General features: G+C 38.9%; 2 non-coding genes across 2 annotated transcripts; one reads left to right on the forward strand and one right to left on the reverse strand.

The window, feature by feature from the left end:
• Nucleotides 1–20,702: 20,702 nt before the first annotated feature.
• Nucleotides 20,703–20,806, forward strand: LOC112799042 (small nucleolar RNA R71). The gene has a single exon (XR_003200630.1). It is a non-coding gene; the product is annotated as a small nucleolar RNA R71 (small nucleolar RNA).
• A 21,531-nt stretch (nt 20,807–42,337) lies between these two features.
• On the reverse strand, nt 42,338–42,441 carry LOC112799414 (small nucleolar RNA R71). The gene has a single exon (XR_003200996.1). It is a non-coding gene; the product is annotated as a small nucleolar RNA R71 (small nucleolar RNA).
• Between the last annotated feature and the right edge of the window lie 29,648 nt (nt 42,442–72,089).

The raw sequence follows: 72,089 nt of genomic DNA on the forward strand, positions 1-72,089 counted from the left end.
GATAATGAATCCATTTATGATGCCTGGGAGAGATACAGTGAGATGCTAAGAAAATGCCCCTCTGAAATATTTTCAGAGTGGGTGCAATTAGACATCTTCTACTATGGGCTTACAGAAAAAGCTCAGATTTCTCTAGACCACTCAGCTAGTGGATCTATTCATATGAGAAAAACAATTGAAGAAGCTCAAGAGCTTATTGATACAGTTGCCAGAAATCAGCATCTGTACCTAAGCAGTGAATCTTCCATGAAAGAAGAAGCTAAAACAGTAACTGCTGAACTCAGTCCTGTAGATCAGGCTAATGAATTCAATCAGCAATTAGACTTTCTAACCCAGCAGCTAGCCGAATTCAAAGAAATACTACAGGAAACAAGAATGGCTAACAGGAATATGGAAGTACAGTTAAAGCAAACAAAAAAGCAACTGTCAAAATAAATAGTAGAAGAATGCCAAGCAGTTCAATTAAGAAGTGGGAAAACATTAAATACCTCACTTCAAAGTAGCAGGAAGCTAAGAAATGAACAACTGGCCAATCAAAATCCCTCTGAGGACAATCAGAGCCCAGAGAGGAACAATACTGGCGCTGAATGCCCAGACCATGCTCATTCCTGGCGTTCAACGCCAGAAACAAGCATGAATCCGGCGTTAAACGCCCAAAGGGAGTATAGTTCTGGCGTTCAGACGCCAGTGACAAATAAGGAGTTGGCGTTTAACGCCACTCCAGCTTCCACCCCTGGCATTCAAACTCCAGTGGGAAATCAGTCACATACAAGTGCTGATAACAACCCTTCTAAAAAGGCTTCCCAACCTACTTCTACAGGCAATAAACCTGCAGCAACTAAGGTTGAGGAATACAAAGCCAAAATGCCTTATCCTCAAAAACTCTGCCAAGCGGAACAGGATAAGCAATTTGCCCGCTTTGCAGACTATCTCAGGACTCTTGAAATAAAGATTCCGTTTGCAGAAGCACTTGAGCAAATACCCTCTTATGCTAAGTTCATGAAAGAGATCTTAAGTCATAAGAAGGATTGGAGGGAGACTGAAAAAGTTTACCTCACTGAAGAATGCAGTGCAGTCATTCTGAAAAGCTTACCTGAGAAGCTTAAAGATCCCGGGAGCTTTATGATACCATGCACGTTAGAGGGTACTTGTACCAAGCAAGCTTTATGTGATCTTGGGGCAAGTATCAACCTAATACCTGCATCTACTATCAGAAAGCTTGGTTTGACTGAAGAAATCAAACCAACCAGGATATGTCTTCAACTTGCTGATGGCTCCATTAAATACCCATCAGGCGTGATTGAAGACATGATTGTCAAGGTTGGGCCATTTGCCTTTCCTACTGACTTTGTGGTGCTGGAAATAGAGGAGCACAAGAGTGCAACTCTCATTCTAGGAAGACCTTTCCTAGCAACTGGCCGAACCCTCATTGATGTCCAAAAAGGAGAAGTAACCTTGAGAGTCAATGAGGAGGAGTTTAAGTTGAATGTTGTCAAAGCCATGCAACATCCAGACACCCCAAATGACTGCATGAGTGTTGATATTATTGACTCTCTGGTAAGAGAGGTCAATATGGCTGAGAGTCTCGAATCAGAGCTAGAGGACATCTTTAAAGATGTTCAGCCTGATTTGGAGGAATTAGAGAAAATAATAGAACCTTTGAAAATCCCTCAAGAAGAGGAGAAACCTCCAAAACCCGAACTCAAACCATTACCACCATCCCTGAAATATGCATTTTTGGGAGAAGGTGATACCTTCCCTGTAATCATAAGCTCTACCTTAGAGCCACAGGAAGAGGAAGCACTAATTCAAGTGCTAAGGACACACAAGACAACTCTTGGGTGGTCCATTAGTGATCTCAAGGGCATTAGCCCAGCCAGATGCATGCACAAGATCTTACTGGAGGATGACGCCAAGCCAGTGGTTCAACCACAAAGGCGGCTGAATCCAGCCATGAAAGAAGTGGTGCAGAAAGAGGTCACTAAATTACTAGAGGCTGGGATTATTTATCCTATTTCTGACAGCCCCTGGGTAAGCCCTGTCCAAGTTTTCCCTAAGAAAGGTGGCATGATAGTGGTTCATAATGAAAAAAATGAACTGGTTCCTACAAGAACAGTTACAGGGTGGCGTATGTGTATTGATTATAGAAGGCTCAATACAGCCACCAGAAATGATCATTTTCCTTTACCATTCATAGACCAGATGCTAGAAAGACTAGCAGGTCATGAATAATACTGCTTCCTGGATGGATATTCAGGTTATAATCAAATTGTAGTAGATCTAAAAGATCAAGAGAAAACGGCATTCACATGTCCATCTGGAGTATTTGCATACAGAAGGATGCCATTTGGTTTGTGCAATGCACCTGTAACCTTTCAGAGGTGCATGCTCTCAATTTTCTCTGATATGGTGGAAAAATTTCTGGAAGTCTTCATGGATGACTTTTCAGTATTTGGAGACTCATTCAGCTCCTGTCTTGACCATCTAGCACTTGTTCTAAAGAGATGCCAAGATACTAACCTGGTTTTAAACTGGGAAAAATGTCACTTTATAGTGACTGAAGGAATTGTCCTTGGGCACAAAATCTCGAACAAGGGGATAGAGGTGGATCAAGCTAAGGTAGAGGTAATTGAAAAATTACCACCACCTGCCAATGTTAAGGCAATCAGAAGCTTTCTGGGGCATGCAGGATTCTATAGGAGGTTTATAAAGGATTTTTCAAAAATCGCCAAACCTCTGAGCAACCTGCTAGCTGCTGACACGCCATTTATCTTTGATAAAGAGTGTCTGTAGGCATTTGAGACTCTGAAAGCTAAATTGGTTACAGCACCAATCATCTCTGCACCAGACTGGACATTACCATTTGAATTGATGTGTGATGCCAGTGACCATGCCATTGGTGCAGTGTTGGGACAAAGGCATGACAAGCTTCTGCACGTCATTTACTATGCCAGCCGTGTTCTAAATGACGCACAGAAGAATTACACAACCACAGAAAAAGAGCTACTTGCAGTGGTTTACGCCATTGACAAATTCAGATCCTATTTAGTAGGATCAAAAGTGATTGTGTACACTAATCATGCTGCTCTTAAATATCTACTCACAAAGCAGGATTCAAAACCCAGACTCATCAGATGGGTGTTGCTTCTGCAAGAGTTTGATATAGAAATAAGAGACAGAAAAGGGACAGAGAATCAAGTAGCAGATCACCTGTCCCGAATAGAACCAGTAGAAGGGGCGTCCCTCCCTCTCACTGAAATCTCTGAAACTTTTCCGGATGAGCAACTCTTTGCCATCTAGGAAGTGCCATGGTTTGCAGACATTGCAAACTACAAGGCAGTGAGATTCATACCCATAGAGTACAGTAGGCTGCAATCAAAGAAATTAATCACAGATGCAAAGTATTATCTTTGGGATGAACCATATCTCTTCAAGAGATGTGCAGACGGAGTAATCCGTAGATGTGTGCCTAAGGAAGAAGCGCAGAAAATTCTATGGCACTGCCATGGATCACAGTATGGAGGACATTTTGGAAGTGAGTGAACAACCACAAGAGTCCTCCAATGTGGCTTCTACTAGCCTACTCTCTATAAAGATTCCTGAGCGTTTGTACTTAATTGTGACAGTTGTCAAAGATCTGGCAATCTGCCTCACAGTTATGCCATGCCTCAACAAGGGATCTTGGAGATTGAGTTGTTTGATGTATGGGGTATTGACTTCATGGGACCTTTCCCACCATCATACTCAAACACTTATATTATGGTGGCAGTGGATTATGTATCCAAATGGGTGGAGGCTATTGCAACACCCACTAATGACACTAAAACAGTGTTAAAATTCCTCCAGAAACACATCTTCAGCAGATTTGGTACCCCTAGAGTATTAATCAGTGATGGGGGCAGTCATTTCTGCAATAAACAGCTTTACTCTGCTTTGGTTCGTTATGGAGTTAGCCACAGGGTAGCCACTCCATACCATCCACAGACTAATGGGCAAGCTGAAGTCTCAAATAGAGAACTCAAAAGAATCCTAGAACGGACTATAATTAACCGTAGAAGGGATTGGGCAAGGAGCTTGGATGATGCTCTGTGGGCATACAGAACAGCATTCAAGACCCCTATAGGGACCTCTCCATACCAGCTTGTGTATGGAAAGGCATGTCACTTGCCAGTGGAACTGGAACACAAGGCCTACTGGGCAACCAGATTCTTGAACCTTGATGCCAAGTTAGCTGGAGAAAAATGTTTACTCCAGCTAAATGAGCTAGAGGAATTTAGACTCAATGCTTTCGAGAATGCAAAAATATACAAAGAGAAAGCGAAAAGATGGCATGATAAGAAATTGTCATCCAGAGTCTTTGAGCCAGTGCAGAAAGTTCTGCTATTTAATTCTAGGCTCAAATTATTCCATGGGAAATTAAAATCCCAGTGGAGAGGTCCATATGTAATTACAAGTGTATCACCATATGGATACGTAGAGCTTCAGGATAATGAATCTAACAAAAAGTTCATTGTTAATGGACAGAGAGTTAAACATTATCTTGAAGGCAATTTTGAGCAAGAATGCTCAAAATTGAGACTTGATTAAAAGCTCAGTAATAGTCCAGCTAATGACATTAAAGAAGCGCTTGCTGGGACGCAACCCAGCCATTCACAAATTTTTATTTTATTTGTTTTTTCTAATTGATTAAGTTTTACAGGTATATGCCAGAGTATCTTCAAAAGGTGAAATAGCAATTGATTGAATTCACAGAGTTACAGAGAAATTTGGAAAGCTTACTGGCATCAAAAAGACAGTAAGAAACGTTTTGGGCGTTGAACGCCCAAAAGAAGCACCCACTGGGCGTTCAACGCTAGCAAGGGTAGCCATCTGGGCGTTAAACGCCAGAAAGGAGCATCTTCTGGGCATTGAACGCCAGAAAGAAGCACCTTCTGGGCGTTTAACGCCAGAACCACAGCATCCTGGGCATTTAGAAAAACGCCCAGTGACAAAGGACTTCCTGGCATTCAACGCCAGAAAGAAGCAGCAGCTGGGCGTTGAACGCCCAGGAGAAGCATCAATTGGGCGTTAAACGCCTAAAACATGCAGCATTTTGGCGTTTAACGCCAGGATGGTGGGGAGGAGGTAAAATTCGATTTTCTTCAAAAATTTTCTAATTTTTATGTTTTAGTTTATGATTTCTTGCATAAACATGTTTCCAAATATCATCCCTCAATTTCAAAAATTTTAATCCTAATTTCTAAAATCTCTAATTTCTGAAATCTCTACTTCAAAGATTTTACATGCATCTTAAATCCATAAAGATAATTGATTTTCAATCCAATCCAACTCTTTTTCCAAGCTCTTTCCCAACTTAATTATCTTTTAAAATCTTTTTCACATTATATATTTCAATTTTTTTTAAAATCATTCATATCTTTTTTAAATTATATCCTTTTCTTATCATGTTTATCTTTTATAAATCATATCTTTTATCTTATATCTTTTTCTTATTTTCGAATACCCACCCTCTCCCTTTATATCCACTTTCGGCGCCCCTCTCCTCATCCACCATTCCACACTTGCTCTCCTCCTATTCCTCTTCTCTCATTTCTTTTGCTTGAGTACAAGCAAATCTCTAAGTTTGGTGTGCTTATCTGTGATCACAAAAATATTCTCACTTTGATCATGGCCCCTAAAGGAAAACAACCCAACCCAAGAGGCAAGAAAGAGAATATTCCAAAACCACTTTGGAATCAAGGGAAGTTCTTAACTAAAGAACATTCAGATCACTACTACAAAATAATGAGTCACAGATCAGTGATCCCGGAAGTCAAATTTGACCTGAAGGAAGATGAATATCCGGAGATCCAAGAGCAAATTTGAAACAGGAACTGGGAAATCCTAGCCAATCCTGAAACGAAAGTGGGAAGGAACATGGTTCACGAGTTCTATGCTAATCTATGGCAGACAGACAAGCAAAGAATAATTGGAGCTACTCTCTATGACCATCGGACCTTAGTCAGAGGAAAGATTGTTCATACCCATCCTGACAAAATCAGGGAGATCTTTAAGCTCCCTCAACTGAAAGATGACCCAGACTACTTTAATAGGAGAATGATGAGGGTAAATAAAGGTCTGGATAAGATTCTAGAGGATATATGCATCCCCGAAGCCAGGTGGACCACCAGTACGACTGGCATCCCAAATCAACTCAAAAGAGAAGATCTCAAACTAGTAGCCAGAGGCTGGCTGGATTTCATTGGGCGTTCCATATTGCCCACCAGCAACCGTTCTGAAGTTACCATTAAAAGAGCAGTGATGATTCACTGCATCATGTTGGGAAAAGAAGTAGAAGTCCATCAACTGATCTCGTGTGAACTATACAAAATAGCAAACAGGAATTCCAAGGATGCCAGATTAGCCTATCCAAGCTTAATTTCTATGCTCTGCAGAGATGCTGGAGTGAAGATGGGAATAACAGAGTATATCTCAGTTGAAAGGCCAATCACTAGAATATCAATGGACAGACAACAACTGCAGGATGATCCAATCAAGAGTAGAGCACAGGAAGTCCTCCCAGAACTTCCTCAATTTGAATATTGGGAACATATTGAAGCATCTATTTCCAAACTACAAGAAGCTATGAACCAAATAAAGGAAGAACAGAACAATCAAAGCAGCATGCTTTGCAAACTGCTTAAGGAACAAGAAGAGCAAGGGCGTGATTTAAGGGAGCTGAAGCGCCAGAAATTAATCCTTGAAGGACCAAGATCCCACAGATCGGAGGAACATCTACTTCCCAAAACACAGGTTGTTGAGTTCTTATGTTAGCTTTAACTCTGTGATAGTGTTATTATAGAAATTTACCTTAGGAGATATATATAATAGTAGTAGTAGTAATTAGTATTTCTATTCTGATTTTATTTCCAATTAAGTTATAATTTATTTTTCTCATCATCATCAGGCATGAATAAAATAGTAGATAATTAGAATAAAGAAGTAATTTATTTTTTGAGTTCTTAATAATAAAAAAATTTATAATTAACTATTTGTGGTGGCAACACTTTTTGTTCTCTGAATGAATGCTTCAACAGTGCATAATTTTTATCCTGAATTTTATGAATATTGGCTCCTGAAAGAATGAGGAACACGAAAAATATTATTGATGATCTGAAAAATCATGAAATTGATTCTTGAAGCAAGAAAAAGCAGTGAAAAAAAAATTACAAGAAATCATTGGATCAAGAAAAGGGAATAAAAGCCAACAGCCCTTAAAACCAAAAGGCAAGGGTGAAAAGGATCCAAGGTTTTGAACATCAGTGGATAGGAGGGCCCAAGGAAGTAATTCCAGGCCTAAGCGGCTAAATCAAGCTGTCCCTAACCATGTGCTTGTGGCATGCAGGTCCAAGTGAAAAGCTTGAGACTGAGTGGTTAAAGTCGTGATCCAAAAGCAAAAAGAGTGTGCTTAAGAGCTCTGGACACCTCTAACTGGGGACTTTAGCAAAGCTGAGTCACGCTCTGAAAAGGTTCACCCAGTCATGTGTCTGTGGCATTTATGTATCCGGTGGTAATACTGGAAAACAAAGTGCTTAGGGCCACGGCCAAGACTCATAAAGTAACTGTGTTCAAGAATCAACATACTACACTAGGAGAATCAATAACATTATCTAAATTCTGAGTTCCTATGGATGCCAATCATTCTGAATTTCAAAGGATAAAGGGAGATGCCAAAACTGTTCAGAAACAAAAAGCTACTAGCCCCGCTCATCTAAATTAGAATCTGAGCTTCACTTAAAACTCGGAGATTTTATTACTCCTTAAATCCTTTTTATCCTATTTTATTCATCTAGTTGCTTGGGGACAAGCAACAGTTTAAGTTTGGTGTTGTGATGAGCGGATATTTTATACGCTTTTTGGGGGTAATTTCATGTAGATTTTAGTATGTTTTAATTAGTTTTTAGTAGAATATTATTAGTTTTTAGGAAAAAATCATATTTCTGGACTTTACTATGAGTTTGTGTGTTTTTCTGTGATTTCAGGTATTTTCTGACTGAAATTGATGGAGTTGAGCAAAAATCTGAGTTAGGCTGAAAAAGGACTGCTGATGTTGTTGGATCCTGACCTCCCTGCACTCGGAATGGATTTTTTGGAGCTACAGGAGTCCAATTGGTGCGCTCTCAACGGCGTTGGAAAGTAGACATCCAGGGCTTTCCAGCAATATATAATAGTTCATACTTTGCACGAAGATAGATGACGTAACTTGGCGTTGAACGCCAAGTACATGCTGCTGTCTGGAGTTAAACGCCAGAAAAACGTCATGATCCGGAGTTGAACGCCCAAAACACGTTATAACTTGGAGTTCAACTCCAAGAAAGGCCTCAACTCGTGGATAGCTTTAGTCTCAGCCCCAGCACACACCAAGTGGGCCCCAGGAGTGAATTTCTGCACCAATTATCTTAGTTTACTCATATTCTGTAAACCTAGGTTACTAGTTTACTATTTAAACAACTTTTAGAGATTTATCTTGTATCCCATGATATTTTCAGATCTGAATTACATACTTTTTGACGGAATGAGTCTCTAAACTCCATTGTTGGGGGTGAGGAGCTCTGCAGCGTCTCGATGAATTAATGCAATTGTTTCTATTTCACTCAAACGTGTGTGTTCCTATCTAAGATGTTCATTCGCGCTTAATTGTGAAGGAGGTGATGAGCCGTGACACTCATCACCTTCCTCAACTCATGAACGTGTGCCTGACAAACACCTCCGTTCTACATCAGACTGAATGAGCGTCTCTTAGATTTCTTAATCAGAATCTTCGTAGAATAAGCTAGAATTGATGGCGGCCACTCTTGAGGATCCGAAAAGTCTAAACCTTGTCTGTGATATCCCAAGTAGGATCCAAGGACTGAATGGCTGTGACGAGCTTCAAACTCGCGACTACTGGGCGTGATGACAAACGCAAAAGGATCAATGGATCCTATTCCAACATGATCGAGAACCGACAGCTGATTAGCCGTGCTGTGACAGAGCATCTGGAACGTTCTCACTGAGAGGATGGGAAGTAGCCACTGACAATGGTGACACCCTACATACAGCTTGCCGTAGTCGGGCTTTACAAACAATTGAGTTGAATATTACATTGCGGAAATTCAGAGGACAAAGCATCTCCAAAACCCCAACATATTCCCCATTACTGCAAAACAAGTAACGATTTTATCCTCTTTTATTTTTTTTTATCTAATAACTCCCATTGATAATTTTGATTGACATCCTGACTAAGAATAATAAAATAAACATAGCTTGCTTCAAACCAATAATCTCCGTGGGATCGACCCTTACTCACGTAAGGTATTACTTGGACAACCCAGTGCACTTGCTGGATAGTTGTGCGGATTGCAAAAAGTGTGATTGCAATTTCGTGCACTAAGTTTTTGGCGCCGTTGCCGGGGATTATTCGAGTTTGAACAACTAAAGGTTTATTTTATTTCTTAGATTAGGAATAATTTATTTTTTTTGTTATAGAGTCATTAAATCCTGATAGGATAGTTTCTTTTCAAAAATATTATTTTTCTTAATCAATTGCTAATTTTCGTGAGTTTAGTGTCTTGTTCTAAGTTTGGTGTTAATTGCATATTTTATATTTTTCTTTAAATTTTCGAACTTGTGTTCTTTGTTCTTCATTGATCTTCAAGTTGTTCTTGTTTATTTTTCTTGTTTGATCTTGAGTTTTTCTTGTTTTGTGTCTTTTCTTGTTTTTCTTGTGCTTTTTCAAAACATTAACTTTCAAAAATTATACTTTTATCCATAAATATAATACATCTTTAAAATCAACACTGAAGTTACTGCCCAATTGGCTGGAGCATTAGTAGTTGTTCTTCATAATTGGGTATTTTCTTTAAAATCTTTTTCAAAAATAATTTTTCTTGATTGAATCTTGTGCCAAACTCTAAGTTTGGTGTTTTCTTGTTAAGTTTTCTTAAATTTTTCGAAAATTTGTCTTGGTTTTCTAAAAATTTTAAGTTTGGTGTTCTTTCTTTTGTTTTTGGTGTTTTTGTGAATTTTCAAGGTGTTCTTGAGTCTTTCTTTCGTTTTAATCTTAAAATTTTTAAGTTTGGTGTTCCTTGGTGTTTTTCCTCCAAAAATTTTCGAAAATAAGGAGCATTGGATCTAAAAATTTTAAGTCTTGTGTCTTTTGTGTGTTTTTCTCTTTCATCATAAAATTCAAAATTCAAAAATATATCTTTCTTAACTAATTTTAAACTACTTTTTTTCGAAATTTTTATATAAAAATTCAGATTTCAATTTCAAAATATTTTCAATTTCTTTTGTTTATTTCGTTTTTATTTTATTTTATAAAATAAATTTTTATAAAATAAATTTTTATAAAATAAATAATATCAACATACATATCATCTCCTTTATTCCATCATGGAATTAAGTGGGAATGAACAGTCCAGGAGGACTCTGGGGTCATATGCTAACCCCACTACTGCTTCATATGGGAGTAGTATCTGTATACCCTCCATTGGAGGTAGTAGCTTTGAGTTGAACCCTCAGCTCATTATCATGGTGCAGTAAAACTGCCAGTATTCTGGTCTTCCACATGAAGAACCTACAGAGTTTCTGGCACAATTTTTACAAATTGCTGACACAGTATATGATAAGGAAGTAGATCAGGATGTCTACAGATTATTACTGTTTCCATTTGCTGTAAAAGATCAAGCTAAGAGGTGGTTAAATAACCAGCCTAAGAACAGCATAAAAACATGGAAACAGCTGTCAGAAAAATTCCTGAATCACTATTTCCCTCCAAAACGGATGACACAGCTAAGGCTAAGCATCCAAGGCTTCAAACAAGGAGATAATGAATCCATTTATGATGCCTGGGAGAGATACAGTGAGATGCTAAGAAAATGCCCCTCTGAAATGTTTTCAGAATGGGTGCAATTAGACATCTTCTACTATGGGCTTACAGAAAAAGCTCAGATTTCTCTAGACCACTCAGTTGGTGGATCTATTCATATGAGAAAAACAATTGAAGAAGCTCAAGAGCTTATTGATACAGTTGCCAGAAATCAGCATCTGTACCTAAGCAGTGAATCTTCCATGAAAGAAGAAGCTAAAACAGTAACTGCTGAACTCAGTCCTGTAGATCAGGCTAATGAATTCAATCAGCAATTAGACTTTCTAACCCAGCAGCTAGCCGAATTCAAAGAAATACTACAGGAAACAAGAATGGCTAACAGGAATATGGAAGTACAGTTAAAGCAAACAGAAAAGCAACTGTCAAAACAAATAGCAGAAGAATGCCAAGCAGTTCAATTAAGAAGTGGGAAAACATTAAATACCTCACTTCAAAGCAGCAGGAAGCTAAGAAATGAACAAATGGCCAATCAAAATCCCTCTGAGGACAATCAGAGCCCAGAGAGGAACAATACTGGCGCTGAACGCCCAGACCATGCTCATTCCTGGCGTTCAACGCCAAAAACAAGCATGAATCCGGCGTTAAATGCCCAAAGGGAGCATAGTTCTGGCGTTCAGACGCCAGTGACAAATAAGGAGTTGGCGTTTAATGCCACTCCAGCTTCCACTCCTGGCATTCAAACTCCAGTGGGAAATCAGTCACATACAAGTGCTGATAACAACCCTTCTAAAAAGGCTTCCCAACCTACTTCTACAGGCAATAAACCTGCAGCAACTAAGGTTGAGGAATACAAAGCCAAAATGCCTTATCCTCAAAAACTCTGCCAAGCGGAACAGGATAAGCAATTTGCCCGCTTTGCAGACTATCTCAGGACTCTTGAAATAAAGATTCCGTTTGCAGAAGCACTTGAGCAAATACCCTCTTATGCTAAGTTCATGAAAGAGATCTTAAGTCATAAGAAGGATTGGAGGGAGACTGAAAAAGTTTACCTCACTGAAGAATGCAGTGCAGTCATTCTGAAAAGCTTACCTGAGAAGCTTAAAGATCCTGGGAGCTTTATGATACCATGCACGTTAGAGGGTACTTGTACCAAGCAAGCTTTATGTGATCTTGGGGCAAGTATCAACCTAATACCTGCATCTACTATCAGAAAGCTTGGTTTGACTGAAGAAATCAAACCAACCAGGATATGTCTTCAACTTGCTGATGGCTCCATTAAATACCCATCAGGCGTGATTGAAGACATGATTGTCAAGGTTGGGCCATTTGCCTTTCCTACTGACTTTGTGGTGCTGGAAATGGAGGAGCACAAGAGTGAAACTCTCATTCTAGGAAGACCTTTCCTAGCAACTGGCCGAACCCTCATTGATGTCCAAAAAGGGGAAGTAACCTTGAGAGTCAATGAGGAGGAGTTTAAGTTGAATGTTGTCAAAGCCATGCAACATCCAGACACCCTAAATGACTGCATGAGTGTTGATATTATTGACTCTCTGGTAAGAGAGGTCAATATGGCTGAGAGTCTCGAATCAGAGCTAGAGGACATCTTTAAAGATGTTCAGCCTGATTTGGAGGAATCAGAGATAATAATAGAACCTCTGAAAATCCCTCAAGAAGAGGAGAAACCTCCAAAACCCGAACTCAAACCATTACCACCATCCCTGAAATATGCATTTTTGGGAGAAGGTGATACCTTCCCTATAATCATAAGCTCTACCTTAGAGCCACAGGAAGAGGAAGCACTAATTCAAGTGCTAAGGACACACAAGACAACTCTTGGGTGGTCCATCAGTGATCTCAAGGGCATTAGCCCAGCTAGATGCATGCACAAGATCTTACTGGAGGATGACGCCAAGCCAGTGGTTCAACCACAAAGGCGGCTGAATCCAGCCATGAAAGAAGTGGTGCAGAAAGAGGTCACTAAATTACTAGAGGCTGGGATTATTTATCCTATTTCTGACAGCCCTTGGGTGAGCCCTGTCCAAGTTGTCCCTAAGAAAGGTGGCATGACAGTGGTTCATAATGAAAAAAATGAACTGGTTCCTACAAGAACAGTTACAGGGTGGCATATGTGTATTGATTATAGAAGGCTTAATACAGCCACCAGAAATGATCATTTTCCTTTACCATTCATAGACCAGATGCTAGAAAGACTAGCAGGTCATGAATACTACTGCTTCCTGGATGGATATTCAAGTTATAATCAAATTGCAGTAGATCTAAAAGATCAAGAGAAAACGACATTCACATGTCCATCTGGAGTATTTGCATACAGAAGGATGCCATTTGGTCTGTGCAATGCACCTGTAACCTTTCAGAGGTGCATGCTCTCAATTTTCTCTGATATGGTGGAAAAATTTCTGGAAGTCTTCATGGATGACTTTTCAGTATTTGGAGACTCATTCAGCTCCTGTCTTGACCATCTAGCACTTGTTCTAAAGAGATGCCAAGAGACTAACCTGGTTTTAAACTGGAAAAAATGTCACTTTATGGTGACTGAAGGAATTGTCCTTGGGCACAAAATCTCGAACAAGGGGATAGAGGTGGATCAAGCTAAGGTAGAGGTAATTAAAAAATTACCACCACCTGCCAATGTTAAGGCAATCAGAAGCTTTCTGGGGCATGCAGGATTCTATAGGAGGTTTATAAAGGATTTTTCAAAAATCGCCAAACCTCTGAGCAACCTGCTAGCTGCTGACACGCCATTTATCTTTGATAAAGAGTGTCTGCAGGCATTTGAGACTCTGAAAGCTAAATTGGTTACAGCACCAATCATCTCTGCACCAGACTGGACATTACCATTTGAATTGATGTGTGATGCCAGTGACCATGCCATTGGTGCAGTGTTGGGACAAAGGCATGACAAGCTTCTGCACGTCATTTACTATGCCAGCCGTGTTCTAAATGATGCACAGAAGAATTAGACAACCACAGAAAAAGAGCTACTTGCAGTGGTTTACGCCATTGACAAATTCAGATCCTATTTAGTAGGATCAAAAGTGATTGTGTACACTGATCATGCTGCTCTTAAATATCTACTCACAAAGCAGGATTCAAAACCCAGACTCATTAGATGGGTGTTGCTTCTGCAAGAGTTTGATATAGAAATAAGAGACAGAAAAGGGACAGAGAATCAAGTAGCAGATCACCTGTCCCGAATAGAACCAGTAGAAGGGGCGTCCCTCCCTCTCACTGAAATCTTTGAAACTTTTCTGGATGAGCAACTCTTTGCCATCTAGGAAGTGCCATGGTTTGCAGACATTGCAAACTACAAGGCAGTGAGATTCATACCCAAAGAGTACAGTAGGCTGCAATCAAAGAAATTAATCACAGATGCAAAGTACTATCTTTGGGATGAACCATATCTCTTCAAGAGATGTGCAGATGGAGTAATCCGTAGATGTGTACCTAAGGAAGAAGCGCAGAAAATTCTATGGCACTGCCATGGATCACAGTATGGAGGACATTTTGGAAGTGAGCAAACAACCACAAGAGTCCTCCAATGTGGCTTCTACTGGCCTACTCTCTATAAAGATTCCTGAGCGTTTGTACTTAATTGTGACAGTTGTCAAAGATCTGGCAATCTGCCTCACAGTTATGCCATGCCTCAACAAGGGATCTTGGAGATTGAGTTGTTTGATGTATGGGGTATTGACTTCATGGGACCTTTCCCACCATCATACTCAAACACTTATATTATGGTGGCAGTGGATTATGTATCCAAATGGGTGGAGGCTATTGCAACACCCACTAATGACACTAAAACAGTGTTAAAATTCCTCCAGAAACACATCTTCAGCAGATTTGGTACCCCTAGAGTATTAATCAGTGATGGGGGTAGTCATTTCTGTAATAAACAGCTTTACTCTGCTTTGGTTCGTTATGGAGTTAGCCACAGGGTAGCCACTCCATACTATCCACAGACTAATGGGCAAGCTGAAGTCTCAAATAGAGAACTCAAAAGAATCCTAGAATGGACTGTAATTAACCGTAGAAGGGATTGGGCAAGGAGCTTGGATGATGCTCTGTGGGCATATAGAACAGCATTCAAGACCCCTATAGGGACCTCTCCATACTAGCTTGTGTATGGAAAGGCATGTCACTTGCCAGTGGAACTGGAACACAAGGCCTACTGGGCAATCAGATTCTTGAACCTTGATGCCAAGTTAGCTGGAGAAAAATGTTTACTCCAGCTAAATGAGCTAGAGAAATTTAGACTCAATGCTTTCGAGAATACAAAAATATACAAAGAGAAAGCGAAAAGATGGCATGATAAGAAATTGTCATCCAGAGTCTTTGAGCCAGGGCAGAAAGTTCTGCTATTTAATTCTAGGCTCAAATTATTCCCTGGGAAATTAAAATCCCGGTGGAGAGGTCCATATGTAATTACAAGTGTATCACCATATGGATACGTAGAGCTTCAGGATAATGAATCTAACAAAAAGTTCATTGTTAATGGACAGAGAGTTAAACATTATCTTGAAGGCAATTTTGAGCAAGAATGCTCAAAACTGAGACTTGATTAAAAGCTCAGTAATAGTCCAGCTAATGATATTAAAGAAGCGCTTGCTGGGAGGCAACCCAGCCATTCACAAATTTTTATTTTATTTGTTTTTTCTAATTGATTAAGTTTTACAGGTATATGCTAGAGTATCTTCAAAAGGTGAAATAGCAATTGATTGAATTCACAGAGTTACAGAGAAATTTGGAAAGCTTACTGGCATCAAAAAGCCAGTAAGAAACGTTTTGGGCGTTGAACGCCCAAAAGAAGCACCCACTGGGCGTTCAACGCCAGTAAGGGTAGCCATCTGGGCGTTAAATGCCAGAAAGGAGCATCTTCTGGGCATTAAACGCCAGAAAGAAGCACCTTCTGGGCGTTTAACGCCAGAACCACAGCATCCTGGGCGTTTAGAGAAATGCCCAGTGACAAAGCACTTCCTGGCGTTCAACGCCAGAAAGAAGCAGCAGCTGGGCGTTGAACGCCCAGGAGAAGCATCAATTGGGCGTTAAACGCCCAAAACATGCAGCGTTTGGGCGTTTAACGCCAGGATGGTGGGGAGGAGGTAAAATTCGATTTTCTTCAAAAATTTTCTAATTTTTATGTTTTAGTTTATGATTTCTTGCATAAACATGTTTCCAAATATCATCCCTCAATTTCAAAAATTTTAATACTAATTTCTAAAATCTCTAATTTCTGAAATCTCTACTTCAAAGATTTTACATGCATCTTAAATCCATAAAGATAATTGATTTTCAATCCAATCCAACTCTTTTTCCAAGCTCTTTCCCAACTTAATTATCTTTTAAAATCTTTTTCACATTATATATTTCAATTTTTTTTTAAAAATCATTCATATATTTTTTAAATTATATCCTTTTCTTATCATGTTTATCTTTTATAAATCATATCTTTTATCTTATATCTTTTTCTTATTTTCGAATACCCACCCTCTCCCTTTATATCCACTTTCGGCGCCCCTCTCCTCATCCACCATTCCACACTTGCTCTCCTCCTATTCCTCTTCTCTCCTTTCGTTTGCTTGAGGACAAGCAAATCTCTAAGTTTGGTGTGCTTATCTGTGATCACAAAAATATTCTCACTTTGATCATGGCCCCTAAAGGAAAACAACCCAACCCAAGAGGCAAGAAAGAGAATATTCCAAAACCACTTTGGAATCAAGGGAAGTTCTTAACTAAAGAACATTCAGATCACTACTACAAAATAATGAGTCACAGATCAGTGATCCCGGAAGTCAAATTTGACCTGAAGGAAGATAAATATCCGGAGATCCAAGAGCAAATTCGAAACAGGAACTGGGAAATCCTAGCCAATCCTGAAACGAAAGTGGGAAGGAACATGGTTCAGGAGTTCTATGCTAATCTATGGCAGACAGAAAAGCAAAGAATAATTGGAGCTACTCTCTATGACCATCGGACCTTAGTCAGAGGAAAGATTGTTCATACCCATCCTGACAAAATCAGGGAGATCTTTAAGCTCCCTCAACTGAAAGATGACCCAGACTCCTTTAATAGGAGAATGATGAGGGTAAATAAAGGTCTGGATAAGATTCTAGAGGATATATGCATCCCCGAAGCCAGGTGGACCACCAGCACGACTGGCATCCCAAATCAACTCAAAAGAGAAGATCTCAAACCAATAGCCAGAGGTTGGCTGGATTTCATTGGGCATTCCATATTGCCCACCAGCAACCGTTCTGAAGTTACCATTAAAAGAGCAGTGATGATTCACTGCATCATGTTGGGAAAGAAGTAGAAGTCCATCAACTGATCTCGTGTGAACTATACAAAATAGCAAACAGGAATTCCAAGGATGTCAGATTAGCCTATCCAAGCATAATTTCTATGCTCTGCAGAGATGCTGGAGTGAAGATGGGAATAACAGAGTATATCTTAGTTGAAAGGCCAATCACTAGAATATAAATGGACAGACAACAGCTGCAGGATGATCCAATCAAGAGGAGAGCACAGGAAGTCCTCCCAGAGCTTCCTCAATTCGAATATTGGGAACATATTGAAGCATCTATTTCCAAACTACAAGAAGCTATGAACCAAATAAAGGAAGAACAGAACAATCAAAGCAGCATGCTTTGCAAACTGCTTAAGGAACAAGAAGAGCAAGGGCGTGATTTAAGGGAGCTGAAGCGCCAGAAATTAATCCTTGAAGGACCAAGATCCCACAGATCGGAGGAACATCTACTTCCCAAAACACAGGTTGTTGAGTTCTTATGTTAGCTTTAACTCTGTGATAGTGTTATTATAGAAATTTACCTTAGGAGATATATATAATAGTAGTAGTAGTAATTAGTATATCTATTCTGATTTTATTTCCAATTAAGTTATAATTTATTTTTCTCATCATCATCAGGCATGAATAAAATAGTAGATAATTAGAATAAAGAAGTAATTTATTTTTTGAGTTCTTAATAATAAAAAAATTTATAATTAACTATTTGTGGTGGCAACACTTTTTGTTCTCTGAATGAATGCTTCAACAGTGCATAATTTTTATCCTGAATTTTATGAATATTGGCTCCTAAAAGAATGAGGAACACGAAAAATATTATTGATGATCTGAAAAACCATGAAATTGATTCTTGAAGCAAGAAAAAGCAGTGAAAAAAAATTACAAGAAATCATTGGATCAAGAAAAGGGAATAAAAGCCAACAGCCCTTAAAACCAAAAGGCAAGGGTGAAAAGGATCCAAGGCTTTGAGCATCAGTGGATAGGAGAGCCCAAGGAAGTAATTCCAGGCCTAAGCGGCTAAATCAAGCTGTCCCTAACCATGTGCTTGTGGCATGCAGGTCCAAGTGAAAAGTTTGAGACTAAGTGGTTAATGTCGTGATCCAAAAGCAAAAAGAGTGTGCTTAAGAGCTCTGGACACCTCTAACTGGGGACTTCAGCAAAGCTGAGTCACAATCTGAAAAGGTTCACCCAGTCATGTGTTTGTGGCATTTATGTATCCGGTGGTAATACTGGAAAACAAAGTGCTTAGGGCCACGACCAAGACTCATAAAGTAACTGTGTTCAAGAATCAACATACTACACTAGGAGAATCAATAATATTATCTGAATTCTGAGTTTTTATGGATGCCAATCATTCTGAATTTCAAAGGATAAAGGGAGATGCCAAAACTGTTCAGAAACAAAAAGCTACTAGCCCCGCTCATCTAAATTAGAATCTGAGCTTCACTTAAAACTCGGAGATTTTATTACTCCTTAAATCCTTTTTATCCTATTTTATTCATCTAGTTTCTTGGGGACAAGCAACAGTTTAAGTTTGGTGTTGTGATATTTTATACGCTTTTTGGGGGTAATTTCATGTAGATTTTAGTATGTTTTAATTAGTTTTTAGTAGAATATTATTAGTTTTTAGGAAAAAATTATATTTCTGGACTTTACTATGATTTTGTGTGTTTTTCTGTGATTTCAGGTATTTTCTGACTGAAATTGATGGAGTTGAGCAAAAATCTGAGTTAGGCTGAAAAAGGACTACTGATGTTGTTGGATCCTGACCTCCCTGCACTCGGAATGGATTTTGGAGCTACAGGAGTCCAATTGGCGCGCTCTCAACGGCGTTGGAAAGTAGACATCCAGGGCTTTCTAGCAATATATAATAGTCCATACTTTGCGCGAAGATAGACGACGTAGCTTGGCGTTGAACGCCAAGTACATGCTGCTGTCTGGAGTTAAACGCCAGAAAAACGTCATGATCCGGAGTTGAACGCCCAAAACACGTTATAACTTGGAGTTCAACTCCAAGAAAGGCCTCAACTCGTGGATAGCTTTAGTCTCAGCCCCAGCACACACCAAGTGGTCCCCAAGAGTGAATTTTTGCACCAATTATCTTAGTTTACTCATATTCTGTAAACCTAGGTTACTAGTTTACTATTTAAACAACTTTTAGAGATTTATCTTATACCCCATGACATTTTCAGATCTGAATTATATACTTTTTGACGGCATGAGTCTCTAAACTCCATTGTTGGGGGTGAGGAGCTCTGCAGCGTCTCGATGAATTAATGCAATTGTTTCTATTTCACTCAAACGTGTGTGTTCCTATCTAAGATGTTTATTCGCGCTTAATTGTGAAGGAGGTGATGAGCCGTGACACTCATCACCTTCCTCAACTCATGAATGTGTGCCTGACAAACACCTCCGTTCTACATCAGACTGAATGAGCGTCTCTTAGATTCTTTAATCAGAATCTTTGTGGTATAAGCTAGAATTGATGGCGGCCACTCTTGAAGATCCGAAAAATCTAAACCTTGTCTGTGGTATTCCAAGTAGGATCCAAGGACTGAATGGCTGTGACGAGCTTCAAACTCGCGACTGCTGGGCGTGATGACAAACGCAAAAGGATCAATGGATCCTATTCCAACATGATCGAGAACCGACAGCTGATTAGCTGTGCTGTGAGAGAGCATCTGGAACGTTTTCACTGAGAGGATGGGAAGTAGCCACTGACAATGGTGACACCCTACATACAGCTTGCCGTAGTCGGGCTTTACAAACAATTGAGTTGAATATTACATTGCGGAAATTCAGAGGACAAAGCATCTCCAAAACCCCAACATATTCCCATTACTGTAAAACAAGTAACGATTTTATCCTCTTTTAATTTTTTTTATCTAATAACTCCCATTGATAATTTTGATTGACATCCTGACTAAGAATAATAAAATAAACATAGCTTGCTTCAAACCAATAATCTCCGTGGGATCGACCCTTACTCACGTAAGGTATTACTTGGACGACCCAGTGCACTTGCTGGATAGTTGTGCGGATTGCAAAAAGTGTGATTGCAATTTCGTGCACCAATCCTTTCATGAGAAAATTGGATGATTTCTCCATGATGAATTATAGGTGTTTCCATAAGGTTCACCCATATAATTTACTTCTGCTATTGCAGGGTTCTTAGGATCATAAGCTTCTTCTTCAGAAGATGCCTCTTTAGTACTGTTGGATGCATTTTGCCATCCATTCAGACTTTGAGAAATCATGTTGACTTGCTGAGTCAACATTTTGTTCTAAGCCAAAATGGCATTCAAAGCATCAATTTCAAGAACTCCCTTCCTTTGAGGTGTCCCATTATTCACGGAATTCCTCTCAGAAGTGTACATGAACTGGTTATTTGCAACCATGTCAATAAGTTCTTGAGCTTCTGCAGGCGTTTTCTTTAGGTGAATGGATCCACCTGCAGAATGGTCCAATGACATCTTAGAGAACTCAGATAGACCATAATAGAATATATCTATCATGGTCCATTCTGAAAACATGTCAGAAGGACATCTTTTGGTCATCTGTTTATATCTTTCCCAAGCTTCATAGAGGGATTCACCATCTTTTTGTTTGAAGGTCTGAACATCCACTCTAAGCTTGCTCAGCTTTTGAGGAAGAAAGAACTTAGCCAAGAAGGCCGTGACCAGCTTATCCCAGGAGTCCAGGCTATCTTTAGGTTGAGAGTCCAACCATGCTCTAGCTTTGTCTCTTACAGCAAAAGGGAAAATCATGAGCCTATAGACTTCAGGATCTGCTCCATTAGTCTTAACAGTCTCACAGATCTGCAAGAACTCAGTTAAAAACTGGTAGGGATCTTCTGATGGAAGTCCATGAAACGTGCAGTTCTGTTGCATTAGAGCAACTAGTTGAGGTTTCAACTCAAAATTGTTTGCTCCAATGGCAGGAATTGAGATGCTTCTTCCATCAAACTTGGAAGTAGGTGTAGTATAATCACCAAGCATCCTTCTTGCATTATTGTTGTTGGGTTCGGCTGCCATCTCCTTTTCTTGTTCGAAAATTTCAGCAAGGTTGTCTCTGGATTGTTGTAATTTAGCTTCTCTTAGTTTCCTCTTCAGAGTCCTTTCAGGTTCTGGATCAGCTTCAACAAGAATGCCTTTTTCCTTGTTCCTGCTCATATGAAAGAGAAGAGAACAGAAAAAGAAGAGGGATCCTCTATGTCACAGTAAAGAGGTTCCTTATTATTAGTAGAAGAAGAAAGGGAATAAAGAAAGGAGAATCCAAACACAAGGGTGAGGATAAGGGTAGTGATTTGAGATGAAGAGAAGTGTTAGTAAATGAATGAATAAATAGAATAATACGAGAGAGCTAGAAATTTTCGAAAATAAATTTTAAAAAGGAGTTAAATGATTTTCGAAAAATAAAGATAAGAAATAAAATAAAAATTAAAATTTAAAACAATTAATTAATTAAAGAAATATTTTTTGAAAAAGAGGGAGGTATTTTCGAAAATTAGAGAGAGAAAAGTTGTTAGGTGGTTTTGAAAAAGATAAGAAACAAACAAAAAGTTAATTAGTTAGTTGAAAAAGATTTGAAAATCAAATTTGAAAAGATAAGAAGATAAGAAGATAAGAAGTTAGAAAAGATATTTTAAAATCAAATTTTTGAAAAAAAGAAAATTTTGAAAAAGATATGATAAAAAGATATGATTAAAAAGATATGGTTGGAAAAGATTTAATTTTTAAAATTAAAATGAATTACTTGACTAACAAGAAACTAAAAGATATGATTCTAGAATTTAAAGATTGAACTTTTCTTAACAAGAAAGTAACAAACTTCAAATTTTTGAATCAATCATATTAATTATTAGCATAATTTTCAAAAATAAAGATAAAACTAAGAAAAAGATTTTTGAAAAATATTTTAAAGGATTTTCGTAAATTAATAAGAAAAATGAAAAGAGTTGATTTTTGAAAAATTTTTAAAAAGATAAGATTTTTTTTAAAATTTGAAAATTTGACTTGACTTATAAGAAACAACTAATTTTAAAAATTTTTGACTAAGTCAACCAAAATTTTCAAAATTTTGAGAGAAAAAAGGAAAAGATATTTATTTTTTTGATTTTTGAATTTTTAATTATGAGAGAGAAAAACACAAATATGACCCAAAACATGAAAATTTTAGATCAAACACATAATGCATGCAAGAACATTATGAATGTCAAGATGAACACCAAGAACACTTTGAAGATCATGATAAACATCAAGAACATATTTTTGAAAAATTTTTTACGCAAAGAAAACATGCAAGACACCAAACTTAGAAATCTTTAATGCTTAGACAATATGAATGCATAAATGCATATGAAAAACATCATACAACACGAAACAAGAAAATTTAAAGATTAAACAAGAAGACTTACCAAGAACAACTTCAAGATCATGAAGAACAGTATGAATGCATGAATTTTCGAAAAATGCAAGAACAATATGAATATGCAATTGACACCAAACTTATAAATGGACTCAAGACTCAAATAAGAAACACAAAAATATTTTTGATTTTTATAATTTTATTATTTTTTTGGATTTTATTTTATATTTTTCGAAAAACATATAGGAAAAGGAAAATAAGAAATTCAAAATTTTTAAGAAGAATTCCAGGAATCTTTCAATGTTAGCCTAAAGCTCCAATCCAAAGGTTGGACATGGCTTAATAGCCAGCCAGCTTTAGTATATAAATCAGTCATACAATAGCTGATATTTCAATTAACTTGCCTCTATGCTGATGGTTGGAAGCCTCAATCCAAAAGAATTTGGATATGGCTTTACAGCCAGCCAGGCTTCAACATGCTTCATGAAACACTATAATTCATTCTTAAAAATTTAGAATAATTTTCGAAAACAGATGAGAAATACTTTTTTTTGTACAATTTTTTGAAAATAAAACAAAAAGAAAATTACCTAATCTGAGTAACAAGATGAACCGTCAGTTGTCCAAACTCCACAATCCCCAGCAACGGTGCCAAAAACTTGGTGTACGAAATTGTGATCATCAACAATGGCGCCAAAAACTTGGTAGCGCTCTCAAACGTGAATCACACTTAGTCACAACTCCGCACAACTAACCAGCAAGTGCACTGGGTCGTCCAAGTAATACCTTACGTGAGTAAGGGTCGATCCCACGGAGATTGTTGGTATGAAGCAAGCTATGGTCATTTTGTAAATCTAAGTTAGGCAGATAGTAAATGTTATGGAGTTTTCGAATAATAAATAAAACAAAAAATAAAGATAGAGTTACTCATGTAATTCAATGGTGGGAATTTCAGATAAGTGTGTGGAGGTGCTTGTCCCTGTTAGATCTCTGCTTTCCTACTGTCTTCCTTCAATCCTTCTTATTCCTTTCCATGGCAAGCTGTATGTAGGGAACCACCGTTGTCAATGGCTATATCCCATCCTTTCAGTGAAAAAGGTCCAAATGCTCTGTCACGGCATGGCTAATCATCTATTGGTTCTCGATCATGTTGGAATAGAATCCCTTGATTCTTTTGCGTTTGTCATCACGCCCAACAATCGCGAGTTTGAAGCTCGTCACAGTCATTCAATCCCTGAATCCTACTCGGAATACCACAGACAAGGTTTAGACTTTCCGGATTCTCATGAATGTCGCCATCAATCTAGCTTATACCACGAAGATTCTGATTAAGGAATCCAAGAGATATGCGCCCGGTCTAAGGTAGAACAGAAGTGGTTGTCAGTCATGCGTTCATAGGTGAGAATGATGATGAGTGTCACAGATCATCACATTTATCATGTTAAAGTGCAACGAATATCTTAGAATAAGAACAAGCGGAATTGAATAGAAAATAGTAGTAATTGCATTGAAACTTGAGGTACAGCAGAGCTCCACACCCTTAATCTTTAGTGTGTAGAAACTCCATCATTAAAAATACATAAGTTATGAAGGTACAGGCATGGCCGAATGGCCAGCCCCCAAACGTGATCAAAAGATCAAAAAATACAATCAAATACCGAATGGTCAAAAGACCTTACAATCAAAGTCACTGAATACAATAGTAAAAAGTCCTATTTATACTAGACTAGCTACTAGAGTTTACAGAAGTAAGTAATTGATGCAGAAATCCACTTCCGGAGCCCACTTGGTGTGTGCTTGGGCTGAGCTTGAGCTTTACACGTGCAGAGGCTTCTTTTGGATTTGAACGCCAAGTTGTAACGTGTTTTTGGCGTTCAACTCTGGTTCGTGACGTGTTTCTGGCGTTTGACTCCAGAATGTAGCATGGAACTGGCGTTGAGTGCCAGTTTACATCATCTAATCTCGAATAAAGTATGGACTATTATATATTGCTGGAACGCTCTGGATGTCTACTTTCCAACGTCATTAAGAGCGCGCCATTTGGAGTTTTGTAGCTCCAGAAAATTCATTTTGCGTGCTGGGAGGTCAGAATCCAACAGCATCAGCAGTCCTTTGTCAGCCTTTTATCAGAGTTATGCTCAGGTCCCTCAATTTCAGCCAGAAATGATCTGAAATCACAAAAAAACACACAAACTCATAGTAAAGTCCAAAAATGTGAATTTAGCATAAAAACTAATGAAAACATCCCTAAAAATAGCTAGATCCTACTAAAAACTACCTAAAAACAATGTCAAAAAGCGTATAAATTATCCGCTCATCAGCCTTACTTGAGATGGGAGTGCGCCTTACTTGAAGGACAGCACATGTTGCGTGTTGTTGTTGTTTCTTGCACCTAACTTGAGAAATCTCAAGTTAGGCGCAGTCTTGGCAGCGTTGATGGAGAAGACGTATAGACTATTACATATCGTTGGAAAGCTCTAGAAGTTAACTTTCTAACGCCACTAGAATCACATCCATTGGACATCTGTAGCTTGAGATATTCAGGTTTGAGTGAAGAGAGGCCAGGGTTAACAACATCATTCGTCTTCTTCCCTTTCTCTGCGGAAACTCCATCGAATCCAGTCGAATGCTACCTAAAATAAACAGAATTACACACGACTCCAAGTAACATCCGTAGTAGCTAAAAGATAATTAATTCTTGATTAAAGACAACGATTTAAATGCAAATTCACTAGGAAAAGATAGGGAAGATGCCCACACATCACACGCCCAGGAAATTTCAAAATGTGTGCGTAAGCATAGGGGTGTGCATACGCACAGGTAGCAAAACTTAAAAAATTTGTTCACTCGCATAGCCTGTGCCAGCGCCCCTAATAGAATGGCCTTCCCGACGCGTGCGTCCGCACAGGCCTGTCCGTCCGTACAGGTTGAGATTTTCCCTTAGATATGTGCGCGCACAAGCTGTGCTAGTGCAACAAACCGAACGCACTTCCCTGCCTATGCGTGCGCACAGATGTGTGCGTCCGCACAGATCAAAATTTTTGCAGGTTGTGCGTCCGCACAAGGGTGTGCGCCCGCACATATTAGAAATGATGAAATTCTGCAACTTTGCAGAATTTCAGATTTTTAACACCAACTTTAAATGATCATAACTTCCCTAAAAAAATTCTAAATTTGGAAAAATTTATATCAAATTAAAGGTTTTTCAAAGATCTTTAATTCTAAACAAATTTCAATCAATTTTGAAAACCAAGGCAAAAGTTATGATCGAACAAAGTTCACCAAAAACCCAATTTTACCAAACTTCACCATTTACACAATTTCTTACCATCCACATTCCAAATCATACCAACCCATTTAAAAACCTCATATTTCATCAAAATTAACCTGTTATGCCATAATATACCAACATCACCACATTTCCCTTCACATTTCATCATCCTCAACATCAACACCAATATATCACACTTTTACAACCATAATGCCAAATCATCAAATTTAACATCACTTACATCATCATTATTCCTTTTCAAGTTACACAATCAATCATCATTATCATATTACCATCATCCATCATAATCAAACTCAACAATCATTAATTCCTCATAAATCACCACATACCATCATTTAACAACTCAATAACCTTTTAAATTCAATCCTATCCTATAGGTCACTAGCCTAAGTGTCCATGAATATTATATACTACATAGAGGAAACTGAAACCATACCTTGGCCAATTGCCTATATGCACCAAATCTCTAAATTAGCACAAACAAGCTTCCAACCATAATCCAAGCTTTCAATTCCATTCCAATAATCACAATTAAGTTCCAATAGCTCCTAAAGCCACAATAATCAAACTATATATGCATAAACTATCATAAATCAACCTAGGGTTCATCATAAATCAAACTTTCACAAGGGTTCAAGGTCTCTTACCTTTCCCACAAGATTTAGATGTCAAAACCCAAAGCTAAGCAACGATTAAAGCAAACCTAAACATCCAAAATCACAAAAAGTCATTTAACCCAAAGCCCTAGTAAAACCGAAATTTTGAGGAGAGAAACTGAGAGGGATTCGAGCTTTCCTTACTAGTCACTAACGGCATACAAATCGGAGCACCGTAACTCGAGATATCGCAAGTTGAAGTGGAGAGTGAATAGTATTTTCTCTTCTCCTCTCCCTCTTTCCTTTTCTGATGCGTGTGTGTGTTTAATGGAGTTGTGGCTGGTTTAGTTTACTTAATGAGCCTTTTATATGTTGAGCTTGGGCCTAACTTGGGTCTGGTCCAACCCGTTAGCATTTTTAGCCCGTTTGGCCCAACTTTGGGCCAAACCTTTAAAATTAACGCCCGGTTTTCAACTTCTAATGTTTTTCTAAGGTTTTCGATGATTTTTCACTTTTCTCGTGTGGTAACGGGTAGACGTGAACCGGTTCAACTGCCGATTCATAGTTTTTCACAGTTTTTCGTAGCAAGCACATTTTCTGACTCAGAAAGACCCACTGAGTCAAAAAAATCACCTTTAAATCCTCAAATTCTCTTTCTAACTTTTCAGAATCTAATTTGGGCAATTAGTCACTTAATTAATCGGTTGATTAGTTGCGGTTCTTACATTCTCCCCACCAAATAAGAAATTTTACCCTCAAAATTTGAATTACCTGAGAAAAGCTCGAGATAATTCTTTCGCATCTCAGACTCTAATTCCCAAGTGTGTTCTTCTACTCCTGCTCGCTCCCAAGCAACTTTAACCAATGAAACTTCATTTCCTCGCAGCTTCTTCACACTAGTGTCAACAATCCTCACGGGTGTCACTTGGAAAGTCAAGTTCTCTTTCAACTTGACCAATTCAGGTTCCAACACATGAGCCGCATCTGACGTGTACATGCAGAGTTGTGACACATGGAATACATCATGCAAGTTAGATAGATGAGGTGGCAAAGCTACTTGATATGCCACCAGCCCGAATCTCTTCAAAATCTCAAACGGTCCTATATATCTTGGGTTTAACTTCTTGGTCTTGATTGCTCTTCCAATCCCAGTTGTTGGTGTAACCCGCAGAAATACATGTTTTCCCGCTTCAAATTCTAACGGTTTTTCTTCTCTAATCCGCATAACTCTTTTGTCGACTCTGAGCAGTTAGAATCATTGCACGAATCTTCTTAATACTCTTGGTAGTCTCTGCTACCAAATCTGGACCCAAAACACTTGCTTCACCAGATTCATACCAACAGAGTGGAGATTGGCACTTCCGTCCATACAATGCTTCATACGGAGCCATCCCAATGCTCGCATGAAAGCTGTTATTATACGCAAACTCCACTAATGGCATATAGCAATCCCAACCTCTCGGGTTGATCCAACATATACGCTCTGAGCATATCTTCCACTGTCTGAATAGTGCTTTCCGATTGTCCATCGGTTTGCGGATGATATGCGGTACTGAGACATAGCTTCATACCAAAGGTTCTTTGGAAAGCTCCCAAAACCTTGAAGTGAATCGGGGATCACAGTCCGATACTATACTCGACGGCACACCATGCAACCTTACTATCTCCTTGATGTACAATCTCGCCAACTCCTCCATAGAACAATTTACTCGGATAGGCAGAAAATGAGCAGATTTGGTTAAGTGATCCACGATCACCCAAATCGCATCAAATCCTGACCTAGTCCTCGATAAACCGGTCACAAAATCCATTGCGATTCCTTCCCACTTCTACTGAGGAATCTCAAGTGGCTGTAGCATTTCCGACGGTTTCTGATGCTCTATCTTCACTGTCTGGCAAGTTAAACACTTGGATACCACTGTTGTTACATCACCCTTCATCCCAGGCCACCAGAACATCTTCTTCAAGTCATAATACATCTTCGTACTCCTGGGATGAATAGAAAACCCACTGTTATGAGCTTTCAACAATAAGTCCTGCCTTAAACCCCCAACATCCGGTATACAAATCCTTCCCTTGTACCTCCATAACCCCTCATCATCCTTAGTGAATTCTTCACGCCTCTTATCACCAACTGGTTGAAACAGTTACTGAAGCTTCTGCTCATCTTGCTGGGCCCTTTGTATTTCTGATTTAAACGTGCTTGAGATCTGTAACTGGTTCAAACAAGCTCTTCCAGCCACTTCACCAATATCCAGCTTAAGCTCCATAAATTTATCCACTAGCTCTTCTTCCTTGATTCTCATCCAAGCAATGGTTAAAGATTTCCGACTCAAAGCGTCTACTACCATGTTCGCCTTTCCAGGGTGATAACTCAACTCAAAATCATAATCTTTAAGCAACTCCATCCACCTTCTTTGACCCATATTTAGCTCTTTCTGATCAAAGATGTACTTGAGACTCTTATGATCAGAAAAGACACTAAACTTTAATCCGTACAAGTCATGTCTCCAAATCTTCAAGGCAAACACAATCACCGCTAATTCCAAGTCATGCTTGGGGTAATTTGATGCCAAGGCATCTTAGGCTAGTTTCACTAGCATTTTTCTGTTAGTTTTAGTTGTTTTATGCATTTTCTTGAGCTTAAAGTAACCAAGAATGGTTAAATGAATAACAAAGCAATGAACCATCCAAACAGTATGATTTTGATGCAAATTCCATGAGTTTTTAGTTATATTACTTGAATGCTATGAATGGAAGATTTCTCATGAAATTTTGCAAGACTTTGATGCAGTTGTTTGGATGATTTCAGGGAAGAAGAGGCTAGGAAAGGAAGCAACAAAATCAATAAAGGAAGCTTAAATATCACATGTGGAGTTTAAGTTCCAGTTTAAGCTTAAACTGGAACTTAAACTACCAAGCCATATAATGCTGGGAACTATCAGTGGCGTTTAAGCTCCAGTTTAAGCTTAAACTGGAGCTTAAACGCCAAAATCATGAAAGCTGAGGAAAAGCTGAAAGTGGCGTTTAACCTCCAGTTTAACCTTAAACTGGAAGTTAAACGCCAGAAATGAGAAATGCACCAGGGAGCCATTTCCACGTTTAAGCTCCAGTTTAACCTTAAACTGGAGCTTAAACGTGTTCGACCAAAATTCTCCTCCAGGGTTGCTTTCTTCATTTCCACGTTTAAGCTTCAGTTTAACCTTAAACTGAAGCTTAAACGTGTTCGACCAAATTCTCCTCCAGGGTTGCTTTCTTCATTTCCACGTTTAAGCTTCAGTTTAACCTTAAACTGAAGCTTAAACGTGTTCGACCATTTCATTCCACACTCCAGGGTTGCTTTCTTCATTTCCACGTTTAAGCTTCAGTTTAACCTTAAACTAAAGCTTAAACGTGTTCGACTACTTTACCCTCCAGGGTTGCTTTCTTCCATTTCCACGTTTAAGCTTCAGTTTAACCTTAAACTGAAGCTTAAACGTGCTTGAGTTATACCACCTCCAGGAGTGTCCAACGTTTAAGTTCCAGTTTAAGCTTAAACTGGAACTTAAACGTGCTTCCACAAAAGGCATCACTGGAAGTGTCTGGCATTTAAGTTGCAGTTTAAGCTTAAACTGCAACTTAAACGCCACTATTTGAAAAGGTTTCTGGGCCAAAGATATTGCAGTTTAAGTTAGCATTTGAGCACAAACATTAACTTAAACGTACTCTGGTATGAAACCCAATTGAATATCATGGTTTATGGGATTGGGCCTGAAGAATTGATGAGTCTGGAATTTCAATTTGTTGAGTCATGTGTCATTACTTGATTATCACTAAGTTGGCTCAATGAATGTTACAGAATTGGATCAGCAGCCTCATCAGGATTATGGATCATAAACCCAAAGCAAAAGGAAATCAGGAAAAGGCCTCAAAGCCCAAGAAACACAACAGAAGCTCAATTTAGAAAGTGTATAAATAGGATAGAATTTAAGTTAGTAAAAAACCTTGGATCATTTTTCTAGTTTTCATACTTTTTGTAATTGAATTCAGAGCTATGACTCACTAAACCCCTTTCATTGGGTTAGGGAGCTCTATTGTAATTCAATTAATCAATAATAGTTTTTATCTTCTTCTTCAATCTTTTCTCTTGAATTTTTGTTAGAAAGCTTCTTGATCTAATTCCATTGGTTAGTTGTCTTGGGAAAGAAACTATCCATAATTGGAATCCTTCGGAACCTTGGGAAAGGAATGGAGGATTCATGCTAGAGAAGCTTTCTCACAGTGAATTGGATTGGGGTTTGGATGGATATTGTGACATGTAATCCTACCAAATTATGGTTCATGAAACTGTGTGGTATAATCAGTGATCGAGCGTCATCTCTTCTTATGAACATTTAAACCAAGGGATTGGGAATTTGTTTGTTTTTAGAGAGAATTGGTGAGCCAAGGGATTGGGATCCAATCATATAAGATTGCCAAGCAAAATTCAATGAATGCATTGGTTGAGGAAGGGATAAAAATGTTTTGGTTCGGAGATCTCAATATCTCCTGAAACCCAATGAATTCCCCATTTCTGATCTACCACTTTCTCTTTACATTCTGCAATTAAATTCATGCAATCACCCCGATCCCTTTTTAATTTCAGCAATTTAGCTTCTCGCTCTTTAATTCATGCAATTTAAGATTCCGCAATTTCAATTTCTTGCATTTACGTTTCCCGCCAATTTTACATTCCGCAATTCTCATCTAAATCTTGATTCCGCTCAACTAGAACACACTTCTAATCCGAATTGCTCACTCAACCAATCCTTGTGGGATTCGACCTCACTCTATTGTGAGTTTTTACTTGACGATAACCGGTGCACTTGCCGGAAGGAATTTTTGCCGATCGTGCAATTTCCTAAAATCGTAGCATCACGTTTATGGCGCCGTTGCCAGGGATTGGTTTTCGATTGACAATTCTCAAATTGGAAGTTAACTAGATTGAGCATTTTTCTTGTTTTGTTAATTCAGTTCAAGTTACTTGTTGAATTTTAATTTCTGCACTCTGTTACTTGCTTTCTTTCTTTATGCCTTAAAATTCAAGCAACTAACTCACTGACTCACTAACTATTTGAATTAATTCCTCAACTGCTCTAACCATACTCTTCCATTAACCAAGAGTATTTCACTTGTTTGTTGCCTGTGCTGTGTTCTTGTATGATAGGTAGGAGAGGAGAGACATCAACTCCTCCATATACCGAACCAGAGAGGACCCTTCATAAACTTAGAAGGGAAGTGATGAGCGGATAATTTGTATACTTTTTGGCATTGTTTTTAGTATGTTTTTGATATGATATAGTTAGTTTTTGGTATATTTTTATTAGTTTTTAGTTAAAATTCACTTTTCTGGACTTTACTATGAGTTTGTGTGTTTTTCTGTGATTTCAGGTAATTTCTGGCTGAAATTGAGGGACCTGAGCAAAAATCTGATTCTGAGACCAAAAAGGACTGCAGATGCTGTTGGATTCTGACCTCCCTGCACTCGAAGTGGATTTTCTGGAGCTACAGAAGCCCAATTGGCGCGCTCTCAACGGCTTTGGAAAGTAGACATCCTGGGCTTTCCAGCAATATATGATAGTCCATACTTTGCCCAAGATTTGATGGCCCAAACCGGCGTTCAAAGTCACCTCAGGAAATCCCAGCGTTAAACGCTGGAACTGGCACCCAAATGGGAGTTAAACGCCCAAACTGGCACTAAAGCTGGCGTTTAACTCCAAGAAGAGTCTCTGCACGAAATTTGCTTCATTGCTCAGCCCAAGCACACACCAAGTGGGCCCGGAAGTGGATTTTTATGTCATTTACTCATTTCTGTACACCTTAGGTTACTAGTTTTCTATAAGTAGGACCTTTGAATCTTTGAATCTTTGAATCTTTGATCTTTTGAATCTTTGAGATCTTTGGATCTTTATATCTTTTGATCACTTTAGATCTTAGATCATTGGGAGGCTGGCCATTCGGCCATGCCTAGACCTTATGCTTATGTATTTTCAACGGTGGAGCTTCTACACACCATAGATTAAGGTGTGGAGCTCTGCTGTACCTCGAGTATTAATGCAATTACTATTGTTCTTCCATTCAATTCCGCTTGTTCTTTATCCAAGATATCACTTGTTCTTCAACTTGATGAAGGTGATGATTGACGCCCATCACCATTCTCACCCATGAACAAAGTGACTGACAACCACTCTTGTTCTACAAGCACTTGAGGCTTGGTGAATATCTCTTGGATTCCTGATTGCACGATGCATGGTTGATCGCCTGACAACCGAGTGCTCGCCTGACAAACGAGCCAGCCATTCCGTGAAGTCAGAATCTTCGTGGTATAGGCAAGAATTGATGGCAGCATTCAAGAGAATCCGGAAGGTCTAACCTTGTCTGTGGTATTCTGAGTAGGATTCAATGACTGAATGACTGTGACGTGCTTCAAACCTGTAACTTACTGGGCGTTAGTGACAGACGCAAAAGAATCACTGGATTCTATTCCAGTAGGGGAGGGAACCACACCGGTGATTGGCAGCACTGTGACAGAGTGTGTGCATTAGCTTTCACTGTGAGGATGGGAGGTAGCTGCTGACAACAGTGAAACCCTAGACGAGCTTGCCATGGAAAGGAGTAAGAAGAATTGGATGAAGACTGTAGGAAAGCAGAGAGACGGAAGGGAAGGCATCTTCATACGCTTATCTGAAGTTCCTACCAATGAATTACATAAGTATCACTATCTTTATCTTTTATGTTATTTTCGTTCATCACCATATACATTTGAGTTTGCCTGACTAAGATTTACAAGATGACCATAGCTTGCTTTAATACTAACAATCTCCGTGGGATCGACCCTTACTCACGTAAGGTTTATTACTTGGACGACCCAGTGCACTTGCTGGTTAGTTGTGCGAAGTTGTGTAATGCCATGGTATTGAGCCACCAAGTTCTTGGAGCCATTACCGGGGATTATGAGAGTTGTGAAAAAGTATAGTTCACAATTTCGCGCACCAAGTTTTTGGCGCCGTTGCCGGGGATTGTTCAAGTTTTGAGCAAGCTTTTGGTAACATCAGTGCCAAGATCCGGCAACAACATCAAGTTTTTGGTGTTATTGCCCGGGATTGTTTAGGCTGGACAACTGACGGTTCATCTTGTTGCTTAGATTAGGTATTTTTTTTCAGAGCTCTTAAGAATGAATTCTAGTGTTTCAAGGTGATGTTCTTATCATCACCAAAGCTGATTGATCTTCATCAATTTAGCTCTTGAATGCAATGTCCTGCTGAAGCTTGGCCGGCCATGTCTAATTTCTTTAGACTAAAGCTTTAGACTAACAGTGCATGATTCCTGGAATTCTCATTAAGAATTTTGATACCTTTATTTTCTTTTTCTACATAATTTTCGAAAAATCCAAAAAAAAAAAATTATAAAATCATAAAATCCAAAAATATTTCTTTTTTGAGTCTAGAGTCTCATCTTAAGTTTAGTGTCAATTGCATGTTTCTGTTCTTATTGCATTCATGCATGTGTCCTCATTGATCTTCAAGTTGTTCTTAATGATTTCCTTGTTCTGATCTTTGAATTCTATTGACTTGAGTGTTTTGTGTGTCTCATATGCATTTTCGTTTTGTTAGTGTCAGTAGTATACAAACTGCTAAGTTTGGTGTCTTGCATGCATTGTCATTTGATTCTTGTTGCATTTTGGTTTGTCCTTATTATTAAAAATCCAAAAATATTTTTAATTTGTGTCTTTTCAAGTCAATAATACAGAGAATTGAAGATTCAGAACATACAGCAGAGGAATTGCACAGAAAAAGCTGGGCGTTCAAAACGCCCAGTGAAGAAGGACAGACTGGCGTTTAAACGCCAGCCAGGGTACCTGGTTGGGCGTTTAACGCCCAAAAGGGTAGCATTTTGGGCGTTAAACGCCAGAATGTATACCATTCTGGGCGTTTAACGCCAGGATGGCTAGGGGAGGAAGATTTTGTTTTCAAATCAGATTTTTTCTAAGTTTTCAAAGTTTTTCAAAATCAAATCTTTTTCAAATCAAATCTTTTCAATCAAATCTTTTTCAAAATTAACTCCTTTCCTTTTTCAAAGATACTTACTATCAATTAATGATTTGATTCAACATTTCAAGTATGTTGCCTTTTCTGTTGAGAAAGGTTTAATGATTGAATCATATCTTTTCTTGTTAGTCAAGTTTTTAATTTTCAAATCAAATCTTTTTAAAATTGTTTTCAAATCATATCTTTTTAATCATATTTTTTTCAAAATAAGCTTTCAATCAAATCTTTTTTATTTCTAATTTCAAAATCTTTTTCAAAAATCACTTGATTTCTTTTCCATTTTCATTTTTCGAAAATTAAGTGATGTTTTTCAAAAATGTTTTCAAATTTCCCACTTAATTTTCGAAAATCACTTCCCTCCTTCTCACATCCTTCAATTTATGGACTAACACTATCCCTTAATGCAAAATTCGAACTCCATCTTCTTTGATAAGTTCGAATTTTCCACTTCTGTCTTCTACTCTTCTTTTCCTCTGACACTTCAAGGAATCTCTATACTGTGACATAGAGGATTCCACATTTTCTTGTTTCCTTCTCTTTCTTATGAGCAGGAGCAAAGACAAAGGCATTCTTGTTGAGGCTGATCCTGAACCTGAAAGGACCTTGAAGAGAAAGCTAAGAGAAGCCAAAGCACAACTCTCTTTAGAGCACCTGACCGAATTCTTCAAGGAAGAAGAACACATGGCAGCCGAAAACAACAACAATACCAACAATGCAAGGAAGGTGCTGGGTGACTTTACTGCACCTACTCCCGACTTCTATGGGAGAAGCATCTCTATCCCTGCCATTGGAGCAAACAACTTTGAGCTTAAGCCTCAATTAGTTTCTCTAATGCAACAGAATTGCAAGTTCTATGGACTTCCAATGGAAGATCCTCATCAGTTTTTAGCTGAGTTCTTGCAAATCTGTGACACAGTCAAGACTAATGGGGTTGACCCTGAGGTCTACAGACTGATGCTATTCCCTTTTGCTGTAAGAGACAGAGCTAGAACATGGTTGGATTCTCAACCTAAAGAAAGCCTGGACTCTTGGGAGAAGCTAGTCAATGCCTTCTTGGCAAAGTTCTTTCCACCTCAAAAATTGAGTAAGCTTAGAGTGGAAGTCCAAACCTTCAGACAAAAGGAAGGAGAATCCCTCTATGAAGCTTGGGAAAGATACAAACAATTGATCAGAAAGTGTCCCACTGATATGCTTTCTGAATGGAGCATCATAGGTATTTTCTATGATGGTCTCTCTGAACTGTCCAAGATGTCCTTGGATAGCTCTTCTGGAGGATCTCTTCATCTGAAGAAGACGCCTACTGAAGCTCAAGAACTGATTGAAATGGTTGCAAATAACCAATTCATGTACACTTCTGAAAGAAATCCTGTGAACAATGGGACTAGTCAGAAGAAAGGAGTTCTTGAGATTGACACTCTGAATGCCATTTTGGCTCAGAATAAAATATTGACTCAACAAGTCAATATGATTTCTCAAAGTCTGTCTGGAATGCAAAATGCACCAAGCAGTACTAAGGAAGCTTCATCTGAAGAAGAAGCTTATGATCCTGAGAACCCTTCAATAGAAGAGGTGAATTACATGGGAGAACCCTATGGAAACGCCTACAATCCTTCATGGAGGAATCATCCAAATCTTTCATGGAAGGATCAACAGAGACCTCAACAAGGTTTCAACAATAATAATGGTGGAAGGAACAGGTTTAGCAATAGCAAGCCTTTTCCATCATCTTCTCAGCAACAGACAGAGAGTTCTAAGCAGAATACCTCTGACTTAGCAACTATGGTCTCTGATCTGATCAAAACCACTCAAAGTTTCATGACTGAAACTAGGTCCTCCATCAGAAATCTGGAAGGACAAGTGGGTCAGCTGAGCAAGAAAATTACTGAACTCCCTCCAAGTACTCTTCCAAGCAATACAGAAGAAAATCCAAAAGGAGAGTGCAAAGCCATTAACATGGCCGAATTCTGGGAGGAAGAAGAGGCAGTGAACGCCACTGAGGAAGACCTCACTGAACGTCCACTGACCTCCAATGAGTTCCCCAATGAGGAACCTTGGGAATCTGAGGCTCAAACTGAGACCATAGAGATTCCATTGGACTTACTCCTGCCATTCATGAGCTCTGATGAGTATTCTTCCTCTGAAGAGGATGAGTATGTCACTGAAGAGCAAGTTGCTAAATACCTTGGAGCAATCATGAAGCTAAATGACAAGTTATTTGGAAATGAGACTTGGGAGGATGAATCCCCTTTGCTCACCAAAGAACTGAATGACTTGTCTAGGCAGAAATTACCTCAAAAGAGGCAAGATCCTGGGAAGTTTTCTATACCTTGTACCATAGGCACCATGACCTTCAAAAAGGCCTTGTGTGACTTAGGGTCAAGTGTAAACCTCATGCCCTTCTCTGTAATGGAGAAGTTAGGAATTTTAGAGGTGCAAGCTGCAAAAATCTCACTAGAGATGGCAGACAACTCAAGAAAACAAGCCTATGGACTTGTAGAGGATGTTCTTGTTAAAGTTGAAGACCATTACATCCCTACTGATTTCATAGTCCTAGAGACTGGGAAGTGCATGGATGAATCCATCATCCTTGGCAGACCCTTCCTGGCCACAGCAAAGGCTGTGATTGATGTTGATAGAGGTGAGTTGATCATTCAAGTGAGTGAAGAATCCTTGGTGTTTAAAGCTCAAGGATATCCCTCTGTCATCATGGAGAGGAAGCATGAAGAGCTTCTCTCAAAACAGAGCCAAACAGAGCCCCCACAGTCAAACTCTAAGTTGGTGTTGGGAGGCCACAACCAAACTCTAAGTTTGGTGTTGAACCCCTACATTCAAACTCTAAGTTTGGTGTTGGGAGGTTCCAACACGGTTCTGAGCATTTCTAAGGCTCCATGAGAGTCCTCTGTCAAGCTAGTGACACTAAAGAAGCGCTTGTTGGGAGGCAACCCAATGTTTTATAATTAATTATTTTCTTTTGTTATTTTATCTTTTTTGTAGGTTGATGATCATAAGAAGTCACAAAAACAATGAAAAAAAAGCAAAAACAGAATGAAAAACAGGAAGAAAAACAGCACACCCTGGAGGAAGATGCTGCTGGCGTTTAAACGCCAGTCAGCCTAGCAGTTGGGCGTTTAACGCCCAGTCTGGCACCCATCTGGGCGTTTAACGCCAGAAAGGGGCACCAGACTGGCGTTAAACGCCAGTAAAGGGCAAGAACCTGGCGTTAAATGCCAGGAATGGGCACCAGCCCGGCGTTTAACGCCAGAAATGGCTCAAAACGTGGATTTTGATGCCATTTGGTGCAGGGATGCCTTTTCCTTGACACTACAGGATCTGTGGACCCCACAGGACCCTACCATTACTCTCTCTCTTCTTCCCCCATTCACCAATCACCTCAACACCTCTTCCCCAAAAACCCCTCACCTATCAAATCCCATCTTTCTCTTCACCACTCACATCCATCCTTCATAAATCCCCACCAACCTCACCCTTCAAATTCAAACCACTTTCCCTCCCAAACCCACCCATAATGGCCGAACCTTTACCCCCCTCTCTCCTATATATACCCTTCTTCAACCCTTCATTTTCACACAACCTAAACACCACTTTTCCCCCTCTTTGGCCGAACACACCACCATCTCCCTCTTCCTCATTTCTTCTTCTTCTACTCTCTTCTTTCTTTTAAGTTTGGCGTGGTAAAAGCGTTGCTTTTTCGTTTTTCCATAACCATTATGGCATCCAAGGCCAGAGAAACCTCTAGAAAGAGGAAAGGGAAGGCAAAGGCTTCCACCTCCGAGTCATGGGAGATGGATAGATTCCTCTCAAGGGTGCATCAAGTCCACTTCTATGAAGTTGTGGCCTTGAAGAAGGTGATCCCCGAGGACCCTTTTTCACTCAAAAAGGGTGAATATCCGGAGAGTGTGAGGGTAGCGTTCAACTTGCCTATGATGCAAGGAGATGAACATCCTTACACTAGAAGGGTCAACTTTGATCAAAGGTTGGACCAAGTCCTCACAGTCATATGTGAAGAGGGCGCACAATGGAAGCAAGATTCAAGAGGAAAGCCGGTCCAATTGAGAAGGCATGACCTCAAGCCCGTGGCTAGAGGATGGTTAGAGTTCATACAACGCTCAATCATCCCCACTAGCAACCGGTCCGAAGTTACCATAGACCGGGCTATCATGATCCATAGCATCATGATTGGAGAAGAAATAGAGGTTCATGAGGTTATAGCCCAAGAACTCTATAAGGTGGCGGACAAGACCTCCACCTTGGCAAGGTTTGCCTTCCCTCATCTCATTTGTCACCCCTGTTATTCAGTTGGAGTTGACATAGAGGGAGACATCCCCATTGATGAGGACAAACCCATCACCAAGAAAAGGATGGAGTACACAAGAGATCCCACTCATCATGAGATCCCTGAGATTCCTCAAGGGATGAATTTTCCTCCACAAAACTATTGGGAGCAACTAAACACCTCCCTAGGAGAGTTAAGTTCCAACATGGGACAACTAAGGGTGGAGCATCAAGAACACTCCATCATCCTTCATGAGATTAGAGAAGATCAAAGAATCATGAGGGAGGAGCAACAAAGACAAGGAAGAGACATTGAGGAGCTCAAGCACTCCATAGGATCTTCAAGAGCAAGGAAGAGCCGCCATCACTAAGGTGGACCCGTTCCTTGATTTCCTTGTTATCTATTCTTCTGTTTTTCGAATTTTATGCTTATGTTTATCCATGTTTGTGTCTTGTGATCATTAGTGTCTTAGTGTCTATGCCTTAAAGTTATGAATGTCCTATGAATCCATCACCTTTCTTGAATAAAAATGTGCTTAATTGAAAAAGAAAAAGAAGTGCATGAATTTTGAATTTTATAACAGTTTAATTATTTTGATGTGGTGGCAATAATTTTGTTCTCTGAATGTATGCTTAAACAGTGCATGTGTATCTTGAATTTGTGGTTCATGAATGTTGGCTCTTGAAAGAATGATGAAAAAGGAGACATGTTACTGAGGATCTGAAAAATCATAAAAATGATTCTTGAAGCAAGAAAAAGCTATTCAAAAAAAAAAAAAAAGAGAGAAAAATCGAAAAAAAAAAAAGAAAAAGAAAACGAAAAAAATAGAGAAATAAGAGTTGTGATCCAAGGCAAATAAGAGTGTGCTTAAGAACCCTGGACACCTCTAATTGGGGACTTTAGCAAAGCTGAGTCACAATCTGAAAAGGTTCACCCAATTATGTGTCTGTGGCATGTATGTATCCGGTGGTAATACTGGAAGACAGAGTGCTTTGGGCCACGGCCAAGACTCATAAAGTAGCTGTGTTCAAGAATCATCATACTTTACTAGGAGAATCATTAACACTATCTGGATTCTGAGTTCCTAAAGAAGCCAATCATTCTGAATTTCAAAGGAGAGAGTGAGATGCCAAAACTGTTCAGAGGCAAAAAGTTAAAAGCCCCGCTCATCTAATTAATACTGATCTTCATAGATGTTTTTGGAATTCATTGCATATTCTCTTCTTTTTATCTTATTTGATTTTCATTTGCTTGGGGACAAGCAACAATTTAAGTTTGGTGTTGTGATGAGCGGATAATTTGTATACTTTTTGGCATTGTTTTTAGTATGTTTTTGATATGATATAGTTAGTTTTTGGTATATTTTTATTAGTTTTTAGTTAAAATTCACTTTTCTGGACTTTACTATGAGTTTGTGTGTTTTTCTGTGATTTCAGGTAATTTCTGGCTGAAATTGAGGGACCTGAGCAAAAATCTGATTCTGAGACCAAAAAGGACTGCAGATGCTGTTGGATTCTGACCTCCCTGCACTCGAAGTGGATTTTCTGGAGCTACAGAAGCCCAATTGGCGCGCTCTTAACGGCTTTGGAAAGTAGACATCCTGGGCTTTCCAGAAATATATGATAGTCCATACTTTGCCCAAGATTTGATGGCCCAAACCGGCGTTCAAAGTCACCTCAGGAAATCCCAGCGTTAAACGCTGGAACTGGCACCCAAATGGGAGTTAAACGCCCAAACTGGCACTAAAGCTGGCGTTTAACTCCAAGAAGAGTCTCTGCACGAAATTTGCTTCATTGCTCAGCCCAAGCACACACCAAGTGGGCCCGGAAGTGGATTTTTATGTCATTTACTCATTTCTGTACACCTTAGGTTACTAGTTTTCTATAAGTAGGACCTTTGAATCTTTGAATCTTTGAATCTTTGATCTTTTGAATCTTTGAGATCTTTGGATCTTTATATCTTTTGATCACTTTAGATCTTAGATCATTGGGAGGCTGGCCATTCGGCCATGCCTAGACCTTATGCTTATGTATTTTCAACGGTGGAGCTTCTACACACCATAGATTAAGGTGTGGAGCTCTGCTGTACCTCGAGTATTAATGCAATTACTATTGTTCTTCCATTCAATTCCGCTTGTTCTTTATCCAAGATATCACTTGTTCTTCAACTTGATGAAGGTGATGATTGACGCCCATCACCATTCTCACCCATGAACAAAGTGACTGACAACCACTCTTGTTCTACAAGCACTTGAGGCTTGGTGAATATCTCTTGGATTCCTGATTGCACGATGCATGGTTGATCGCCTGACAACCGAGTGCTCACCTGACAAACGAGCCAGCCATTCCGTGAAGTCAGAATCTTCGTGGGATAGGCAAGAATTGATGGCAGCATTCAAGAGAATCCGGAAGGTCTAACCTTGTCTGTGGTATTCTGAGTAGGATTCAATGACTGAATGACTGTGACGTGCTTCAAACCTGTAACTTACTGGGCGTTAGTGACAGACGCAAAAGAATCACTGGATTCTATTCCAGTAGGGGAGGGAACCACACCGGTGATTGGCAGCACTGTGACAGAGTGTGTGCATTAGCTTTCACTGCGAGGATGGGAGGTAGCTGCTGACAACAGTGAAACCCTACACGAGCTTGCCATGGAAAGGAGTAAGAAGAATTGGATGAAGACTGTAGGAAAGCAGAGAGACGGAAGGGAAGGCATCTTCATACGCTTATCTGAAGTTCCTACCAATGAATTACATAAGTATCACTATCTTTATCTTTTATGTTATTTTCGTTCATCACCATATACATTTGAGTTTTCCTGACTAAGATTTACAAGATGACCATAGCTTGCTTCAATACTAACAATCTCCGTGGGATCGACCCTTACTCACGTAAGGTTTATTACTTGGACGACCCAGTGCACTTGCTGGTTAGTTGTGCGAAGTTGTGTAATGCCATGGTATTGAGCCACCAAGTTCTTGGAGCCATTACCGGGGATTATGAGAGTTGTGAAAAAGTATAGTTCACAATTTCGCGCACCAGGAAGCAAGAGGGAAGAGAGTACTGGGAGAAGAAGAATCTGAAGGAGAATCTGAGGACAATTTTGAGGAAGCTCTAGATCTCAACATGGATAGAGAAGTTCACAACCATGAGAGAGCTAATGGAAACAATGCCATTCCCGAGAGGAGGGTTCTTGGTTCATACATAAACCCAACCTCTGGGAATTGTGGTAGCAGCATTCAGAAACCACCCATTCAGGCCAACAATTTTGAACTCAAACCACAGCTAATATCACTGGTGGAGAATCATTGTTCATTTGGTGGGAGTGCTAATGAAGATCCAAACCAACATCTCACAAAATTCCTGAGAATTTGCGACACTGTGAAGTCCAATGGAGTCCAAGAAGATGCCTATAAACTGCTCTTGTTCCCATTTTCACTTAGGGACAAGGCAGCTAAGTGGCTGGAATCATTTCCAAGGGGGAGCCTAACAACCTGGGATGAGGTGGAAAGCAAGTTTCTGGCACGTTTCTACCCCCCACAAAAGGTCAATAGGCTTCGATCTGAGGTTCAGACTTTTAGACAACAAGATGGTGAAACTCTCTACGAGGCATGGGAGAGGTTCAAGGATTTGACAAGGAAATGCCCACCAGACATGTTCCATGACTGGGTGCAATTGCATATTTTCTATGATGGACTTTCTTATGAATCAAGGAAGGCTGTAGACCATTCATCAGGAGGTTCATTGAACAGGAAAAAGACTGTGGAAGAAGCCATTGAAGTGATTGAGACAGTGGCTGAGAATGAGTACTACTATGCTTCAGAGAGACACAACACTAAGGGAGTCATGGAGCTGAACCATGTTGATACAATTCTAGCCCAAAACAAGGTGTTTGCCAAGCAACTAGCAGAGCTCACCAGGAAATTAGAAACAAATCAAGTGGCTGCAATACACACACAAGATCAAGAGGAAGTAAGCACTGAAGGAGGTGATTGGGAAGAGGCCAACTATGTGGGAAATCAACAAAGGCAACCATATGATCCACATTCCAACACTTACAACCCAGGCTGGAAAAACCACCCAAACTTTGGGTGGGGAAACCAGCAAACCCAACCACAAAACCACAAACCTTACAACCCCAACCAACATAACAATTCCACATACCAAAACTCCAACCAAAGATCATACCAAGCCACACAAAACACTTACTCCCAACCACCATATCATGGCCAAAATAATCAACCTGCCCAGCCTAATCCGAACCAACAATTTCAAGATCAATTAAACAGGATAGAAGGAATGCTTGCAACCATGGGTCAAGACATAACCGAATTGAAAGCCTTTAAGGAAGAAGTAAATTCTAACTTGCAAAACCAAGGAGCTGCCATCCAGAAGCTAGAAAATCAAATTGGGTATTTGTCTAAGCAAACCCCTGGGCCAAGCGTTTCTCATGCTGCCAAGGCTATTGCAAGGGAAGAATGTAAGGCCATAACCCTCAGAAGTGGAAAGAAGCTAAAGGAGATCTCAAAGGAAACCACAGAGGATGAAGCAAAGGAAAATGTGAGAGACAAGGAACAGGGACAATCTTTTACACCGTCTGCAACAAAAGAAAAAGAAAAAGAGGTCCTGAAGCCTTATACACCCAAAGCACCATATCCTCAACGTTTGATGAAAAGTGAAAAGGATGGCCAATTCTCTAGATTCTTGGAGATTTTCAAGAAGCTTCAAATCAACATTCCGTTTGCTGAGGCAATAGAGCAAATGCCACTCTATGCAAAATTCTTAAAGGAATTAATGACCAAGAAGAGAAGCTGGAGAAATGATGAAACTGTGTTGTTGACTGAAGAATGCAGTGCCATCATTCAACACAAATTGCCTCAAAAATTGAAGGATCCAGGCAGTTTCCAAATCCCCTGCATCATAGGAGAAGTCATGGTGGAGAAGGCCTTGTGTGACTTAGGGGCCAGTATCAATTTGATGTCTCTAACAATGATGAGAAGAATGAAGATTGAGGAAGCCAAACCAACAAGAATGGCCCTCCAATTGGCAGATCGAACTTTTAAATTCCCTCAAGGGATAGTTGAGGATTTGTTGGTGAAAGTGGGAGATTTTATATTTCCTGCCAATTTTGTGGTATTAGATATGGAGGAAGAAGCCAAAGCTTCGATAATCCTGGGAAGACCCTTCCTGGCTACTGCTGGAGCCATCATAGATGTCCAAAAGGGTGAATTCACTCTTAGACTACATGATGAGCAATTGGTGTTTAACGTATTCAAGGCAATGAGCTATCCATCAGAATCACTAAAGGAATGCATGAGGGTGGATGTAGTGGACATTGCAGTACAAGAAACCTTTGAGGAAACAACAAAGGAAGTGGCAGAGGAGGAGTTCACCAAGGATATTGAAGTTAGTGACATCAAGGCTGCTGAAACAACCATGCCAAGCATGCCAGAGAGAGTGAAAGAAGAGAAGGAAGCACCAAAACCTGAGCTCAAAGCATTGCCCCCTAATCTCAAGTATGCATACTTGGGTAGTGATGAGAGCCATCCTGTTATCATTAGCTCTGCCCTGAGCCAAGAACAGGAAGAAGAATTGATCAAGGTGCTACAAACTCATCAAGATGCCATTGGATGGACCCTAGCTGATTTGAAGGGGATAAGTTCATCCATATGCATGCATAAAATCTTGTTAGAAGAGGATGCTAGACCCTCCATTCAAGCTCAGAGAAGATTGAATCCCGTCATGAAAGAAGTGGTACAAAAGGAGGTCATGAAGTTATGGCAGGCAGGGGTAATCTACCCCATTTCTGATAGCCCATGGGTTAGTCCCATCCATGTAGTTCCCAAGAAAGGTGGCATAACTGTGGTGCCAAATGAGAGGAACGAACTCATACCCACAAGAACTGTCACTGGGTGGAGGATGTGCATAGACTACAGGAAGCTCAATGAAGCCACCAGAAAAGATCATTTCCCACTCCCATTAATGGATCAGATGCTTGAAAGGCTTGCAGGACATGCTTACTATTGCTTTCTGGATGGATACTCAGGCTATAATCAGATAGTAGTTGATCCAAGAGATCAAGAGAAAACATCATTTGTTTGTCCATATGGAGTTTTTGTTTATAGACGCATGCCCTTTGGATTGTGCAATGCACCTGCCACTTTCCAAAGATGCATGCTGTCCATCTTTTCGGACATGATTGAAAAATTTATTGAGGTTTTCATGGATGATTTTTCTGTGTTTGGAGATTCTTTTCCTAGCTGCCTACACCACCTTGCCTTGGTGCTTAAGAGATGCCAAGAGACCAACCTAGTATTAAATTGGGAAAAGTGTCATTTCATGGTCACAGAAGGAATAGTCCTTGGACACAAAATCTCTAATAGAGGCATTGAGGTGGACAGAGCTAAGGTGGAACTCATTGAAAAACTACCTCCACCAAGTAATTTCAAGGCAGTTAGGAGTTTTTTGGGACACGCTGGCTTTTACAGAAGGTTTATTAGAGACTTTTCTAAAATAGCCAAACCTTTGAGTAACTTGCTTGTCTCTGATACACCCTTTGTATTTGATAAAAATTGCATGCTAGCCTATGAACTTTTGAAGCAAAAACTTTCCTCTGCACTTATCATTGCCCCACCTGATTGGAACTTACCTTTTGAACTGATGTGTGATGCATCAGACCTTGCTATTGGGGCAGTGTTAGGACAAAGGAAAGACAATTTGGTACATGTGATTTATTATGCCAGTAAAGTCTTGAATGATAACCAAAGGAATTACACAACCACTGAAAAAGAACTCTTGGCAATAGTCTTTGCATTTGACAAATTTAGATCCTATCTCATTGGATCTAAAGTCATTGTCTTCACTGATCATTCAGCTTTAAAATACTTACTTGCTAAACAAGAATCCAAACCAAGACTTATTAGATGGGTTCTTTTGTTGCAGGAATTTGACATTGAAATCAAAGACAAGAAGGGTGTAGAGAACAAGGTGGCAGACCATTTATCAAGGATACCATGTGAAGAAGGAAGCACACAAAGCACACATATAAATGAGTGCTTTCCTGATGAACAACTCATGGTAATTCACAAAGCACCCTGGTTTGCAGACATAGCAAACTTCAAGGCCACTGGGAGTTTGCCGTTGGAATTTAACAAGCATCAAAGGAAGAAATTGGTAAATGATGCCAAATACTTCATCTGGGACGAACCATACTTGTTCAAAAAATGTTCGGATGGCATACTCAGAAGATGCATATCAGAGGAAGAAGGAAGGGAAGTCTTATGGGACTGCCATGGCTCCACTTATGGAGGACATTTTGCAGGAGAAAGAATAGCAGCTAAGGTGTTACAGTGTGGTTTTTATTGGCCCACTATCTTCAAAGATGCAAAGGAACTAGTGAAGCACTGCCATAAATGCCGGAAAGCGGGGAACCTGCCAAGAAGAAATGAAATGCCACAACAATTCATTCTGAAACTTGAATTGTTTGATGTATGGGGGATAGATTTCATGGGACCCTTTCCCACCTCATACTCAAATAATTACATTCTTGTGGCAGTAGACTATGTCTCCAAATGGGTTGAAGCAATAGCAACTCCAACCAATGATAATAAGGTAGTCATGAACTTCCTCAGAAAACACATTTTTTGCCATTTTGGGGTTCCAAGAGCAATCATCAGTGATGGAGGAAGCCACTTCTGCAACAAACCATTAGAAGCATTGCTTCTAAAATATGGAGTCAAACACAAGGTAGCCACACCATACCATCCACAGACAAGTGGGCAAGCCGAAATATCTAATAGGGAACTCAAAAGAATCCTGGAAAAGACTGTGGGAACTTCAAGGAAGGACTGGTCGATTAAGCTAGATGATGCTCTTTGGGCATATAGGACAGCTTTCAAAACACCAATTGGAATGTCTCCTTACCAACTAGTATATGGAAAAGCTTGCCATTTGCCACTGGAGTTGGAGCACAAGGCATTCTGGGCCTTGAAACTCTTGAACTTGGACAGCAAAGCTGCTGGAGAAAAAAGGATGTTGCAAATTCAAGAGTTGGAAGAATTCAGAGCTGAAGCTTATGAGAATGCCAAAATTTACAAAGAAAGAGCAAAGAAGAAGCATGACAGCAACATAGCCCCAAGGAAATTTGAAGAGGGACAAAAAGTATTGCTCTACAATTCTAGGCTGAAGCTATTTCCAGGGAAGCTAAAATCAAGGTGGTCTGGACCATTCCTTGTCACCAAGGTCTCCCAATATGGACAAGTAGAAATCATGGAAGAAAAGTCACAACGAACCTTCACTGTGAATGGTCAAAGACTCAAACATTACTTGGGAGATGTGGAGGAGAAGGACAAGGTTAAATATCACCTCAACTGAGGAAGCTGACCGTCAAGCTAATGACGTTAAAGAAGCGCTTGTTGGGAGGCAACCCAACCTGAGGTAATACTCCTTTGCTGTTTCTTTTATTTGTTTCAATAAAAAGGTGAAGTAGTCTCTGTGCATTGCAAAGAATTAAGTTTGGTGTTTCACACCAAATAATGAATTCGTGGATCAATAATTCAAAGGGGAATGTGTGACTCTAAGTTTGGTGTTCCACCATACAGATCAACTGAACACAACAACCTTTGAATTATATGAAAGGAACAACCATTCTAAGCAATCACAGAAATGCTTAAAATCCTTAGCAGCAACTTCATTCCAAGGAGAATTCAAGGATTCAAAGAGCATAGGAGTAAGTAGAAGACTAAGTTTGGTGTTCACACAACAACTTAAGACTCAGACACTTGCCCATACATAGTGAGCTAACCACTCAAGTGCTTGAGAAGCAAGCAACTTCATCACTCTTTGTAGGAAAGGAAACAAGGATCTTAGAAAGAACATGAAGCAACAACTAGGAGAAGAAGGAGAAATCAAATTGTTTCCTGGCAACAAAGAGAAAACAAGAAATTTCACAAGGTGGTGTTGTTCCTTGACCATTCTTTAAAAGGCAAACAAAAGCATGCTTGTTCTGGTTTAAACTGTAATTGTTGAATCTTTCTGGAATGTGAAGTTTTTAGTATGAGTGTTGGTTTACTGCTTTGAATAAAGTGAATGCCTAGATGTTTGGATATAACTTCACCTTCTTAAACAAATGCTTTCCATGCTTGTTCTGTTTCCAAAAATAAAAGAAAAGTTTGAACAGAAGTAACTTGGCTCATTTAGTGACAAATCAAGTAGAATTAAGTGGTGGTATGCATGCTTGATTGTTTAGTCAGCTCACTGGAAATTGAGTGTAGAATTATCATTTTTGTGTAGAGGTTGAATATTGTCTATGGATCTTGATGAATAAATGTCTTTGGCCATAAAAAAGAAAGAAAAAGAAGAAGAAAAAGGCACTGAAAAAGGCAACCAAAAAGCAAAAAAAAAATTGAGAAAATAAGCTAGGCACCAATGGTTTGAACTTCTGAAACAAATGCCTGTGGTGTTTATGTATTAAGGATATGCTTGGATGAATAGGTTCTGAGGAGTGTTTCAACACTTGGTAACTTGGGTTAACTAACCCGGGATTATCAACCAAAAGTCCATTATCAAGAGCAACCTAAATACAAAACATTTAGTCACACAAAGAGGTGCTGGGCACCAATGTCTCAAGAAGAAATGTGAACTAAAATGCCTGTAGTGGATATGTGTAGTGCACTGATAAGAAAAAGAAAATGCCAAAGGCTTGTGCAACAGATGACACTGAGCAAACAAGGAGCAAAGGAGCTCTAAGAAAAAGAAAAACAAAGAAGGGAAAAGTGCCAAGGACATAAGAATAACAAGAGGCCATAGCAGTGTTTGATGGATGCAATGAAAAAGTGATAATCTTACCTGATAAGAATGAAAACGTGATGCTGCAACTTTCTGCATAAAACCCTTCTGATGAACTTCAAATGCTTGCTAATATAGCCAATGTAATTGCTTTCTGTTTCATACTTTCTTCTCAAATAACTCAGGACTTGCTTAGGGACAAGCAAGTATTAAGTTTGGTGTTGTGATGCCAAGGCATCTTAGGCTAGTTTCACTAGCATTTTTCTGTTAGTTTTAGTTGTTTTATGCATTTTCTTGAGCTTAAAGTAACCAAGAATGGTTAAATGAATAACAAAGCAATGAACCATCCAAACAGTATGATTTTGATGCAAATTCCATGAGTTTTTAGTTATAGTACTTGAATGCTATGAATGGAAGATTTCTCATGAAATTTTGCAAAACTTTGATGCAGTTGTTTGGATGATTTCAGGGAAGAAGAGGCTAGGCAAGGAAGCAACAAAATCAATAAAGGAAGCTTGAATATCACATGTGGAGTTTAAGTTCCAGTTTAAGCTTAAACTGGAACTTAAACTGCCAAGCCATATAATGCTGGGAACTATCAGTGGCGTTTAAGCTCCAGTTTAAGCTTAAACTGGAGCTTAAATGCCAAAATCATGAAAGCTGAGGAAAAGCTGAAAGTGGCGTTTAACCTCCAGTTTAACCTTAAATTGGAAGTTAAACGCCAGAAATGAGAAATGCACCAGGGAGCCATTTCCACGTTTAAGCTCCAGTTTAACCTTAAACTGGAGCTTAAACGTGTTCGACCAAAATTCTCCTCCAGGGTTGCTTTCTTCATTTCCACGTTTAAGCTTCAGTTTAACCTTAAACTAAAGCTTAAACGTGTTCGACCAAATTCTCCTCCAGGGTTGCTTTCTTCATTTCCACGTTTAAGCGTCAGTTTAACCTTAAACTGAAGCTTAAACGTGTTCGACCATTCCATTCCACACTCCAGGGTTGCTTTCTTCATTTCCACGTTTAAGCTTCAGTTTAACCTTAAACTGAAGCTTAAACGTGTTCGACTACTTTACCCTCCTGGGTTGCTTTCTTCCATTTCCACGTTTAAGCTTCAGTTTAACCTTAAACTGAAGCTTAAACGTGCTTGAGTTATACCACCTCCAGGAGTGTCCAACGTTTAAGTTCCAGTTTAAGCTTAAACTGGAAGTTAAACGTGCTTCCACAAAAGGCATCACTGGAAGTGTCTGGCGTTTAAGTTGCAGTTTAAGCTTAAACTGCAACTTAAATGCCACTATTTGAAAAGGTTTCTGGGCCAAAGATATTGCAGTTTAAGTTAGCATTTGAGCACAAACATTAACTTAAACGTACTCTGGTATGAAACCCAATTGAATATCATGGTTTATGGGATTGGGCCTGAAGAATTGATGAGTCTGGAACTTCAATTTGTTGAGTCATGTGTCATTACTTGATTATCACTAAGTTGGCTCAATGAATGTTACAGAATTGGATCAGCAGCCTCATCAGGATTATGGATCATAAACCCAAAGCAAAAGGAAATCAGGGAAAGGCCTCAAAGCCCAAGAAACACAACAAAAGCTCAATTTAGAAAGTGTATAAATAGGATAGAATTTAAGTTAGTAAAAAACCTTGGATCATTTTTCTAGTTTTCATACTTTTTGTAATTGAATTCAGAGCTATGACTCACTAAACCCCTTTCATTGGGTTAGGGAGCTCTATTGTAATTCAATGAATCAATAATAGTTTTTATCTTCTTCTTCAATCTTTTCTCTTGAATTTTTGTTAGAAAGCTTCTCGATCTAATTCCATTGGTTAGTTGTCTTGGGAAAGAAACTATCCATAATTGGAATCCTTCGGAACCTTGGGAAAGGAATGGAGGATTCATGCTAGAGAAGCTTTCTCACAGTGAATTGGATTGGGGTTTGGATGGATATTGTGACATGTAATCCTACCAAATTGTGGTTCATGAAACTGTGTGGTATAATCAGTGATCGAGCGTCATCTCTTCTTATGAACATTTAAACCAAGGGATTGGGAATTTGTTTGTTTTTAGAGAGAATTGGTGAGCCAAGGGATTGGGATCCAATCATATAAGATTGCCAAGCAAAATTCAATGAACGCATTGGTTGAGGAAGGGATAAAAATGTTTTGGTTCGGAGATCTCAATATCTCCTGAAACCCAATGAATTCCCCATTTCTGATCTACCACTTTCTCTTTACATTCTGCAATTAAATTCATGCAATCACCCCGATCCCTTTTTAATTTCAGCAATTTAGCTTCTCGCTCTTTAATTCATGCAATTTAAGATTCCGCAATTTCAATTTCTTGCATTTACGTTTCCCGCCAATTTTACATTCCGCAATTCTCATCTAAATCTTGATTCCGCTCAACTAGAACACACTTCTAATCCGAATTGCTCACTCAACCAATCCTTGTGGGATTCGACCTCACTCTATTGTGAGTTTTTACTTGACGATAACCGGTGCACTTGCCGGAAGGAATTTTTGCCGATCGTGCAATTTCCTAAAATCGTAGCATCATAATTCACCTCATGCGGTCTCAGTTGACATGATGCGTAAGCCACCACATTCCAGTGTTACATCAACACGCAACCGAAACCCTTCAGAGAAGCATGACAAAATACTTCAAACGGTTCATGCGGTTCCGGTAAGATTAAAACAGGTGTTGAAGTTAACCTTTGCTTCAAGGTCTGAAAACTCTCTTCCCACTCCGACGTCCACACGAATGGTACTTCTATCCTATTCAATTTCGTCATCAGTTGGGCAATCCGGGAGAATCCTTCGATAAATCTTCGGTAATATCCGGCTAAACCCAAAAATCTTCTGACTTCCGTCACCGTCGTCGGTCTTTCCCATTCCATCACCGCTTCTACCTTAGAAGGATCTACAACTATTCCTCCTTTACTCACCACGTGGCCTAAGAACTTTACTTCCTCTATCCAGAACTCGCACTTTGACAATTTAGCATATAACTTCCGTTCCTTTAGGATTTACAGCACAATCCTCAAGTGTTCCTCATCCTCCTTTACCGTCTTAGAGTAAACCAAGATGTCATCTACGAAAACCACCACAAATTTGTCCAAAAAGGGACGAAAGACTCTGTTCATGTAATCCATAAAAATAGTAGGTGCATTAGTTAACCCAAAGGACATTATCGCAAATTTGCAGTGTCCATAGCGTGTCCTAAATGCAGTCTTAGGGATATCATCCTCCTTCACCCTTATCTGATGGTAACGAGATCTCAAATCGATCTTTGGAAAATAATCCAGCTCCTTACAATTCATCCATCAAGTCATCTATCCTTGGCAGCGGGTACTTGTTCTTCATTGTCACTTTATTTAACTGTCGGTAATCCATGCACAAGTGCATTCCTCCATCCTTCTTCTTTACCAATAGAACTGGCGCTCCCCACGGTGATACACTCGGTCGAATGAACCTCTTATTCAGAAGCTTTCCCAACTGAGTCTTTAATTCTGCCAGCTCTATCGAAGCCACTCAGTACGGCGCAATCGACACTAGTCTAGCTCTCGGCACCAATTCAATTGCAAATTCAATTTTCCTTTGAGATGGGAACTCAGGGATATCTTTCGGGAACACTTCTGGAAAATCTTTAACCACCAGAATCTGGTCTAAGCTCTGGGCATCACCCAATGCATTAGTAGCCAACAGAATATAACCATGAAACTCCTCCCCACTGCAATGCACCATTACAGAGTTCAGGTAATACCCCGTAGCTACCACAACTCCATTATCTTCTTCCGGCATAAACCAAATAGTCCGTTCAAAGCAATCCAACAAAACCCGATTCTTCGACAACCAATCAAACCCCTCAAATCATTTCTAGCCCCACCATCGGTAAACAGATCAAATCATGCACAAAGTCTCTATCCTCAAGCTTGAAACCTACTTGTCTACAACCTGACCTAGTTATAACTGTTTGATGCGAAGTATGTACATGCAGATTAAAAGGTAACTTTGACACTTTCAAGCCTAATTCCTCAACTTTAGCAAACAAAATAAACGAATGCGAAGCTCTAGTATCATATAATGCAACTAAGGATTCATCACCAATTAGACATATACCTCTCATCAATGGATCCGCCTTGGAAGTATCCTTGGCATCACTGCAAAGACTCGACCTTGATGCTAACCCTAGCTCGCATTCTGATTCCTCCCACGAGTGCAATCCCTCGCAATGTAGCCAGGCAACCCACAATTGAAACAACCACCTAAACCAATTTTGCATGAGTCATAAGGATGGAAACGTCCACAACGTACACAAGTCAAATCGGGAGAATTCTTACTTTGATTTCCTCTCCCCTTAGCATACTAAAACTGAATTTGAGTGTTCTTCCTGAAACCTCTTTGACCTTGAGGGGCATATCCTTCTCTTTTGAAGCTTTGACCTCTAGGATGGAAATACTTGCCACGCCCCCGACTAGAGCTCCCTCCATGAGTGTCCTTGGATGTTGCCACAGTCTTGGCATTCTCTTCCACTACTCTAGCTTTGTTCACTAAGTTAGAGAAGACACGGATCTCCAAAGGAGCCACAGCAGTTATAATGCTATCTTTCAAACCCCTCTGGTACTTAATACACCTCCAACTCTCGAAAGTCTCCGGGTTACCTTGACATACCCGAGAAAACCTACAAAGCTCTTCGAACTTGTTGGTGTACTCAGCCACAGACATGGAACCCTGCTTTAGCTACATTAGCTCCATCTCCTTTGCTTCCCTTATGGACTAAGGGAAGTACTTCTTGTAAAAGGTCGTTCGAAACACATCCCACGGAACATCAACGTTCTATATCTGTAGCAAGTGACACTCAGCTTGCCACCAGGGTTGGGCCTCTCCCACTAGCTGGTAAGTGGAAAATTCGACATACTGGTTGTATGGAACATGCTGCGCCTGTAAAGCACGCTCCATGGCTTGGAACCAGTGATCCGCTTCAGTAGGATTTGTGGATACTCGGAAAGTTGACGGATGAACCTTGAGGAACGTCGCCAAAGTCATCAGAATTCCTCCCGTGTTATCGCCATTACCCTCAGCATTATCATTGGCATTCCCTTCTCCATTCCTATTGCCATTTCCGTTCCCGGCCGGTTGGCCCAATCTCTACACAGCTTGCAAACTCGCAGCAGTATTAGCTTCCATGGTATTAGTGAGGTTCACCATTGCCGCCATGAATTCGACATGATTGTCAACTGGTTGCTCATTCCTAATTTCTCGAGTTCGTGTTTGACCTCGTCCGCGAGTGGCCATGTAGCGTTTCTGTCTACACAAAACAATCGATATCAAGGTGATCAGTCCCAATACCAAAAGTCTAGTGCTTCAATAACCCCAAACAGGCACTCACAAACAAGCATGCTATGCATATATCAAGCAGACACTGCTGTCCCACAGCCTTCACCCACTGATCCTCCATGCGATCCTATCACCACCGCCTTCCGAACCTCCTCAATTCCAGTAGAAAACACAGATAATATACAACGCAAGTAAAGCACAAGTAGAAGCATATAGGCAAATAAGTCAGATAGCAAGTAAGCATGTTATTCAATTAGGCAAGCCATTTCATGTAAACAAAGCATACAATCAGATAGAAGATGTATATGATGAATGCCTGCCCTACTGGCTGTGATATCACATTTTCGGTTCAACTGCCAACCCAACACATCTCCATGGAGACGTCACCCTTCGGATTTTCTCATATGGGAACCCCGAGATAAAGTGCCCGGATCACTGTCAAGGTACCGGTGCCTACACGCTCTTACCTCAGACCTCACATCTCAACGTAAGCGGGATTAACCACCGTCCTTATGCCGCCACCGCTACCCCAATAGGCGGGATTAACCACTGTCCCTGCCGGGCACATAGCGTCTCATAATCTCAGTAAAAATATTATTTCAGTGGTTTTCAAAAAGTATTTTCAGTATACAGAGATCCATCATCTTAATCCGAGTCCCCAACTCATCTCAACCAGTATCCATTCACAATTCAGTTTCCCAACATCGACAAATCATAATTTCTCATCTCGTATATCCAACACCCTTCGTATGACATCAAACCATTCTCAGCCCGCCAGAAACCTAGGCCTCCATTTGCTAATACTCAAAACCAAGCCCAAAAGTCTTAAAATGGTGTTATAGAAGCTTACAACTATGTTGGGAAGGTAAAATAGTTGAAAAACAAGTGAATTTGAGAAACAGGACATGTGCGGCCACACAGTGGTATGTGCGTGCGCACGCCCAGGAAATTTCAAAATGTGTGCGTATGCACAGGGGTGTGCGTACGCACAGGTAGCAAAACTTACAAAATCTGTTCACTTGCACAACCTATGCCAGCGCCCTTAACAGAATGGCCTTCCCAACGTGTGCGTCTGCACAGGTTGAAATTTTCCCTTTGATATGTGCGCGCACAAGCTGTGCTAGCACGACAAACAGAGCGCAGTTCCCTGCCTGTACGTGCGCACAGGTATGTGTGTCCATAGAGATTAAAATTTTCACAGGTTTTGCGTTCGCACAAGGGTGTGCGCCCGCACATATCATAAATCATGAAATTCTGCAACTTTGCAGAATTTCAGATTTTAACACCAAATTTGAATGATAATAACTTCCTCTACAAAATTCTAAATTTAGAATACTTTATATCAAGTTAAAGGGTTTTCAAAGATCTTTAATTCTAAATAAATTTCAATCAATTTCGAAAACCGAGGCAAAAGTTATGATCGAACAAAGTTCACCAAAAACCTAATTTTACCAAACTTCACCATTTACACAATTTCTTACCATACACATTCCAAATCATACCAAACCATTTAAAAACCTCATATTTCATCAAAATTAACCTATTATGACATAATACACCGACATCATCACATTTCCTTTCACTTTTCATCGTCCTCAACATCAACACTAATATATCACACTTTTACAACCATAATGCCAAATCATCAAATTTAATATCACTTACATCATCATTATTCCTTTTCAAGTTACACAATCAATCATCATTATTATATTACCATCATCCATCATAATCAAACTCAACAATATTTAATTCCTCATAAATCACCACATACCATCATTTAACAACTTAGCAACCATTTAAATTCAATCTTATCCTATGGGTCACTAGCCTAAGTGTCCATGAATATTATATACTACATAGAGGAAACCGAAACCATACCTTGGCTGATTGCCTATATGCACCGAATCTCCAAATTAGCACAAAAAAGCTTGCAACCACAATCCAAGCTTTCAATTCCACTCCATTAATCACAATTAAGTTCCAATAGCTCCCAAAGCCACAATAATCAAACTATATATGCATAAACCATCATAAATCAACCTAGGGTTCATCTTAAATCAAAATTTCACAAGGATTCAAGGTTTCTTACCTTTCAAAAGTGATTTGGATGTCAAAACCCAAAGCTAAGCAAGGATTAAACCAAACCTAAACATCCAAAATCACAAAATCTCATTTAACTCAAAGCCCTAATAAACCCGAAATTTTGAGGAGCGAAATTGAGAGGGATTCGAGATTTCCTTACCATTTTTTATATGGGTTTTGTATAGCTCTTCACAAGGAACACGTAGCCGCTGACGGCATGCAAATCGGAGCATCGTAGCTCGAGATATCGCAAGTTGAAGTGGAGAGCGAATAGTGTTTTCTCTTCTCCTCTCCCTCTTTTCTTTTCTAATGTGTGTGTGTTTAATGGAGTTGTGGCTGGTTTGGGTCACTTAATGAGCCTTTTATATGTTGGGCTTCGGCCTAACTTGGGTCCGGTCAACCGTTAGCGTTTTTATCCCGTTTGGCCCAACTTCGGGCCAAACCTTTAAAATTAACGCCCGATTTTCAACTTCTAATGTTTTTCTAAGGTTTTCGACAATTTTTCACTTTTCTCGTGCGAGACCGGGTAGACATAAACCGGTTTAACTGCCGGTTTGTGATTTTTCACAGTTTTTTGTAGCAAGCACATTTTCTGACTCAGAAAGACCCACTGAGTCAAAAAATCACCTTTAAATCCTCAAATTCTCTTTCTAACTTTTCGGAACCTAATTTGGGCAATTAGTCACCTAATTAACCAGTTGATTAGTTATGGTTCTTACATATGCACAGTCTTGTGTATACGCACCAATTTAATTTCTCCAATTCGTACATATGCATGACAGATCCGTACGCACGATCTCAAAAATACTTCTCCTTTGTTTCCCACCACTCCGCTTCTTTTCTTCTTCTTTTTTCTCCATTCTTCTTTCCCCCTCCTTTTCTACTTCTCTTGTCTCTCACCTCAACACCACTCATCTCCTACCATTACCATCTCCATTCTACCTCTGGCGACCCATGTCTACCACTTCTAGTTTCGGCAAAATCACAGCACCACAGCACTCCTCTCATCTCTTCTCTATTTTTTATCTTGTCTGCTTCCAGCTTGAAGTTTCATTTTTCTTTTAATTTCTGTTAAATTGGATTATTTTTGTTTTTTTTAGTTTGATTTTTATTATCAGTTTAGTTAGATTACTTTGCTATTAGTTTAGTTTAGTTTACTAAGTTTTGGTTGATGAAAGAGTTTGGAATTAGTATTGAATTTGCTGATATTGCTGCTGATTACTAGAATGATGTTATTTTAGCATTGTTATTTTTAATATTCATTGTTGGATTGAGTTTTGCATGCTTGATATTTGTGCGTACCAAGTACCTATGAAAATTCCTTTAAGAATGTTTTTGTATTTCTAAATTGCATGTTGTAGCTAGCCACCATGTGATTTGATTTCATTATCTATAACTAGACAATTGCTTATAATTGATGCATCTGTTGCTTAGTGATACTTGCTTATTTTGATGTTTATTTACGTCACTAAATTGATGCATTGAAATTATGGAATTGTAAAATTGAATTGTAAGCTTACTGAAGAACTGAAGATTGATGGTTTAGAAGTTATAATAAATTCTCGTTGCAAGTATAGTTTCTAAACCAAGCAATCAACCTTTCTTACAAACGTTTTGGTTGTCACAAGTAACAAACCCAATAAAATTTATAAACCGAAGTATTCAAACCTCGGGTCGTCTTCTTAAGGAATTACAGGGAAGTATGAATTATTATTGGTTAATGGAAACAGAGTTTTTGGTTTTAAAAAGGTTTTGAAAAAGAGAAATAGATTGCAAGAATTAATAAATTAATAACTAATAAAACTCTTGGCAAGGTATGAAAACTGGAAATCCTATCTTAGTTATCCTTATCAATGGTGATGAGAATTATACTTTTGCTCCCACTAAGTCAATCTCTAACTATGAAGGTTAGTTAAGTGGACAAACTAATTTAGTACCTAAAGTTCCGGTCAACTCCTTAAGGAAAGACTAGAGTTATAAGAATCTAAATTAATCAGCAAGAATAATAATTATCAATCAAGATGAGTTTGACAACTCAAGAGTCACCAATTAATCAACCAAAGCCAATAGTAAATAATCTAAATTAAAAATAAGGAAAAGTAATCATGAGTCTAAAGTACCTCAAATTATATTTAAATAAAGATGTCAATTCTAACATGGACAAGTTCATAAATCAAATTGGAAAGACAAATAAAAAGGATATTGAACCTGTAATGAAGATATAATCCCAATAAGATAAATACTAATCTTAATCCTAAGAGAGAGGAGAGAACCTCTCTCTCTCTCTAAAAACTACATCTAAATTATGAAAAGTGTGAGTTATGAATGAATCTGAAGTATTGAGTCTCTGTGTGTTCCCTGACTTTAATCTATGTTCTTGGGCCGAAATCTGGGTCAAAACATGGCCCAAAATCGTCTTCAGTGTATTTTGTAATTTCTACAGATCCCGCACGTCACGCGGCCGCGTCGTCCACGCGATCGCGTCACTCAGCATTTTTCGTACCACGCGTGCGCGTCGTCCACGCATTTGCGTCGTTCGTGTAGCTTCCAATCCACGCGGTCGTGTCAGGCACGCAAACGTGTCACTCTAATTTCTTCCATTTTGCGCGGTCGCGTGAGCCATGCGACCGCGTGACTTCTCGCTGGTCATCTCTTTAATTTCTTGTGTTCCTTCCATTTTTGCACGCTTCCTTTTCATTCTCTAAGCCATTCCTGCCCTATGAAGCCTAAAACACTTAACACATCCATCAAGGCATCGAATGGTAATAAGAGAGGATTAAGATTAGCTAAATTAAGATCAAATAAGCATGTTTTTAATCATAGAACTAAACTAGGAAGGAATTGTAAAATCATGCAAATCATATGAATAAGTGGGTGAAAAGCTTGATAAGACCACTCAATTAAATACAATATAAACCATAAAATAGTGGTTTATCAACCTCCCCACACTTAATCATTAGCATGTCCTCATGCTAAGCTCAAGGAGACAAAATAAATGAGTAGAGAAAAGTAGGACTCATGCAATGCAACCTATGAATGTGAATGCAACTACATGCTAAAATGATTCTACCTACTTGGTGAAAAAGTAAATAAATCTTTCAAGAACAGATTTGAACTGGATTTCACTAATTCAAATCACAAAATACAATACAAATAACTTGCAAGAAGAAGATAGCTCATGAAAGCAGGGAACATAGAATTAAGCACTGAACCTTTAATGGTAGTGTATATCATTCTAATTCTCAAGTGTCTAGGGTCAATTTTCTCAATTCTCTACTAATCTTGCTTTCTATAGCTTGCTCTTCATCTAACAATCAACAAAAATTTAATGCACCAATACACAAATCAAGAGGTCTTTTAAGGGTTGTAATGGGGTTAGGGTCAAGGTAGGATTGTATTTGGTCAAGTGGACTAAAATCTGAATCCTTAATTAACTTAAACTTTCCACCTAACTTAGGACAATCCATGTAATCATAATATAAAATCAATAACTACCCATTAAATGCGTTTACTACATATTTATGCATTCCAAGTTTTGAGTACAATACATGTGCATTGCTATTACCATTTACTTTGGGGCATTTTGTCCCCTTTTTTATTTTTCTGCTCTTTTTTTTCTTTTCTTAAATTTTTTTTTTCAATGCATATGATTAAGGTATTGAATGCATAAACTTGTTCTTAACATTTTTCGTATTTTCACAGAAAGTCTAACATACTCAATTCCCAAACCAAACGTTTCTAAACTCACTTTTCCCACACTTAATTCATGAGCACTTTCACTAGTCTAAGCTAATCAAGGATTCAAATTAAGGACATTATTGTTTTCCGCTTAGAGTCAGTGATGAGCTAACGAAAAGAACAAAGGGGTAAAATGGCTCAACATTGGTTTGCAAAGGATAATGAAAGGTAAGGCCATATGGGTATGTAAGCTCAGTGAAACAAGGCCTCAATTATATAAGTGCATGCATACATCAAATAATGAAAATATAGAATTAAGCAAGACAAAGATCACAATTTTAGAGAGAAAAACACACACCAAAAATAAAATATTGGTTGGTAAAATGCAACCAATCAAGTGGGCTCAAAATCTCACTGGTTTTGTGTGTTCGAGCTCTAAATCATGTTCCAAAAAATATTTCTTCAAACAAGTTTGTCAAAAAGTTTTTAATTTAAATTAGTGAAATACTATAAAAAGTTTCTTGAAAAAGAAAATATTACTTCAACCAAGTAATGGTAATATATGCACAAAATCAAACAAACATGCAATCAAACATGCAAATGCAACAATGAAAAACAAATATTGGTGTTGAGAAGGGACTAACTAACCCATGGAGATCGGTATCGACCTGCCCACACTTAAATATTGCACCGTCCTTGGTGCATGCTGTAACGACCCAATTTCTTGTACGTCATGATCGTACTAGAAACTGAGCGCTACCAACTTGTCTTCCTAATTATTATCTATTATTTATCATATGAGCCTGATTCGTTGTTAAAAGTGTAGTTATTTTACGAGGTACTTTTTTTTTTGAAAACATTTGGATTAACAAACAGTATCATTCATAATCAATTCACAACTAATAATATATAAAACAGTTACAAACAACCACACATAAACACATCACAAGTAGTTGACAACATTCGGTGATTCAGCCTTTATTAGAATATAGACTGTTAGTTAGAACACCCCTAGATATAGCTAGATAATAACTATATACATATATATATACATACAACATCCCAGGTCCTGACCTGTTCAAGAGGTCCCTAAGCTGGCACCCAGGCTAGCCTAGACTCTATACTCACCTAGTCCCTCTAAACTACTAGAGCGAGGGAAGGTACGTTCTAAGTCCTCAAAACCCAAGTCAGGTGGAACATCATCAAAAGGTAGAACATCATTTGTTACTCCTCTGCACGATCAGACATTGCCATATGACGTCTCTCTGGTACCTCATCAAGTAGCCACACAACCAGAGGCTCGTACACAGGATTTAGGTTAAAGTTCACGTACAAACGGGGTGCGGACATTGGCTGATCTCACAGTATATACATATAAACAGAGAATGGGATTCACCCTAGACTCAGAAGACTACCTAGAGCGGAATCCTTTTTGCAAACGGTCGTCAGCGAACTACAGAAAGAAACTCTTGCTTCCATCTGAAGGGGAAGGGAGAGAGAAGGGGTAAGAACTGGGGAGTTCTTAGTAGGGTCGGGGTTATTAGTTACGTTCATTTATTTGGGGTCGATTAGCAGACGAATAACATAATATAGCGAAGCAGTAAACAGAAGATAAAGATAGGATGAGAAAGTAGAGAAAATAGAAAGCAGAACACAGACAAAAGAATACAAGAAAATAAAACACAGAAATAGCATATAAGCAGACAAACACAAAGAAATAGATAACACACAGAAAGGAATGCAACAGAGAATGATGCGCAGACAAGAATGATGCATGTCTAGTCCTAGCACAGGCCATGAGCTCATGTGTCGGTTAGCACCTGCATTCCCGACATTTATCCGGTCACGAGTTCACGATTTCCCGGATACGATTTTCCGTTCAAATAAATGCGCATATAATTATTAGCAGCTCTATTGAGACAGCCTCTGCTTTCTACTCGCAGGAAATATACTCTTGGGAACGGAAAATTACTCTTGGGTTGCCTCAGGGCAACAGATAAATAAACAAACATCTCTTGGGTTGCATTAAGCAACATATATATACATATAATATCTCTTGGGTTGCATTAAGCAACATATATATATATAATATCTCTTGGGTTGCATTAAGCAACATATATATATAATATCTGTTGGGTTGCATTAAGCAACATATATATATATATATAATATCTCTTGGGTTGCATTAGGCAACAAATATATATATATAGTATACTTTCTCTTAGGTTGCCTTAAGCAACAAGGAACTCCTCAATAAGCCTTCTGCTTTCTTTACCCTGTTCTGATTTCTCTTCTCTCTGTATCTCTTTACTCTGTTTTAATTACTCTGTTCTCTATATCTCTTTTCTCTTCTCTGATTTCTCTTTTCATATGTATCTATATTACTCCTTTCCTCTTTATCTCTTTACTTTACTCTGGTTACTCTATTTTCTGGGTTTTTCTACTCTGCTCTGATTTCTCTGCTTAACGTATATATTTAAAGCTTATGTAAATTTCGGTATGAATAGTTAGCCTGTCCCAAGTATAGGTTCATTAAGTCTATACTGAAACATTTTAACTTTTCATATAATACCTAACCCTAGTCGCAACTCAAGTACTAACTAAGTTGTCCTAGTTCGTTCACTAGTCTCTGTCTGTTTTCTGTTATTAAAACTTTACAGACTTTTTCTTTGACTTTTATCTTTTCTTCAACCTTTATCTTTTCTTCATCTTTTCCTCACTAACATGTTATTACCACCCCCTAAGTGTTTTATGAAGGTACTCATGAGATTCTGCACTTAAAGTTGTCTTTCTAAAGCTTTTACAGAAAACTGCCTTTTCTGCATTATTTTATTATTTTTATTAAAATATTATTTTTAATTAAATATTATTATTTAATATTTTATTATTATTTATTATTTTATTATTAAATTTTCGAAAATTAACTCACTTTTACTTTTAACCTTTAAAATTCACTTTTAACCACCCGTAACTTTTAATATTTCTACTTTTACCACCCTAACTTTCAGGAATTACCAAATAACCCCTAAAACACCAAAAATTTTACTTCCTTGCCCTTTTTAAGATCTAAGGCCTGTTCTTCATTGTTCTTCATCACACTCAAAGTGTTCTTCATGTTCTTCATAAATTCTTCAAATTCTTTCTCTGTTTTTACCCGTTTTTCAGTCTTTTCAGCAACCGATTTTTACCATAATTCAAAATAAAATTGCAGCCACTAAAACCCCATCTTTTCTACATGATTTCAACACAAATTGAACCCCAATTTAAGCTCTAGGGTTTCGTTTTCCAGCAGCCATAAGAACACACATTCATAGCTTGAATTTCATCAAATTTCATCAATTTTTCACCAAAATTTCAACAAGAATTACTCATACAAACAATCAATTTCAAGCACAGCCAAACCATATCATAATCACACAATTCAAACACAATCAATCAAGATTAAGTTCGTCAAACCCTACCTGGTTTTGCTGCTCCTAATTCGGTTAAACTTTCAGGTGGTCCTTAAGCACTTTTTCCTCCTAAATCACATCAAGAACAACTTTAAATCCAAAAACTCTCAACTGACCAAATCTCACTCAGCACGTTAGGAAGAGATATATCACCTTAGAGTTGCTGGAAATTCACGTTTCTTGGCCCTCAAGTCAAGTTAAGCATGATTCCTAAGGAAAAACATCAAGAAAACACATGTTTACATGGTTTTCCTTGAAAACCGAATTGAAAAGGGAGGGAGACAGCCATCTCACCTTATTTCCAGCCTTGATATGTTATATGGTTATGTAGAGGAAGAAGAGAGGATCATTTTGGTGAAATCGGAATTTTGATTTGAGTTTTAGTTCAGAAGAAATCAAGCTTTGAAGATTAAAGGGTCATGAAAGTTTCTCTCTTTTCTCTCTTCACATTTTCGGCCAAAGGGAGTAAATGACCAGCCTTGGAGTGTCTTGGGGGTGTAAGGAGAGTTGTGATTGGTTGGCTTGAAGGTGGATTAAAATAATATTAAAATATCTATGGTGTACAACTACTAAAACTAGGTGTATCGGAACACTCGTAAAAACATCTCTAAAATTTATTTTCTGAGCTACTAGCATAAATGACACTAGTAACATATTTATTATGAGAATAGAACATGTATAATGAGGCCTTAGCATTGCTAAAGTCATCAGAGAGTGCTGGTGCTAAGCTGCACCAGTAAACTGTGAACCCGGTTAAACCGATTTTCTGTTTTTAACTAAAACAGACCAGGTAACCTTATAATATCATTCAATCATCTTCTAATACTAATATAATGATAATATTATACTATTATCTCTCTCCTCTCATGAATCGAGTCCGGTTCGTCAAATAGAGACTATCTACGAAAAACCGGATCAAAACTCCTAACCGATACGGTTCAAAAACTATGTTCTTTGTAACTGCATTATCGAGCTTGCCTCATAAAAGGTTCTAGCTTAAAGATGACATAATGACAATTAGGATTGAGATACTTGATAATATATCAAAGCTTCTCCCCTTACTGATCCTCCAGAGTTCTCCGTACTTTCAGAAAAGATCTCACGTACTCGAAAACCGGGGTTGTTACATTCTACCCTCCTAAAAGAAAATTTTGCCCTCAAAATTTCAGTTACCTGAGAATAGATGCGGGTAATCAGCTTTCATCTTATCCTCCAGTTCCCAAGTGTGTTCTTCTTCTCCTCTTTGTCCCCAAGCTACTTTGACTAAGCGAACAGTCTTGCCTCTCAGCTGCTTTTCACTTCTTTCTACGATCTGAACTGGTGACGCTTGATATGTCAAATCGTTTCGTAACTGTACTGTCTCTGGTTTTAAAATGTGACTCTCGTCGGGAATATATTTCTTAAGTTGTGAGACATGGAAAACATCATGGAGGTTTGACAGATATGGAGGAAGGGCTACTTGATAAGCTACTAGACCGACTCTTTTAAGTATTTGGAAAGGTCCTATGTATCGAGGGTTAAGCTTTTTAGTCTTAAGGGCTCTACCTATTCCAGTAGTCGGGGTTACTTTAAGAAATACATGGTCTCCCTCACTAAACTCTAAGGGTCTACGTCTATTATCGGCATAGCTCTTTTGACGACTCTGTGCTGTTTGGATCTTCTGGCGAATCCCCTTTATCTTCTCAGTAGTTTCTTGCACTAAGTCTGGACCCAAGACACTAGCTTCTCCATCATCATTCCAACACAATGGTGTCTGACATCTCCTTCCATAGAGAGCTTCATATGGTGCCATCCCGATACTTTGTTGGTAACTGTTGTTGTAGACGAACTCGACTAACGGCAAATATTTATCCCAACTACCTTGGTTATCCATCACACAAGATCTTAGCATGTCTTCCAATGTCTGGATTGTCCGCTCTGATTGTCCGTCTGTCTGAGGATGGTATGCTGTACTCATATGCAATTCTGTTCCTAAAGCTTTCTGGAAAGCTCCCCAAAATCTGGAAGTAAACCTCGGATCTCGGTCTGAAACAATTGATGAAGGTATTCCGTGCAATCGTACGATTTCTTGAATATATATCCGTGCCAGCCTTTCTGAAGTATAATCAATTCGAATCGAAAAAAAACACGCCGACTTTGGCAGCCTGTCCACAATCACCCAAATGGCACTACGTCCTGTTGAGGTTCTTGGAAATCTCGTGATAAAATCCATAGTAATCTGCTCCCATTTCCATTGTGGTATTTCTAAGGGTTGTAGGGTTCCTGACGGCTTCTGATGTTCCACATTCACCTTCTGGCAGGTTAAACATCTTGAGACATAATCAGCTACTTCTTTCTTTAAGTCCGGCGACTAGAATATTTGTTTCAAATCTCAATACATCTTCGTCACTCCAAGATACATAGAAAGTCTGCTTTGATGAGCTTCTATAAGAATCTTTTGTTGCAATTCTCCAGAGTTAGGCACACAAATTCTGTTCTTGTACCTCCATAGGCCACTACGATCCTATCTCATAGCTTCTTCAGCTCTGCAAGCAATGGTGACATCCGGTATGGTGCTATGAAAATCGGTTCGCTTCCAGGTACTAGATCAATGCTGAATTTTTATCTCTTGCTGAGGAAGAAACTCAGGTATGTCGTCCAAGAAAACATCAGGAAATTCTTTCACCTATTTAGATTCGTTCCAAGCTTAATTCACTATCATTCGAGCTAGCTGCTAACAGAACGTACCCCTCACAATCACTCCCGCCTAAGGTAACTCTTACAGAATTCAGATATAGAGTGTGGAACAAAAATGGTTTAGTACATAGACTATTAGATGGAATAACAGCAGTTCTTTTAAAATAATCAAAGAAAACATGATACTTAGATAACCAATCTAATCCTAAAATAACTTCTAAACTAGATGGAGATAAACAGATTAGATCGTGTATAAAAGTCCTGTTCCTAATAGCGAATGGTACTTGCAGGCACACTAAACTGGTCAAAGCATTTTGGGATGCAAGTGTATGGAAAATCAAGTAAAAAAATCAATTTAAAGAAATATAATCCTAACTCGTGAGCAATAATTAGAGAAATAAGGAATGCGATGCACCCGAATCATACAGTACAGTTAGAAATCAATTCTTGACATAGCCTGACCTTGAATGAGGGTGTTCGATTGCACAACATTGTCAATAGTGATAGCAAACACTCATCCTTGTCGTTGAGTGCTAACTGGATTTCGAGTAAATCCCTTTGGACAATCCTTGGCAATATGTCCAAGTCCTCTACAAGCATAGCAGTTAGCTGATCTAAACTGGCAAGACCTGTTATCATGCTCTTTTCCGCATTACTTACATGCAGTGTTTATGTAAGCCTGATGGGCTCGTTTACCATTTCTTTGCCTTACTTTACCTCCATTCTTACCCACACGGCGATCAGTAATGTTACCAACTTGTAGGTTCTTACACTGTCGTATGCCACGTGCTTTAAAATGCACCCTTCTCCCAGCTGTCTGATGATTGCTAAAACACCTTGGTGGAAATCCTTGGCGACTCACTTTAGCCACAGTCACTTTCTTAATACATTCTTCCACTAACTTGCTCTTGTTGACTAATTCGGCAAAATTACGTATCTCCAGCGAAACTATTGAACTCATCAGATCAACACAAAGGCCCCCTTCGAACTTCAAACACTTCCATTCTTCAAAGTCAGCAGGATTCCCTTGGCAAATCTTGGAGAAACGGCACAAGTCACCAAATTTACGGGCATATTCTGCAATAGTTGTATTACCCTGTTTCAGCTGCATAAGTTCCATCTCCTTAGCATCACGAGCTGCCCTCGGAAAATACTTCTTATAAAATTCGTCCTTAAAAGTATTCCAAGGAATATCACCTTCATCTTGTTGCAGCAGTCGTTGTATCCCCTGCCACCAATGCTCAGCTTCTCCTTCCAGCATATAAGTAGCAAACTCCACGTGCTGGCCTTCCGGAACATGCTGCGCTCGCAGTGATCGTTCAATAGCTCGAAACCAATTATCAGCGTCAGTCGCAATGAGTGTACCCTTGAACTTAGGCGGATTAACCTTTAGAAAGGTCGCAAGGGTCATAGGTCTTTCAGGATGCCCTAAGTTGTTCTCATCATTTCCATTATCTTCTCCGTATCCATTCTCGTCCCCATTTCTCACTCCAAGACGTTCAACAGCCCTAGCCGCTCCTACAGCAGCTTCACGCACTACTTCAGCCATGTCGTTCATGGTAGCCATAAACGTTTCCTGTTCCCTCTCGTAGTTAACATTAGGAATTCCTTCCCGTACGCCTTGTCTCCGTGAACCCATTATAGTCTTGTTCACACCAAACAATCATTGTTAAGGTGATCAGTCTTAACACTTCGAGTCAAGTGTGAACATTCCCAAAATGAAAACACAGAAACAATCATGCAACATATATCACTGGGATATCCTATACGCATGAGACACACACAACAGAGTATGCAATGAAGCATAGTCAGTCCACTCCCCAGGCTCTACTGGGAACGAACTGCTCTGATACCAAATTGTAACGACCCAATTTCTTGTACGTCATGATCGTACTAGAAACTGAGCGCTACCAACTTGTCTTCCTAATTATTATCTATTATTTATCATATGAGCCTGATTCGTTGTTAAAAGTGTAGTTATTTTACGAGGTACTTTTTTTTTTTTTGAAAACATTTGGATTAACAAACAGTATCATTCATAATCAATTCACAACTAATAATATATAAAACAGTTACAAACAACCACACATAAACACATCACAAGTAGTTGACAACATTCGGTGATTCAGCCTTTATTAGAATATAGACTGTTAGTTAGAACACCCCTAGATATAGCTAGATAATAACTATATACATATATATATACATACAACATCCCAGGTCCTGACCTGTTCAAGAGGTCCCTAAGCTGGCACCCAGGCTAGCCTAGACTCTATACTCACCTAGTCCCTCTAAACTACTAGAGCGAGGGAAGGTACATTCTAAGTCCTCAAAACCCAAGTCAGGTGGAACATCATCAAAAGGTAGAACATCATTTGTTACTCCTCTGCACGATCAGACATTGCCATATGACGTCTCTCTGGTACCTCATCAAGTAGCCACACAACCAGAGGCTCGTACACAGGATTTAGGTTAAAGTTCACGTACAAACGGGGTGCGGACATTGGCTGATCTCACAGTATATACATATAAACAGAGAATGGGATTCACCCTAGACTCAGAAGACTACCTAGAGCGGAATCCTTTTTGCAAACGGTCGTCAGCGAACTACGGAAAGAAACTCTTGCTTCCATCTGAAGGGGAAGGGAGAGAGAAGGGGTAAGAACTGGGGAGTTCTTAGTAGGGTCGGGGTTATTAGTTACGTTCATTTATTTGGGGTCGATTAGCAGACGAATAACATAATATAGCGAAGCAGTAAACAGAAGATAAAGATAGGATGAGAAAGTAGAGAAAATAGAAAGCAGAACACAGACAAAAGAATACAAGAAAATAAAACACAGAAATAGCATATAAGCAGACAAACACAAAGAAATAGATAACACACAGAAAGGAATGCAACAGAGAATGATGCGCAGACAAGAATGATGCATGTCTAGTCCTAGCACAGGCCATGAGCTCATGTGTCGGTTAGCACCTGCATTCCCGACATTTATCCGGTCACGAGTTCACGATTTCCCGGATACGATTTTCCGTTCAAATAAATGCGCATATAATTATTAGCAGCTCTATTGAGACAGCCTCTGCTTTCTACTCGCAGGAAATATACTCTTGGGAACGGAAAATTACTCTTGGGTTGCCTCAGGGCAACAGATAAATAAACAAACATCTCTTGGGTTGCATTAAGCAACATATATATACATATAATATCTCTTGGGTTGCATTAAGCAACATATATATATAATATCTCTTGGGTTGCATTAAGCAACATATATATATAATATCTGTTGGGTTGCATTAAGCAACATATATATATATATATAATATCTCTTGGGTTGCATTAGGCAACAAATATATATATATAGTATACTTTCTCTTAGGTTGCCTTAAGCAACAAGGAACTCCTCAATAAGCCTTCTGCTTTCTTTACCCTGTTCTGATTTCTCTTCTCTCTGTATCTCTTTACTCTGTTTTAATTACTCTGTTCTCTATATCTCTTTTCTCTTCTCTGATTTCTCTTTTCATATGTATCTATATTACTCCTTTCCTCTTTATCTCTTTACTTTACTCTGGTTACTCTATTTTCTGGGTTTTTCTACTCTGCTCTGATTTCTCTGCTTAACGTATATATTTAAAGCTTATGTAAATTTCGGTATGAATAGTTAGCCTGTCCCAAGTATAGGTTCATTAAGTCTATACTGAAACATTTTAACTTTTCATATAATACCTAACCCTAGTCGCAACTCAAGTACTAACTAAGTTGTCCTAGTTCGTTCACTAGTCTCTGTCTGTTTTCTGTTATTAAAACTTTACAGACTTTTTCTTTGACTTTTATCTTTTCTTCAACCTTTATCTTTTCTTCATCTTTTCCTCACTAACATGTTATTACCACCCCCTAAGTGTTTTATGAAGGTACTCATGAGATTCTGCACTTAAAGTTGTCTTTCTAAAGCTTTTACAGAAAACTGCCTTTTCTGCATTATTTTATTATTTTTATTAAAATATTATTTTTAATTAAATATTATTATTTAATATTTTATTATTATTTATTATTTTATTATTAAATTTTCGAAAATTAACTCACTTTTACTTTTAACCTTTAAAATTCACTTTTAACCACCCGTAACTTTTAATATTTCTACTTTTACCACCCTAACTTTCAGGAATTACCAAATAACCCCTAAAACACCAAAAATTTTACTTCCTTGCCCTTTTTAAGATCTAAGGCCTGTTCTTCATTGTTCTTCATCACACTCAAAGTGTTCTTCATGTTCTTCATAAATTCTTCAAATTCTTTCTCTGTTTTTACCCGTTTTTCAGTCTTTTCAGCAACCGATTTTTACCATAATTCAAAATAAAATTGCAGCCACTAAAACCCCATCTTTTCTACATGATTTCAACACAAATTGAACCCCAATTTAAGCTCTAGGGTTTCGTTTTCCAGCAGCCATAAGAACACACATTCATAGCTTGAATTTCATCAAATTTCATCAATTTTTCACCAAAATTTCAACAAGAATTACTCATACAAACAATCAATTTCAAGCACAGCCAAACCATATCATAATCACACAATTCAAACACAATCAATCAAGATTAAGTTCGTCAAACCCTACCTGGTTTTGCTGCTCCTAATTCGGTTAAACTTTCAGGTGGTCCTTAAGCACTTTTTCCTCCTAAATCACATCAAGAACAACTTTAAATCCAAAAACTCTCAACTGACCAAATCTCACTCAGCACGTTAGGAAGAGATATATCACCTTAGAGTTGCTGGAAATTCACGTTTCTTGGCCCTCAAGTCAAGTTAAGCATGATTCCTAAGGAAAAACATCAAGAAAACACATGTTTACATGGTTTTCCTTGAAAACCGAATTGAAAAGGGAGGGAGACAGCCATCTCACCTTATTTCCAGCCTTGATATGTTATATGGTTATGTAGAGGAAGAAGAGAGGATCATTTTGGTGAAATCGGAATTTTGATTTGAGTTTTAGTTCAGAAGAAATCAAGCTTTGAAGATTAAAGGGTCATGAAAGTTTCTCTCTTTTCTCTCTTCACATTTTCGGCCAAAGGGAGTAAATGACCAGCCTTGGAGTGTCTTGGGGGTGTAAGGAGAGTTGTGATTGGTTGGCTTGAAGGTGGATTAAAATAATATTAAAATATCTATGGTGTACAACTACTAAAACTAGGTGTATCGGAACACTCGTAAAAACATCTCTAAAATTTATTTTCTGAGCTACTAGCATAAATGACACTAGTAACATATTTATTATGAGAATAGAACATGTATAATGAGGCCTTAGCATTGCTAAAGTCATCAGAGAGTGCTGGTGCTAAGCTGCACCAGTAAACTGTGAACCCGGTTAAACCGATTTTCTGTTTTTAACTAAAACAGACCAGGTAACCTTATAATATCATTCAATCATCTTCTAATACTAATATAATGATAATATTATACTATTATCTCTCTCCTCTCATGAATCGAGTCCGGTTCGTCAAATAGAGACTATCTACGAAAAACCGGATCAAAACTCCTAACCGATACGGTTCAAAAACTATGTTCTTTGTAACTGCATTATCGAGCTTGCCTCATAAAAGGTTCTAGCTTAAAGATGACATAATGACAATTAGGATTGAGATACTTGATAATATATCAAAGCTTCTCCCCTTACTGATCCTCCAGAGTTCTCCGTACTTTCAGAAAAGATCTCACGTACTCGAAAACCGGGGTTGTTACATTCTACCCTCCTAAAAGAAAATTTTGCCCTCAAAATTTCAGTTACCTGAGAATAGATGCGGGTAATCAGCTTTCATCTTATCCTCCAGTTCCCAAGTGTGTTCTTCTTCTCCTCTTTGTCCCCAAGCTACTTTGACTAAGCGAACAGTCTTGCCTCTCAGCTGCTTTTCACTTCTTTCTACGATCTGAACTGGTGACGCTTGATATGTCAAATCGTTTCGTAACTGTACTGTCTCTGGTTTTAAAATGTGACTCTCGTCGGGAATATATTTCTTAAGTTGTGAGACATGGAAAACATCATGGAGGTTTGACAGATATGGAGGAAGGGCTACTTGATAAGCTACTAGACCGACTCTTTTAAGTATTTGGAAAGGTCCTATGTATCGAGGGTTAAGCTTTTTAGTCTTAAGGGCTCTACCTATTCCAGTAGTCGGGGTTACTTTAAGAAATACATGGTCTCCCTCACTAAACTCTAAGGGTCTACGTCTATTATCGGCATAGCTCTTTTGACGACTCTGTGCTGTTTGGATCTTCTGGCGAATCCCCTTTATCTTCTCAGTAG

The sequence above is a fragment of the Arachis hypogaea genome, chromosome 4 (genome assembly GCF_003086295.3).
Source record: "Arachis hypogaea cultivar Tifrunner chromosome 4, arahy.Tifrunner.gnm2.J5K5, whole genome shotgun sequence".
In the NCBI taxonomy this organism is placed as follows: domain Eukaryota; kingdom Viridiplantae; phylum Streptophyta; class Magnoliopsida; order Fabales; family Fabaceae; genus Arachis; species Arachis hypogaea.